Raw genomic sequence first — 69,939 nt, forward strand, 5'->3', positions numbered from 1 at the left:
CACCAACTCTAAACTTTGCACTGAAACCACCCAAGAAAATTTCTTTACCTAGCATATAACTAATCCACAGGGTTTGGCCATGGCATCTGGCCTAGATGCCTTTCAAAGGGAATTGGAAAGATTCTATCTTTGAGTACCAGGTACAAGAGAGTGGCAATAGGATGGGGGGGCCTCTGTGAGATGCAGCAAGCTGGACTAAATGGGCCCTTGGCCTTGGATGTCCAGGACATCCAGCAGGGCTCTCATATACTTAAGCTCCATCCTAGGATACCACAAATTTCAATGTGCATTTACCATACCTTGGCTTCCTAATGGACAATGTTAAAAGCATCATCTTTCCATTTTTAATAAGAACAGTTCTGTTGGCAGAGAGGTGTAAAGGTAGCAGTACCCAACTCATTCTCTGGGAGAGGTGAAGACTGGCGCAGCTTCCTTCGCTATTGCCCTGCTTCTTAAGGGGGCAGAAAAAGGGCTTCCCCAGTTGGAATATTTCAACTCTCCAGTTTGGAAACATCTGGGTTATAGAATAATAGGTTCCATTAAATCATTTCAAGCTCCATCAAGGGAGACCAGATTCCCATTTCTATTTTGTCCCTATTATACACATTAGAACAAGGGGAAACTGCAGTGGTTCCCCAAGGAGCTATAGAAGTCAGCCAAGGAAGCCACAGAATATAACAAAAACCTGCAACTTTATACACAATATATAGGATTGTAGCTCTAATGGGTAGCCCTGACCCAGTAGGACAAAGGAAGTTTAGGAACCACTGGGAGTGTTTCAACTCCTTTCATCTAATGTTTTTCTATCCCAGCCTTTTACTGGCCCTATAAAATATTTGCACCTATAACTGCTTTCCTCCTAGGGAAAATTGCTTCCTTTCAGTCCACACTTAAACCTGCTGTTGATCTCTATTTTTCCACTACCCCGATTATATTGTTGCATATTTAAAGCCTTTTGGGGAGAGGTTTTGAAGCTTTTCAAATATCAGGCAGGTGATTAGCCTGCATCATTGATTAGGATCCCAAATTAGTAATTCCCCACCTAAGGTAAGAATCAGAGCAAGGAGTATGATTTCTGTTCTGTTGAAGCTCTGGCTGAAACAGCTTCGGTACTGCTGCAGATTGGCTAAGACTCTTAATGATACTGCAGCTGCCAAGAGTATCCCAGTTGAAGGTCAGTACAGCAACTGTAGAACAGCTCCTCGCCCCCCAGAATGAGGGGGTGTAGATGGGAAATTGGGCTGTAGCTCAGAAACAAACCCCCTGCATTGCATAGAAAAGGGACCAAAATTCCATTTGGCACAATTACAATAGACCTGGGAACCATGAAAATATATTCTAGGATGCTCCTCCCTCACCGGTTATGGGAGAGATACTCCAGCATCTATTATGGTAGACCAAGATCTCCTTATTCTAGGATGTATTATGCAAATTCCATGGTCTCTGATGTGGGGACATGGGGATATTGGGCTAGCTCAGTAACAGACCTACCTGCATTGCACACAACAGATTCCATGTTCAATTTTTGCAGTAGTCTGGGGAAATGCATGTAAGTGTATTCCAGGACATCATCTGTCCATCCCCATGTTTTGGGAGAGACGCACCAGCATCTGTTACAGTAAACTAAGGCCTCCTTACTCCAGGGCATGTAATGCAACTACCAGTGACTGTCCACTTGTCACCAAATGCCTTAAGACAGCGTTGCTCTCTCACGGACACAGTAACCTATGCCTATTTTTACCTAGACAGGGCTAAAGCAAATAACTTTCACTCTAGGCTTGCCTGGAAGAACTCCAGTGGGGCCCCAAAGCCAGGGTTCCTGACTGGTATGTGTGTTCTTAGGGATAGGAAGACATGGTCTTATGAACCCCAAGACACTGCCTGGATGGAACATTAAGGGTGGCTCTGTTCCTACTGCATTTTGGGGGTAGGCTAATCACGAAAATCAGACCAAGATCCAGTGTAAGTAACAAATTTATTGTTGTCACTTGGTAGGGTAGAAAAGTTCGCCACAACGCACACGGAACCAACTTGTTAAATAGAATGTTTTCAAGGTGAACGCTCCCTGCACACCACTGCTTCCCACCCTCCCTTCCCCCCCCCCACTTCCCTCCCCCCATTTATCAACTGCTAATGAAAAGCAGTAATCGGCCGCTTTGGTGCTGGCACTTCCAACTCCACTCAGGTGAAGATTTCTGGTCACGTTCCAGAACTAGAGTTCAACAGCTTAACAAAAGTTCAAAGTCCAAATATTTACAGAGCTGACGTTCAGGACCTCGAGACCTACAATTCGTCCTTCTCTCCCGTCTCCTCGCCTTCGCCAGGGGGTGGGCCCGCGCTGCCGTACAGCTTGCCCACAATCGGTTGTACTACCTCTTCCAGCTCCTTCTTTTGTGCTTTGAAGTCTTCTATGTCCGCATCCTGGTGACCCTCGAGCCACTCAATCTTCTCCTCCACAGCCTTCTCTATTGTCTCTTTGTCTTCTGAAGACAGCTTGCCACCTAGTTTCTCCTTGTCCCCAATTTGGTTTTTCAGGGAGTAGGCGTAGCTTTCCAGTTCATTCCTGGCATCGATCCGCTCCTTCAGCTTCTTGTCTTCCTCTGCAAACTTCTCCGCGTCTGTGACCATCCTCTCAATCTCTTCTGGGGTCAGCCTGTTCTGGTCATTGGTGATGGTAATCTTGTTCTTATTCCCTGTGCCCTTGTCCTCAGCAGTCACACGGAGGATTCCGTTCACGTCTATTTCAAAGGTGACCTCAATCTGAGGGACGCCGCGGGGGGCAGGAGGGATTCCAGTCAGGTCAAAAGTGCCAAGCAGGTGATTATCCTTTGTGAGTGGACGTTCTCCTGCAAAAACAAATAAAGATGTTTTACATACATTAAAGCAATCCTGGTGTATACACAGAAAGATCCATGTTTAAGGTTAGCATTAAACCAACACAGTATTTAAGTTCATATCCTGTCCTTAAAACAAAAAGCAAATAAGAAATACCTCAGAGAAATGGATTAATGCCCTCACTATATGCCCAAACCCACCCATCTCATAGCTGCACAGAGTTCAAAATCTAGCAAGGAAGGGCTGTTTACCTTCATAGACCTTGATTGTCACCGTCGGCTGGTTATCAGAGGCTGTGGAGAAGATCTGGGACTTCTTGGTGGGCACGACCGTGTTCCTTGGAATAAGCTTGGTCATGACTCCTCCAACCGTCTCAATGCCAAGGGTTAGGGGACACACATCCAGCAGCACCAGATCACCTAAGCAAGAGAAGGAAAAATACAGGTATTACCAATAAAGCATTAACTTCCCTGTGGTTCAGTTTGGAAAGACTATGGTACAAGCCTACAGCACCCAGTATTCCAAGGCGGTCTCCCATCCAAGTACTAACCAGGCCTGACCCTGCTTAGCTTCTGAGATCAGACAAGACTGGGCATGTACAGGGTATGGGATCACTTTAACTTCCCTAAGCATTTGCTTACTTGTCAGCCTCCAGATACAGAAGCCTGTTTTAAAATCCAATTTAATTTTGTCAGCTACCTTTTTAAAGGGTTAAGTGATTTTTCAATTGACAAAAATATACCCAGCTGATCAGATCCTAACTGCTTTAAACGCTTGCGTGGAATACAAGTCACTAATATCCTGAGCTACCATTGCATTAAGACACCTGTTCAATGGAAAGCCTTTTGATTACTAAGACACGCAACTCACCAGTATCTTGATCCCCGGAGAGCACACCAGCCTGGACGGCAGCACCGTAAGCCACAGCTTCATCTGGATTGATGCCCCGAGAGGGCTCCTTGCCATTGAAGAATTCTTTCACAAGCTGCTGGATCTTGGGAATACGAGTAGAGCCGCCAACAAGCACTATCTCATCAATGTCAGACTTCTTTAGATCTGCGTCCTCCAAGACTTTCTGGACAGGCTTCATGGTGGAACGGAAAAGGTCCTAAAAAAGAATTTAAACCATAGCGCATTCAGCACCATCTAATCCTGATTTCTGTGGGGAGAAGTTACCATGTTTCAGCTACGTTCCCACCCTCCAAGATTGGGAAGGCCTTAACTTATGGACCACCTGAGATCAAGCCAACCTTCCCCACTGCAGCATCACATTAGTGGAAATCCTCCCTTCTTGCAAGTATGCTCCAAGCTCAGTCATGGTGGCCTTTTCAAGACAAGACCTTTTGTTTCCACCAGGCCTTGGTTCAAACCAGTGCTACATGAGCCGTTACTTTTCTGAGCTGTTCAACTTCACGTGGGATCCCAACTCTCCTGGTTCTATCCAGTTTCGGCATAACCACCTTTCAAAGGCGATATGCTTGAAAAACAGAATATAAATAAAAATAACCCTGTAACTAAACCTAGTACTTCCTTTCTGTTTAGGTCAGGTGAACAGTACTGCCCCCAAGTGGACATAGTTTGGCATTCCTCTAACGAACACCTACCATGTTCAGTTCTTCAAATTTGGCTCTGGTCAGCGTCTCAGAAAAGTCTTCTCCCTCAAAGAAAGACTCAATCTCAATTCTGGCCTGGTGCTGAGAGGAGAGAGCTCTCTTGGCTTTCTCCACCTCCCGCCGCAGCTTCTGGACAGCCCTGTTGTCCTTCCGGACATCTTTCCCGGTCTTCTTCTTGTACAGCTTAATGAAGTGCTCCATCACCCGCTGGTCAAAGTCCTCCCCACCCAGGTGAGTGTCACCATTGGTTGCCACAACTTCAAAGACGCCGTTGTCAATGGTGAGAAGGGACACGTCGAAGGTCCCGCCGCCCAGGTCAAAGACAAGGATGTTCTTCTCGCCCTCCCTCTTGTCCAGGCCATAGGCAATAGCAGCAGCAGTACTGCAAGGAGAAAGCAAGGGTTCAGATTCTTTTATCAAAACCTGTGATCCCTGAATACCTGACAAAGATCAATCGCTGAGCCTACTTACGGTTCATTGATAATTCTCATAACGTTCAGTCCGGCAATGGTACCAGCGTCCTTTGTGGCCTGACGCTGGGCATCATTGAAGTAAGCTGGCACCGTGACAACAGCATGAGTGACCTGGAAGAGGAGAACGAGACCAATAAAGCAACTGCAGTCCAAGCATCTCTGCTTAAGCTCCAACAGCATCCAACACTGCTAGTTTCATTTCAGGAAACCTCACTGTTGGGGGAAAAACACCTTTGGGAATACTCATCAGAATGGGAGAGTGGCACTATATATAGTACAAGGATAACAATACTTCCGCTTTGCATGCAAGAGGATTCAAGTTCAAATCCATTTTAAAAAGTGCCTTGTAGGTGGACAAGGAAGTTCAAGACAATTGAGAGATATTGCCAGAGGAAAAAGTAGCTTGACTAGGTGAACCAATGATCCGATTTAGTTCATGTGACAATTCTCTCCCCCAAAGTGTCAGACAAAGCCTTTCAGTTGGCTGCTTAAATCTTCAAAGGGCTTGTGTTACTCTTACCTTCTTTCCCAAGTAAGCCTCAGCAGTTTCCTTCATCTTTGTTAGAACCATAGCAGAGATTTCTTCTGGGGCAAATGTCTTCATCTGCCCGCCTCCAACATCCACCTGAATGTAAGGTTTAGCTTTCTTTTCAATGACCTGTTTCAGAGAGATTCGAGTTGAGCACTTAAATCCGAACGACAAACATGGACAACACTTAAAGAGGATTTTAGTCCCGCATTGGAAAGCCCACCGTCTTGCACACATGGACCCCAGTGAGGCTTCAGCATGGAGCAGAAAGCTGGACTAGATAACCTCCATAGTCATTTCCACTCTTAACATTCCGGATCCTAAGGCACAGCCCCATTAACTCTTTGCCGGTCAGGGGCCCAGAAGTACTACCAACATCTTGATGCTGCTAAGGATTTTCTATCTCTGTATAGTTAAGAGTACCTTCCTGTTGTAACATTAAAAATTGCTAAGTGCCTAGTCCTTTGGCCTTGACCTACAACTGGGAAGCCCCTGGGCTGAATACAGCCCTATATGCAGTGGACTGCCAAATGCTCAACATGGAGTGCAGGAGGCCCTGCCAAGCACCCCACAGGACCTGCCACATGAGACTATTGTATCACCAGGTTTGGTGGTGCAACATAAGCCGTACAAAATAGGGACACAACTCCTATTTGGCTAGGGATTCAGTTAGCTAACCCTCAGCAAAACACTGTTCCTTCAACGTATCAGCAGCCCATCCCAAGCTTCTTGAAGTTTGGAGCAGATCAGGACCAAAAAGCAGTGCATTTAAAAAGAAACACTATAAGCGGTATTTTAAAGGCACACCTTGAAAGGCAGGTATTTGATGTCCTGCTGCACAGAAGGATCATTCCAGGTCCGGCCAATCAGACGCTTGGCATCAAACACGGTGTTCTCCGGGTTGGAGGTCAGCTGATTCTTTGCAGCATCACCTATAAGGCGCTCGCCTTCTGGGGTGAAAGCCACGTAGGAGGGTGTAATTCGGTTCCCCTGGTCATTGGCGATGATTTCTACACGTCCGTTCTTGAAGACGCCAACACTGTGGACAAAGTGCAAGCCATCAACACACCAGGCACAAGGGAAGTGCAACGGGTACACCAACTAACATGGATCTGCAAAGGTGCGGGAAGCTGGCCTGTGGGCAAGTTATGTAGCGTCCCACAGCCTGCCTGTCTGGGCCACATTAGGGCTATAGCTATTATTGCTTTGCACAGTTGTGTGGCGATTCACAACACTGCACTAGATCTTATCTACTTTCACAGTCAGCCTTCAGGCCTTGCTCAAGGCAGCCAAAAAGCAGCAAGGAGATAAAAAATTTCACCTCCCCACTTCCTGTACGTACCAAGAATATGTAGTTCCCAGATCAATGCCAACCACAGTCCCCACGTCTTCCTTCTTGTCGTCGTCTTCAGCAAAGACGCTGACGACAAGCAGCAGACCGACAAGCAGGAGCTTCATGCTGACCTCGTGGTACGCCTCACACGCCAGCTGAAAAAATTCTGTGGGAAGGAAAGCCCAGTGTCAGGTGCAGTGCTAAACACTAACAGCTACTGAACAAGAGAAACAGAGGCAGCTTTATAAAAGTAGCACTACCCCGGCTTGTAACATCTTGCAGGCATCACATACCCCCAGCCAACTCTGGGCGTTTGGGGAGTTAGCGGGCATTGTGTTGGAGGAATAAGGGGGGAAGTCACACTGCACTAAGCCAGGCGTTCTAGAACAGTCATGAAGCAAGTCAATACCATCCCTTACTCTAATCACTGAAGACCCAAGAAACCTTTTCATCCGTAGAAAACAAGCAGAGGAAATACCAGCCAGCGGCCTGCCATATCCTGCCAACTGTTCTGTTATTTGGCAAGCCACAGCTGTGATGAATGCAGGTTCACCTCTTGCGAGTTTCTACTGACACCCACTGAGAAACTGACTTAATTGCCAAGAAATGAGGGCATTCTAGCCAGACCAGAGCATGCGTGTGAACAGCTGCCAGCCACACCCCCAACTTACTCTACAAGATCCCAGCACCCCAGGCAAAGATGCCTGGCGCCACAGACAGAAAAGACACATGGTGGGGGCGGGGGGGGTTCTGACCTCACCACTCTCCTCCCACTTTTTTCCAGTCTCATTTACAACTGGAAATTGCAGACTGCTGTGATTACAGCCTCTCAAGAGGCCATGAGATTTGGAGAGGGAAGGAAGAGAATGAAGAGAGAAAGAGAAGATACCCCATAGCCATGATCATGGGCCCCACCTGATAGCACACACCACCTAGCACACTACATCAGCTCCCTATGCATTTTCTCTCTCTATAGCCAGCAAGCCTAACATGGCAGAACAGAAAAGGGGGCTTAGGGACTGTTCTAAATCAAGGCATTTCCCCATTTTGCCCTTTAAGAGACTCCTAGTTATGTCAAAGTCTGTGAAGATGATATAAAGCACGAAGTCATAAAACGCTATATGCCACAATGCAAAATTGTGTCCTAGAATACTATAGTAGTTACAGGACACTATACAATACAACACAATGCAGAGTGATAGAACAGAGGACAATTCAGCCTAAGTGACAGCCCTTTTTGATCATTTCCTTTTGGAAATGGAAAAGGTGCAAAAGAGAGCGACTAAGATGATTACGGGGCTGGGGCACCTTGCTTATGGGGAAAGGCTACGGCGTTTGGGCCTCTTCAGCCTAGAAAAGAGACGCCTGAGGGGGGACATGATTGAGACATACAAAATTATGCAGGGGATGGACAGAGTGGATAGATGCTCTTTACATTCTCACATAATACCAGAACCAGGGGACATCCACTAAAATTGAGTGTTGGGCGCGTTAGGACAGACAAAAGAAAATATTTCTTTACTTAGCGTGTGGTCGGTCTGTGGAACTCCTTGCCACAGGATGTGGTGCTGGCGTCTAGCCTAGACGCCTTTAAAAGGGGATTGGACAAGTTTCTGGAGGAAAAATCCATTAAGGGGTACAAGCCATAATGTGTATGCGCAACCTCCTGATTTTAGAAATGGGTTATGTCAGAATGCCAGATGCAAGGGAGGGCACCAGGATGAGGTCTCTTGTGATCTGGTGTGCTCCCTGGGGCATTTGGTGGGCCGCTGTGAGATACAGGAAGCTGGACTAGATGGGCCTGTGGCCTGATCCAGTGGGGCTGTTCTTATGATCTCCCAATTACCCAGCTTGGAAATCCCTTATTATTATTGCATCTTATATTCTGAGTTATGGCTTGCAATCTGGAGAGAAAAGGGGGTTGTTCTAAGAAGAGAGTCATTATAAGGAGAGCTGTTATTAAGGGGGGCAAGCCAGGCACTGAGCACCCCCAGGAGAAGGCTGAATGGGAAGGGGAAGGTGTCAAGCACTGGGCATGGCAGAGTCAATGGGGCACTGGTTGGTGAGTACAGGGGACCCCCATGGGCTCCCCCCACCTGCCCTCATCCTTGGAAGACCCCCCCTTTGGCCACTCACCCCCAGTGAAGCCCTAGGCATGGCAGAGACAATGGGGCACTAGCTGGGGGGCACAGGGCACAGCCCCCCCAGCTGCTCTCATCCTTGGAGGCCTCCCTTTGGCCTACCACCCACTCCCCCAAGCCAAGCCCCAGGCATGGCAAAGACAGTGGGGCACTGGGTGGGGGGCACTGGGAACCCCCCATGGGCTCCCCCCAACCGGCCCCCATCCTTGAGTCGCCCTTTGGCCTACCACCCCCTCCCCCCAAACCAGGCCTCACCTCGATTGCCACGCGATGGACCCCTTTGCACCAGATGCACAGCCACCTCCTCTTCTCTGATACGCTGCTCAAGCTAGTGCAGGGCCCAGCCGCCCTCCGCCCTTATATACCCTCCATCGCCCTTGCGTGGAGCCCTCCCATTGGTCCACACCCCTTCGCTGGAGGCTCGCGATTGGCTGCTTCCCACCAAGCTGGCCGGTGGCGATTGGACGGCCGCGCTGCCGTGACGCATCAGCGGCGCGCCCCCCTCTCACCCACGGCTTCGACCCTCTGGAGCGAGCGGGCGGGATCATCCCACTTCCACGAGTCTCATTGGCCGGGCGCGCGGTGTCGCGGGCCTATCAGAGCGCGCGGCATGGGCCAGGCGGAAAGACCCCATTGGCTGGGAGGGAGGGGGGAAAAAAACATGGCGCTTGAAAGGCCCCGGATGTAGGTTTCTATGGTTACCAGGCCTAGCAGCCTGCTTGCCCCAAGCAAAGCCACTTGAAGGGAGGGGGCGATGCTCAGAGGTTGGGCTGCTCTTATGATGCCCCCCCCAGTAAAGAACACACTGATTCACAGTCTATGCCTTAAAACATGGGACCTGCAGGCAGAACCAGGCCACACGTGCCATCTGCACACGTGTACTTCACATGTCACGTGAAACACGCGTGCTCAGTCCAACGCAGTGAAGCGCCACATATTACCGTGGCACGATGACACCGACTTGCCCAGCCAGGGCGAGGCGGTACAGTCCTGACGGTGTCAAGGTGGTGACCGTACCACTTCCAACTCAGGGCACAAGCCTAAGCAGGCCACATCTGCACGCGTGTACTTCACGGGTAACACGCGTTCTCAGTCCAGCGCAGTGAGGCGCCAGGTATTTCCAAAACGGTTGCCAGTTGCCGTGACGACACTGACTTGCCCAGCCAGGGCGAGGCGGTATAGCCCTGACAGTGTCAAGGTGGTGACTGTACCACTTCCAACTCAGGGCAGAAGCCTAAGCAGGTGTACTCAGAAGTAAGCCCTATTGTGTTCAATGGGACTTACTCCCAGGAAAGCGATGCACCTGGGCATGCCTTCCGAGCTGAACAAAAGTTCCCTTTGGCATTCAGGACCTCAAGACCCACAAGTCGTCCTTCTGGCCTTCGCCAGGGGCTGAGCTGCCATGCAGCTTGCCCACAACTGGCTCTTTCAGTGCCTTCTTTGGCACTCCGATGTCAGCGTCCTGGTGACCCTGGAGCCACTCAGTCTCCACTCCACAGCCTTCCCCATCACACCCTCGTCTGAGACATTGTCCTCTGGCCCCTGAGACACTGCCTGGATGGACCATCACGGAGTGTCATCCAACTCAGCTCAGCTTGTCAGCTGCTTCATGGTCTCACCATTCACGGAGCTGCCGGTGGCCTTGAACGTATTGGCTGTACGTATTGGCTTGTCTAGAAAACTAGCAAGTGTATTTCTTATTTCCCTGCATGTCCCCTATCTATGTGTCCCCTACTTCAGAAGTTACTTTCATATATGGAGTTGGGCAGTGGAGTCGGGGAAAACACACTGACTGAGGGTGCAGCCCTCTTTTCAGCACCGGTGCAACTGCAATGCAACCCAAAGGTAGGGGAGCAAATGTTCCCCTACCTTGAGGAGGTGCCTGTGAATGCCTGCCCACCACGGTATGCCCTGGCATGGCTGCACTGGCACTGGAAAATTGGATAGCATTGGGCCCTGAGGCTGCAATCCTAACCACACTTTCCGGAGAGTAAGCCCCATTGAACAAAATAGTACTTACTTCCGAGTACACCTGGTTAGGACTGCACCCTGAAGCTATACCTGGAGATTTAAGGGGGCTTATGGAAAAGTAGTCTGCATGACATGAGTTTGACACCGTTGGGTTAAAGCATGTTTTATGTCAGAATGCCAGATGCAAGGGAGGGCACCAGGATGCAGGTCTCTTGTTATCCGGTGTGCTCCCTGGGGCATTTCATGGGTAGCTATGAGATACAGGAAGCTGGACTAAATGAGCCTATTGCCTGATCCAGTGCGGCTGTTCTTATGTTCATGTTAAGTAGTAACAAACCCACATAATTTCCAAGCTGTGTGGCCTTTAACCACAAGTGCAAGAAAACGGAGTCTGAGAACACAGATCCATGCTGAGCCATTGCGCATTCCCATGAACCACAATGGGGAAGAGAAACACTGTAGCCAAACCCCTTCTTAAGCCAGGCTCTCAAGTCAGAGACTCCAACAAGCATTTAATGACCCTTTAATGCAGATCACTTTCCTAAACGCACCTTTTGTACAAGCACAAAAGTGTCAAGCTGTGTATACATGCGAAGAGAGGTGGTCCAGGGTGGTGTGCAAGATTGCTGCACCCAGACTGCAGTTCATAGTTGTTTTAGAGTAATTAACTGGAATGCAACAGCTTAAGCTTCCATATGCAGAGTCTTTAAGGGGACTTTGGTTACCCTGGAATGTCCATCCCCACAGCAAAAAAAACCAGACACACTCATCTAGTTGAACATTTGTGGGTGGAGTCCCTCAGTTCCTATTTCTTGGTCTTGCACCATATAAGACTTGAGCAGAGCATTAACTGAGTCAATGATTAGTCATCTTTCTAGCCTTAATTTAACAAACTGCCTCAACTTGTTTAGCTGCCCTCAAGGAGAATTGGTGCAGCTTGGATGATCAGGCAACCAACCAGTGTGCTTAAATAACGTGACATGTTTAAAGACACTGGTTTGAATAGATGTGCAACATTATGTACTCTCTTTCCCATAAATTTTGGGAACTGTAGTTCTGTGGCAGTGGTGGTGACCCTAGGGATCTCTAGCAATTCTCAGCTGCACCAAAACCAAACTACAATTCCCATGCATGTTTGCAAGAAGAAGCCACAAACAAGGATGCAACATTTGACAGCCCAATCCTATGCATGTCTACTGAGAAGTCCCATTAGAATCAAAGGGGCTTACTTCCAGGAAAATGTGGATAGGATTGGACTGTAATTTGGCTCTTGTTAAATGAACAATCCTACACTTTCTCAGACTCAGAACGAGTGCTGATGTTCTCTTTGCCACAGTTCATCACTCTTTAAATTAAATTTGTTAAATAAAATAAATAATAAATTTGCATTTGTTCTGCCTTATTTAACTTGATTGTTTAAGGTGCTGTTTTCCATTGCTATCTCTAGAGGGCGCAGTACCATAATTTTTGGCACTGGGACGTTCAGAGGGTCCAGTGATTTCTGAGTCACACAAATGAACTGACTGTGCAGTCCCATAATACACGTTTGCTCAGACACAAGCCTCATGGTATTCAATGCTCTCAGGTCAGTGTGAATAGGATTGTGGCCTGAGTTAAAAAAAAAAAACAACACCCACTAATCAGACCTCGTAGAGGGTGCAACCCTTAATGCAAAAAAAAATGTGAATGCAGAATGGAAATCAGATTTTTCACCCAGACTTATGGCACAGAACAGCTCATCTCTTCTTGGGTGCCCACTGGAGCTCTTGCTCCATTCTAGGTATGACACGAGGCCTTGCAAAGCGCAGTCTGCTGCATGTCTATTCAGAAGTACGTCTCATTCTAACCGGTGGGCTTACCCCCAGGAAAGTGTGCATAGGAATGCGCCCCTATGCTCTTCTTCCAGCTCAGGCGTCAGCTGCCTGTCGAGGCTTGAGCCCCCTTCTGTCAATGCAACATCTCCAAAAATAGACGGGAGTCAGAGGGAAAGTGAGCTGCCGGGAACTGTGCAGAAAGTGCTATATAAAGAAAGTGTCAGGGACTCTTTGTCGGAAGGAAGGTCTTGTAAGCTGAGAGAGGGGAAAAATTGGTGCGTGGATGCATACAGGCCCCCTGATCCAGAGGATGGGGGAGGAGAAAACCAAGGTGATCTATATTTGGTTCATAAACTCTTTAGCATTGGGACACACCTAAAAAAAACAACAATTCACTTTACAATCTGTTGAAGCCGCTGTGGCTATAATGGTGCTTGGGCATGGGCATCTCTTGCATCTGGCATTCTGGGGTAGCCCACTCCTAAAACTAGGTGGCTGCACATACCCATCATGGCTTGTAACCTGTGATGGACTTTTCCTCCAGAAATCTGTCCAATCCCCTTTTCAAGGCATCTAGGCCAGGTGCCATCACCACATCCTGTGGCAAGGAGTTCCAAAGATTAATGGCACACTGGGTAAAGAAATGTTTTGATGTCTTATGAGATCCCAAACACACACACACCCTGTGTCTTACACATAGACACACATACACACACTCCCTGTGTCTTCCAGTTTGCCCTGAGGCTTTCTTGGGACCTGGGCAGAGTGAGGCACACCCACCCACTGCCTCCTCCACCACCTCTGTGGCTCAGCTGATTAAGCCTCTTCTCCCACGACTACATTCCCCATCTGCCCCGGGAAGGGTTCCACTTTCCCGCATGCACAGTGCGTGTCTCGAGCAGATGCTGTATGTGCGGTCTCATCCCCCAGGACTACATTTCCCATCTGCCCTCGGGAGAAGGCGCTCCGCTTTTCCGCATGCGCAGTGCGTTTCTCGCGCGGAGGCGGGGCAGAGCGAGCGCGAGCGAGAGGAGGGGGGAGGTGGCTGACTGGAAGAGCTCGCGCTGAGCTGGGCGGCGGGTCCGGGCAGAGGCCGAGGCGGTGGCGACGACGACGACGACGGAGGCGGCGATCTCAGCTTCACAGGTCGGTGTCTGAGGGACGGGACGGGAGGCAGGGCCGGACCGGGCCAAGTTGGCGGCTCGCCCCGGTGGGGCCTGGCGTGAGGGGGGCGCGCGCGCCCTGACAGGAGGCCTGAGGGGGCTGCTTGGGCCTGGAGGGGGCGTGGCCTGCCTGATAGAGGGGCGTGGCCTGGCTAGGCCTTTTTTGTACGCCCCCCCACACCCCTTTCAGCCTAAGGTTAGGGATGGTCCCACCCCCTTTGTGTGTGTGTACGTACATATGTGTGTACTTGTATGTGCGTAGGTAGTTGTACATGTATGTGTGTGTGCACACCTGTGTGAACGTTTATGCACACTTGAGTGTGTATGTCGAAGTACATACGTGTGTACTTCTGTATGTATGTGTGTGTATGTATGTGTGTAATGATGTTAATAAGTACATGCATTGTGTCTCGATGGGAGTGTGTGCTTCAGAATACGTGAAATAAAAAGGCAGGTCTCTGCCCTCAAGGGGCTTACAGTGCAGGGACATGATTGACCCAAGGGCTCAGTGTTCTCCCAGAAGGCCCTGGATATGCTGTGCTGGTGTGGAGAGTTCCCCTTGCTGAGTATAAGAGAGCTACTGCTTTTAGGAATGCCTCCTCGCCGAGTTAGCAGGGCTTAATCAGCTCAACTTTGTGTGTACACAGCAGGGACTTAATGTGTACACTTGTGGGCCGGGCAAAAATGGGTTACTATCTCTCTGTCTCAGCAGAGCTGACATAGCCTAGTAGCTTATCAGGATTTCTCCAGTGCGACCTCACCTCTCCCATCAGCTCACTAGGTGGCCTTACACAAGGTAGTCCTTCACATTTCACACACACACCTGCAATACAGGGAAAACAATACTTACACATGAAGTTATTTGCACCCTGGGAAGTGCAATACCAGTACTGAGTCATTTTATTACTAAGTTTTGTGTGTGTTCCGTCTTCCGCAGGGGCTTACAGATTTTAAGGGAGGCAATAGCGGAAGTGGAGGGAGGCGGTAGCAAGGATAAAAGAGGAGAATGTGCAGTTGTTTTCTGTGCTCACACTTAAGCACGGTTACAGTATAACTTGAGGAGTCTGTGGATAGCCACGCTAAAAAAATCCCATCTTTGCATTTACACGGCATACATATATATGAGGTCTAAGCTGCATGCGATTAACCGGGAAAAAGAGCTTGGGGTTATCGTGGGTAGTTCAGTGAATGTGTTGATCCAGTGTGCCTCAGTTCTGTAGATGGCAGATTCCCCCCTCCTGCGTGTGTGGCATGTAGTGTGTAGTTTTGCACAGGCAGATATAATGTCTCCACTCTTGCTCAGGATTCCTGTCAGTATGGACCAATTCATCCAGTGTTGGGGGTAGAGGGGGACAGGTTTCTGTGTAGCCCTGACTTGTGTGGAGAGGTATGGCTTGCATGTGGCAGGGATCCTGTTGGCAGCAAAACAGGTGCTCTGTTCCATCCCTCCTGTCTCTGTTCCACTGTTCTTGTACTGTTTTGCCCTCTATCCTTTTTTTTTTTCTCTTTTGCAATGCTTGTTTGCTGCAGACCACACAGAAAAAGTTGCTAATGGACAAACCTGGTGCATTTGTCATCCTGCTGTCATGGCGGCAGTGGTGTTGTCTAGCAAAGCTGTTTTTTGCTTGGTTAAATGCTTGGTGGCCCTAAATTTGTCAGCAATATCTTTCCTTTTTCGGCTGTCACTCGTAGGAAATGGAAAACCTGTTGTGTGTGTGTGATTTCAGCAGGGAAACTCTTCCAGCTTGCTTGGTTGAATGCAAGACAGGCAAGTTCCTGCATAGTTTTCCTTGGTCTGCTTTGAATTGGCCTCGCCCATTTTCATGTTGAGTTGACAGCTAAGCCAATGTGACAAGAAGCAGAAAACCATCCAGGAAAAACAGAGCTTGCTGCTTGCTTCCAGGAGAGTTTTACGAGGGGAGGGAGAATAATTGCCTGTAGAATGGTGGTTCCCAAACAGTGAGTCGGGACCCACTGGTGAGTGCCACTAGTGAGTCGCAACCTGATATTTGGAGGGATGCCAAATGGTGATGAAAAGATCAGATAACTAATTGCCCCAACCCTGAGGCTATTCAAAAAGATGTTGTAGCTGCTAACTGCCCTGCAAAGAGCTCAGTTCCTGCAGCTTGCAGGATAGCAAACTGTTGGTCATGGTGAATTTAAAGCCGTTGTGCTGGTTTATATCTCCTTGTGCAAGCTTACACAACAACATTGGATCCCTGAGTACATTTTATAAACAAATGCCAGGAATTATAACATCCCTAGTGCAACATTAGCTCTTGCAGGGTAGGGTGACATTCTAAAGCGATCCTGCGAACCCACATACATGGAAAAGATAACATCAGAATGATTTATCCCAGTAATGTTTTTAGGAGGGTTTTGTGCCTGAGGATCACCCTGTATTCCCAACAGTGCTTCTCCTTGGACTTATCCTTATGTCTTTACCAGTTTCAGTGATCACTTTCCAAAGTAATTTTGATGTGCTGATTGTTTTAGAATTGAGTCTGTGGTTCCAGTGTTTGGGGCGCGCATTAGCTCATACAATAGCGAGCGTTATCAGACACACAGGTTTGCTTGCATAGTGTAGTGGTTTCTGGGATATTTTGGAGGTTCCTGGCATCTGTTTGTCATGGACTGAAATAAATTGTGTTCATCTTTAAAGTACTGTAAGACTTCATTGTTCCCCCCCCAAGAGTTCCTCAGAAACTTATCAAGGGATCTTCAGTATGAAGATTGTTGACAGTGGGCAGTAATCTGTAATTCCAGTAAGTAATTCCAGCCTCAAGCTGTCTTTTTGGTATTGAGGCCTAGCTCTGTCATAGTGTGGGATATTTCGCCACCCTCTTGAATACAAAATCTCAGAGAAATGGCAAGTACTGCAAACCTTTCCATAAAATAAATTGGAGTTCTCTTGAAATTAGCTGGTGCCTTGGTCAGTTTAGGTTTGTTAAGCAGAAGGACCTGGGTTAAGAAACTGTTTAGGTAGCTGCCTTTACACAGAGCCCGATCCGTGGTCCAGCAGCCTCGGTTTCGGCTGAACCGAGGTCCTTGTGCATGCACAGCAAGGACTCTACCGCTGAGCTGCAAACGATCCCTGTTTGCTCCGGAAAAAGGAAGAGCATAGTCAGTCACTTTCCCATCGTAGTAGCACGTTCATGATTTGTAGCGCTTGCTGTAGAAGCTTGATGGAGGAAGGAACTTGCATTGACTTCCATGTCTTGGTGGATGACTCTCAGCAGGGCAGGCTGTTCTTCCAATATCTGTTTACTTAGACAATGGTGAAAGTGAGACCAAGGCGCCCAGTCATCTGCTGAGAGTATTCGTCTCATCCTTCCCATTTCACTGAATTGCAAGTATCGCTTTTATTCATGTGGGTGGCTTCTCAACACTTCCTAAGCAGCACACGCTTTTGCCCAGCCCTGTTTAGCTTTGGTCTCCAGTATCCACGCAGGGTTGGTCCTGCTAACACAAGCTTCCACGCAACCGGCAAAGTGCAGGTAAAACCAGGAGGAGGGAGAGATTGCATTGAGACCAGAGCTAGAAACAGATCTCAGATTCTGGTGCATTGGCATGGGCAGTTCTGCAGGGCCTGTGGCTCAGTGGATTCCAAAGGAGAAAATACTGGGATCCTTTAGCTGTCAGAGTTGAGATAAACCTCTGAGCCTGTTGGTGTCACTTGGTGTGGCCAGTGCTGAGCTAGATCAACCAGCTGTGTGACTTGATGGGAAGTCACTTCCTATGTTTCCAGGTCAGCCCTTGGCAGCATCTCCAAGTAATGCTGGGAAAGATCCTTGTCTGGGACACTGGAGCCCGTGTAGGCAAGACTGAACTGTATTTATCTACCTGAGTCCCCACTGAAGCAGTGGGGGGTGTAAGCAAAGGTTGAGATCTCCAGGATTGGTACTAGCAGACAGGTAAATGGAATTGAGAACCAGAAAAGGTCTCGCTTCCTTTCTTGTAGAAAAGGGCCCAGCCAACTCTTTTTGTATAATTATTTTGGGGTGTGTAAGTAATTACTGGGTGCAGTTCTGTGACTGGCAAGCAGCTCTGTCAGTTCACAGCCTGCACACCCAAGCTGGGAATCCTGCTGCCTTCTCATTTTCGTTTTCGTCATTCATCTAAACACTTGCTCGTTATCCAGTGTTGTATATTGAATGCTTGGTCCTAGATACCCTGCAGACTCCGGAAACCGAGCATGGCAAACGAGGAGCTCCTGGTTTCCTGAACACCAGCTGGCGGTGGAGTTCTGCTGTTGATTTCTGCCTAAGGCTGTCCCAGCAAGATTTCTGAGGCTGTATCTCAGTGAGAAAAACCCCCTGCTTTGCTTGCGGAAGGTCCTGGTTTCAGGACTTGGATCTCCCATTATAAAGGATCTCCTAGAGATTCTCTGCAAGCGAGTTGGTGCTAGGAAGAGTAGACTAATAAGCTGATTGGGCTAATGAGACCAATGTTCTGACTTGGCAGAAGACAGTCTGTGTATAGGTTACAGGGGATGACAGTACAGTGGCCCTCAGTATCCATGGGGGATCTTTTCCTGGACCTCCCCCCCCCCCCCCGCAGATATCAAAATCCACTGAATGGAATCCACAGGGAGGGCCTCAGGGACCTTCCAGATGTGCCACATCTAGGAGGTACAGTGAGACCCTCCTGATGTGTGGGTTGAACCCGTGTTGAGTCAAATCCGCGGGTCCCAAACCCACAGGAGTGCCCACAGTAATGTCGTTAGTGTACCTTTGTGCAAAGCACTTTGCATATATTACCTTAATATAGTCCTTTTCAGCGGCTGTGTAAGATAAGTAGGTAATTATCACCCCTGTGTGGCAATCTGAGGCTGAGAGAGAGCAGCTTGCCTAAGGCTATTTAATGAGTAGGTGGCAGAGGTGAGATTCAGACCAGGGAAGTCCTGTGTTGCAGCTCAGTCTCTTAGCTACTATGCTACACCAGCTCCTGTTAGCGTCTGTGGACCGAGCCGTAGCTTAGTAGAACAGCCCCCCACATTGCTTTAAGAAGGTAGGTGCAGTTGCTGGTAGCATCTCCAGTTGAGAAGGGTCATAAGTACCTGGGCTAGGAAAAGTACTGTCAGTCAGAGCAGACCGAACTGGGCCAGCTGGAGTGATGAACAAGCTCAATATAAAGCATCTTTTTATTTTCATCTGTTACAATGCACAGCCTTCTTCTTACCCCGCCATACTTATGTGCTTAATAAAAACTTAATAACGTACTTAATAATACTTGATAATGTGGTTGTCTGGATGTGTTTTAGGTGGTTTTCTCTATTCCCCCCTTCTCTTTCTTTGCACATGAATGAATAGAATAATCCCACACAATCTTGCACAAGTGCGTATTCTGACAAGGGCACATTTCCATAAAATGCTGAGTAGTTCTCTGACTCAATTGTTTCTTTGTAGGAACACAAGTTGGTTGTTGTTGTTGTTGTTGTTGTTATTGTAAGGACAGTACAAGCATTTATGTGATTCCATGCTTGAAAAACAGATCTTGTGAAACAAAATGTAAAGATTTAGTCAGAAGGCAGTCTGAAAGGCGCAGCTTTTATTTTCATAAGACCCCTTGGAACAAAGTGAATTTGTTTTTCTTTAAAAAATTTACATTTAAATTTTTACATTCTTTAAAAAATTTACATTTCCTACCTTCCATTTAAGGTATTCAGATGGTGAACAATGTATTCAGATTGTACCCTACAAAGTATGTAGGGTATACTGGGAAGGGCTGGTGAACAATGTATGTAGGATATACTGGGAAGGTATTCAGATGGCGAACAATGTATGTAGGATATACTGGGAAGGGCTGTAGTCTAATGATACAGCATCTCCTTTGCCCGCAGAAAAGTCCAGGTTCAGTCCCTGTGGTGTCTCCTGGCAAGGATGGGGAAAGGCCCCTGCGACTCAGTGACAGCGGCACTGAACTAGATGGTCTGACTCAGCCTGTGGCAGCTACGTATACGAAGAAGGGCTCACAGTTCAGTGGGAGACTGCCCACGTTGCCTGCAGAAGGTCCCTGGTTCACTCCCTGTGGGATCTAGAGTAGGAAGGAGAATATGTTTTGCCTGGAATCCTGGAGAGATGCTACCCATTTGGTGTTTGGCAGCTCTGAGTGAGATGGACCGAACAGTGTCTCTCTGTTCCTATCACTAAGAAAGTATCTGAAGAATGCAATTAATTACTACAAAGTAGAGAAAGGAAAGGCAGCAAGCCAGCCACAATCACATTTAAGAGTCATGCCAGTAACCAGAAGGGGTCAAAGGTGGGAAATGTTCGTGCTTTGGAAACCTCCACGAGCACATTCTCGATGCTGAATCCTGCAGGTTAGCCCAAAGTTGTACCGAAGGTGTCATTTCTTTTTCTCTTTTCTCTGCAGTGAGTAACCCCCCCCTTCTGCCACACACACCCCCAAGATGGTGAAACTGGACATCCACACCCTGGCTCACCACCTCAAGCAAGAACGGCTGTACGTGAACTCAGAAAAGCAGCTGATCCAGAGACTGAACGCTGACGTGCTGAAGACCGCTGAGAAGCTGTACCGCACTGCCTGGATTTCCAAACAGCAAAGGATTAACTTGGACCGGCTGATCATAACCAGGTGATGAGCAGCCCATTGGGAAGGGAAGACTCCTGCCAGGACTGTACCACTTCAGACTCCATTTTCAATGTGAAAAAACCCCCCTTATAGCATGCTGGAGGGGGAAGGTTTTTGGTCTAGCATTCTCGCTGATGTACTCTCTTTGTGGGTTTTCTTCAGAGAGCATTCAAACAGCCCTTCCCCAAACTTTCAGTGCTATAACCCCAAGTGCTGTGTGACGTTTGAATTGGATTGTTAACCCAATTTTTTTTAAAAAGAGCTACATTGGACTGTCTCTATCTGTGGCTTGACACCCAAGCTGGAGGATCTCCTGGACATGACCAGAAGGCTTCTGGTTTGTGCTGGTGACTTCTGGTCATGTCCGGAAGCGTTCTGAGGAGGCCCGGAGGCTGGGCGCGGCCTCTGAGAGGCCAGGCATGACCCCCAGGTGGGTAACTAGGATGTCCTGCCAGCCCTCTCGCAGATTCAATTATCCATGGATTCAGTATCCGTGAGGGTCCTGGAGTAGATCCCCTGTGGATACTGAGGGCCCACTGTGGTTGGGGAAGTGTGTTTTTCAGGTCATTTCAGTCAAAGGCATAAGCTTGTAACCAGGGTTTTTCCCTTTTAGCCATAGCTTGTCTAAGTTTCTGTTTTCCAACTGCTGGCTCAGCATCACTAGGGAACGCGCATCAGACATCGTAACATTAAGGAACAGTAGATAAAAGAAGGGAGAATTTTGAAAGAGGTGCAAGGAGAGAGAAAAGGAACTTGAAAGCCTTTTCCTGAAAGTGTCAAAGCTTCTTTTAAGGTGACTTGCCAGAAGTACCTCTTCAATGTGTTTACATGGCTCCTTCCCTTTTTTTGTTATAAGGAAGTGTGTCTTGAATATGTTGGGTGACTGTAAAGCAGCCCTTTTTCAATGAATTTTATGGGTATCAGTGGAGGTGCTTGCAGCATGATAGGTTGCTTGCAGCGTCACGTTGTTCCCTCTGCCCTCGGGACCATGTGACGCTGCCTGGCCCCCTTGGAAGTGGAGTTGGCTGGAGGGAGCTGTGCGGGACATTCTAGGCCATTCATGTAGACAGGTTTTGAGAGTCCTGGGTCTCCTCTCTGGAGATTTTACACTTCCTGAAGGAGGGGGGGTTGCTTTCTCTTGGGCGTGCCATAGGCTCCAAGCAATGTCAGGAACATCAGAAAGCGTGTCTCTTTGCCAATTTGTATACAGTGAATCCTCTGTATCTGCGGGGGATCCGTTCCAGAACCTTCTCCCAGATACCAATTTCTGTGGTTAATGGAATTCGTGGGGATGGCCTTGCAGGACCTCCTGAGTGCAACCAGAAGGTCCTGTGAGGCCCTCCAGCTGCGGGCTCGGCACTGAAATCTGTGGATGCCGAACTTGTGGAGAAGGAGAGTCCCCTTTACTCTTTCCTAAGCACTTTGGAGATCAGTTTGTTTGGAAGGTGGGGCATGACGCTTTGGAATAAACAAGTGGTTTTTCCTTTGTTCCGAAAGTGCCGAAGCCTCCCCAGCCGAATGCTGCCAGCATGCCAAGGTCTTGGAGGACACACAGTTTGTGGACGGGTACAAGCAGCTGGGCTTCCAGGAGACAGCCTATGGAGAGTTCCTCAACAGACTGCACGAGAACCCTCGTCTCATCGCTTCCTGCCTGGTTGCCGGGGAGAAACTCAACCAGGAGAACACACAGAGCGTCATCCACTTGGTCTTCACCTCCATCTATGGCAACTGCATCATGCCAGAAGACGAGAGCTACCTCCTCCAGGTCCTGCGCTACTTGATTGAGTTTGAACTCAAGGAGAGCGACAACCCCCGGCGGCTTCTGAGGAGAGGCACCTGTGCTTTCAGCATCCTGTTCAAGCTCTTCTCCGAGGGCCTCTTCTCGGCCAAGCTCTTCCTCACTGCCACCTTGCACGAACCTATCATGCAGCTGCTGGTAGAGGACGAGGACCACTTGGAGACGGACCCAAACAAGCTCATTGAGCGCTTCTCCCCAGCCCAGCAGGAGAAGCTCTTTGGGGAGAAAGGCACCGACCAATTCAGGCAGAAAGTCCAGGAGATGGTGGAGTCCAACGAGGCCAAGCTGGTGGCCCTGGTGAACAAGTTCATTGGCTACCTCAAGCAGAACACCTACTGCTTCCCCCACAGCCTGCGGTGGATTGTCTCCCAGATGTACAAAACGCTCTCGTGCGTGGACAGGCTGGACATCGGAGAAGTGAGAGCCATGTGCACTGACCTCCTCCTGGCCTGCTTCATTTGCCCTGCAGTGGTCAACCCAGAACAGTACGGGATTATCTCTGACGCTCCAATCAACGAAGTGGCCAGATTTAACCTGATGCAGGTATGATTTTATACATACATACACACGTTTTAACAGGTACTGTGTTAGGCCTGAAGCAGCAAGAAGGTGCTGTGATGCTTTAGAAATGAAGGGTGCTTCTAGACGAGAGACTTTTGGGGTGTTGATTCTCATTGGGGGATCATGTGTCTGGGTAGTGCGGTCCAAATGCAAAGCTTGCTCAGGGGCCGTGCTTGCAAAATCCTTCCTGCCTCTTGGAGCGCATTTTCCAGCTGCTCCTTACTCCCACTTCCCACATCGTGCCATAAGCAGTGAGAAACAACTGCTTGAATGGAGCAGCTAGGACTTTTTGACCTTGGCGGTTGGCTGTTTTAAGGCGAAGACCTTCTGGGGAGGGCAAGCTCACAAAATTCTCGAAATAACCATTTGGCCTAGACATCTGTGGTGAATAAGGAGTACCTCCAAGTGTGTCGACTGGGGGAGAGAGTTGGTTCTCTTTTTCTCACAGTGTGTCACAAACACACGTTTAGGAGGGCTTGTAGTTTTTGAGTGACCAGTGTCTTTTATGGTAGGGTTTATTTATTTATTTTCTTATAGGAGTTGATCCCTGGTCCTCCCTATTCGTAAGGAAAGCTCAGGATGGCCTGACATACTGGGCACTTGGCCAATATTGTTTTGATTGTAGTCAGTGTTGCGTGAGGCCAGACGTGCTGCCCTGCAAATTAGGTTAGATGGAGAGAGTGTGACTGTACCACTCAGGGAGCTTCTCCCACAAGGGAGCTTGAATCCCAGTTCTCTCCAGCCCTAGTCAAACACTTCAGCCACTGCTCCACACTAGAGTTGCCCATAAAGAGCAAATCTGAGGGGGAAAATGAAATGAGATTCCTAGCTGCCACCAGCAAGTGTTTTTGGAGCCCAGGCACTTCAGAATTTTTCTGCAGGTAAGGCTGCTAGTTTCTAAACTGCCACAGCTTGTGTATGTGTGTGGTTTCCCTTTTTTCACTGGCAAGAAATAGGGCTTTATCCAAGGAGCCTTGTTTTGTTGGTGGTGCTGCTGCTGCTTTTATAATGTCTTTTGTTGTTGAGATAAGGGGATGATGAACTGTTTGAGCAATAAGCTCAAACGGCTGTTTTATTGGAGAAGGTTTTATTCTAGTCATTCTAGAGAGAGAGTTTGTATCTCTCTCTCTCTGTGTCTCTCTCTGTGTGTGTGTGTGTGTGTGTGTGTGTGTGTGTGTGTGTGAGAGAGGGAGGGAGGGAGGGAGGGGGAGAGAGAGAGAAATTAAGTCTGTGTCTAAAAGGTGATCCAACACCAGTTCTTCATGTGAGAACTAGTGGTTAGGGTGGGGAACTGAAAAGCATTTATGAGTGTGGTGGGCAAGGCAATTTGTCCTTGTGCAAAATCTAGCCAGTCAGCAGCTGATCTGCCATTTTGCCCATTCTTTCTGCCTGTAATGAGGTCGCCAGAGCATTCTGCCTTCTGGTCACCTCAATTTCAAGCATGCTTCAATCATGACCTTTTGGTTGTCCTGTAGAAGTCAGGGCCTTTATTGACCCATGTGGGAGTGGAAATCTAGCTGGCCATTCTAGGACCCTTTTAAAAGTTTGATCCTGTACTGGGTTCTGGTCACACTGTACTTTCTGTCTGCACCTCACTTTCAGTCCTGCACACTGGACTTTCTGTCTGCACCTCAGCAGGTGAAGGTGGTACACTGCTTTAGAAGTTCTGCGTAACCAAGAGACTCACTATAGATATAGATAGAGCATAGATTTAGTAGAAACAGGCAGGGCTTTTGATTTATTCAATCTCTGTCTTATAAAAGCTGTGATTCTCCAACTGTCAGATTTGTCGCGTACATTCTGTGTTCGCGCAAAGACCACGCAGATGTGTTGATTCCAATCTGAATTTAATCCTTTGGCACCCACTAAATATCTATAGAAATCCATGTCCTATGCAACGTTCAAGCTAGCAGCTATGGCTTGCTTAGTTGAGAACAGGCCTTGTTGATTTTTTCCCCATAGCAATACATACACTTAAGATGCAAGAACTGTGGAACAAGGAACTCTTTGAGCTGGCGTGAGGCATTGAAAGTTTTCATAAGGGAATAGAAAGTCTGGTCAGGTATTTCCTGAGGAAACTTCATGCAAATATTATAGTTAACATGTAGTGCAGAAATGAGGTTTCAAATCTTGGGCAGGCTGAATTCTGAATAGTTCTTTTTTTGTTCAACTGGCTTCAACTTGGGCATTCCCCCCTTTCTTCTGCCAGTGCTAAAACTTTATCTCCATCTGGTTTTCTTCATTTCTAGGTGGGCAGACTCCTGCAGCAGCTGGCTATGACCGGTTCTGAAGAAGCAGACCCCCGCACAAAGAGCCACCTGGGTAAATTTGACAAAGTAAGTGCCAAGTCCATGTCGGTGTTCACTCAGCGTCTTCTTCAGCAGAACCTTAAATCAGGAGATGAGCCCATGTAGCCTGTGGTCAGACCATAAAGAGCACCCTGGCCCTCAGAGAAAAAGACTTTTTGTTACAACCAGGAGGAAATGTGAGCAGCAGTGAGGGACTCTTTTCCCAGCAGAATCCATAATACACAGGAGGTGCAGTCAAATGCAGGTGGCTTGCATTTATGAAGTAGAAGTTTGGCACTGTGTGTGGAGAACATTTTGGAAATAACAACGAACGGTGAATTTGTAAGTCTTGACTCTCAATATAAAAATATACAATATACAAAAAGAAACAAGAATTGAAATACTAAAGCAAAGGAGAAAAAAGAGAACATACAAAATAAATACGCTGTGTAGCGTTATCCATTCCTAAACATTAAAGTGCTAGTTCCAAGATTAATTCTCAGACTGAGTTCAGTACTTTGCATAAACATTTTTCCTTGGCGTAGTTAAGAACATCAAAAGAGCCACACTGGATCAGGCCAAAGGTCCATCCAGTTTAGCTTCCTGTATCTGACTGTGGCCCGCCAGATGCCTCAGGGAACATATAAGACATCAAGAGACCTGCATCTTGTTGCCATCTTGTTGCTCTGTTCCAGTATTCTCTGAAAGGGGGTTTATCAAATGAAATGTAACATAGCATTGGTTGGCAACCTTCAGTCTCGAAAGACTATGGTATAAGCCTACAGCACCCAGTATTCCCAGGCGGTCTCCCATCCAAGTACTAACCAGGCCTGACCCTGCTTAGCTTCTGAGTTCAGGTGAGATCGGGCATCTGCAAGGTAACAGTTGCTGCCAAGCTCAGTCAAAAACTTTCAGCTGTCTCAACGCACTAGCCGCTGCTTGTCTTGCTACCTGTATAAATGAGAAATCGAAGCTCCCTTTCCCCTCTTGGCAGCATAGAAGTCTTTTTGATGATGGGTGAGTTTCCACACTTCTGGAATATCGGAAGGGCTTACTTAGTCCCGGTTTTCTCCTTACAGGGCTGTGTGGCTGCATTCCTGGACGTTGTCATCAGCGGACGCGCCGTGGAAACCCCTCCCATGTCTTCTGTGAACCTTCTGGAAGGGCTGAGCAGAACCGTGGTATACATGACCTACAGCCAGCTCACAGCCCTGGTAAGTGTCGTCATGTTTCATGTGGTGGTGTTTCAGAGGCAGCCACAGAAGGTTCTGTGTGCGGTCTGTGTGCTTTGTGACTTTAACCACCACACCCATATTTTCAGGTTGGCTTTATGCGGAATGTCATGTCCAGTGACCAGCTGAAAGAAGATCGGATGGCCTTGGAGAACCTGCTGTTAAACTTACCCCAGAACAAGCCGGGGAAAAGCAGCAGTCTGGAAATGACGCCGTACAACACACCGCAACTCTCGCCTGCGACCACGCCAGCCAACAAAAAAAACCGGTTGCCCATAGGTGAGGAAGAGCGAGAGCAGGCTTCTGTCACATTCACATCTTGTATGGTTTTAAAAACGGGGGATTTGTTTGCTAGTCAAGGAAAGGGATGATGAGCTGCATAGGATATTGGATCCCTGTTCCCCACCACTGGAAGTAACGCCTCTGTAGCTTCTGAGATGCTATCAGCCATTTTCAGTATACTATAGGCCCTCAGTAACTGCTGGGGATCGGTTCCAGGACCTCTTGTGGAAACCGGAATCTGCAGATAATTAAATCGGGGGGACAGGACAGTTCCAGTAACTTAGCTGGGTACAGTGCACAGCCTCCCAGACGCAACCAGAAGCCAGTTTCTGGTTCTTCAGACTGGGTCTTCAGACTGGAGACGTTCTCTTGCATCCAGGAGGTGTTTAGAGGCGTGGGGAGGCTGCACCCAGCTTCCCCGAACCTCAGGACTTGAAGCCGCTGGAAGTGACTTCCGGTTGTGTCCGGGAGGCCCTCAGCAGCACGGGCTCGGTATCTGCGGATACTCATATCTGCAGATCTGGACCTGTAGATAAGTAGGGCCACCAGTACTTTCAGGCATGGCTAAGCAACTATGAGGTCTAGAAATATGCCTTTTAAAAAAACAAACCAAAAAGACACTTGAGAAACAGAATTTTGTACCTTATATTGCAACTTTTAGCTTTTCCATAGTTGTGGCGCACACAACTCAGCGTGTGCCTAAATAAAGCCTGATTTTTTTTTTCCTGGCCTGAAATAACCCCGGGTGCCCGTTTCTCCAGCGAAGGATTTCTGTGTGTATTGTCTTTGCGACTGTGTTTTCTCTCCTCCCAACGGCTTGACGTTCTCTTCTCTTTAACGCTGTCCATTCAGGACAACAGCTGGCAGCCATCACTGCCTGGGATGCATCTGCCACCAACCTGACCGCTCACATAAACCTAGTAACCCCATTTGGTGGGTAACGAAATCCTCCTGTCCTCTTACCTCTTTGTTAGTCTCTCTCTGAAGCCGTGCTTTGCCTGCATGTCTGTGTCCCCAGCTGCTCTCCAGGAGGCGCCTTATTTTATTCTGCTTCCTATTTTGTTCTGTTTTCTATGTTCTAAGAATAAATTGCATTTTTGAAGGCTAGAGAACATATTGGAAAATGTTGGTCAGAGCTGATGTGTGAGAAATGCTCTCAGTCTGGCTTTGAGGTTGCTGCAAAGAGGAAAAGCTTGTCCAGTTTGTTGGGTTGGCATTCTGGGAATTCCCAACGGACCTCGAACATTGCAGGACTGGACTGTCAACTTCTGCACTGTTGCAGAATTGGATGCCATCCCAAAACCCAGATTTCTTATGCTAAGATAAGGTGGCCAACCCTTGGAAAATGGGGAACGGGAAATGTCTGATATTGGGGTGGAGCCCCAAACTCCCTAGTTTCCCTGAAATTAACCTTTGCCGCAGCCTCTTTTTGCCGAGAGCAAAGATGGGGTCGTTTGGGGGCAGACCTGCAGAACGTCATCCTAGTCATCTGGGTCCCAAAGATATGCTGAAGCCCTGGGCCACTGTGTGTGCCCCCCTTCCAAGCACAGCTTCTTGGGGCATGTCAGAGGCTGTTCCCCAGTTCCTCTGCGTTTCAAGAATCGGATCACCTGTCAGTGTGCTGGATGAAGGTCAGTTAATATCTCGCTACACTATGATCACCACATGGATGTTTTCCTCTCCCCCCCCCAAAAGGCAACCAGTTATATGGATGCTATTTTATTTATGAGATTTATAATCCACTTTTATAATTCCACCTCAACAAGATTTATAATCCCACCTCAACAAGTGGGAAACCCTGGCCTCTGAGCGGCCCACTTGGAGGCAGGCTGTGCAGCATGGCCTTTCCCAGTTTGAAGAGACACTTGGCCAACAGTCTGAGGCAAAGAGGCAAAGAAGGAAGGCCCATAGCCAGGGAGACAGACCAGGGACAGACTGCACTTGCTCCCGGTGTGGAAGGGATTGTCACTCCCGAATCGGCCTTTTCAGCCACACTAGACGCTGTTCCAAAACCACCTTTCAGAGCGCGATACCAGAGTCTTTCGAGACTGAAGGTTGCCAACAAAAATCCACTTTTCAATATAAAAATTACTTAGAATCATCTGACATGGTGGTCAACTTCTCCAATGCAGTGACATGTAGCATGATTTGAGCCAGTTCATGCCATGGCAGAATCCAATGGTTGAGCTTTACCCCAGATCCCCCTGCTTCAGGTTGCAGCTGTGTGTGATGTATATTTCCACACTGACCCACGCAGGGTAGAGGCCGTGTTTCCACGTGCAGGGTAGAGGCCGTGTTTTCCCCATTGGGGACACCTAAACATACAACTCCCTCTGTGACCTGATTTGAGCCAATCCAGGGGCAGGGCAAGATTTGACACATAAATCTGTGGATTTATATAAGCTATTCTTGTATTCCCTCCCAAGCTGCAAGCATTGGCTAGTCGCCCTGTTTTTTATTTTCTGGAAGCTTAGAAAAATCTATCTTGCTTGAAATTCTGTGGTGTGTGTTGTGGTGGTGCTCATGTCCTTAGTCTTTATAAAAAAAGGGGGGGAACTGTGGGTGTTTACATATCTGTCTGTGTGTGTTTATAACGTTTTATGTTTCATCTCAGTTCTGCTCTGTTTCCCTCTTGTGCATCATGACTGGGTGAAAGAGCATTATTTTTAAAAGAAAAGTAAGCACCTCTTTTTTTCTGCAAGCCTTTTGAAGACTCAGGCTTGGCTGTTTTGAACCCAGTATGGTGCTATGCCCGAACTTAGGTATTCCCCAAGATCCAGAGTCCTTAGTCCTTGTGATACTGTTGCTTTGGCACCAAGTTGTTTTAAATGCCTGTCTTAATGGCAGGATTTGTAGTTTTTTTCCTTGCAGTCATGGAGCTCCTTCATCTCTCATCACTTGTTTTTAGCCCAGTGTTCTTCAAACTTTTTCATGCCACAGCCCTGGTACATGAATAAATACAGTATGAGACTGGGGACCTGGCATTGATCTACCCCCCTCCCTCCAGGACCCTACCTTCCCACCCCCGCCTCTGTTGCAGCCCACACCCCACCCTTGTAATGCCCTCCCAGCTCTGTTCACTGTAGCCAAATATCCTTATCAGAGAGAGCAGAAAAAGGTACCCTGAAGCCTGGCTCTAGTGAAAGTGATTTTAGCACAATTGCTGGGAACTTGGAACACAATCCCCTGATACCTGAAGTGCGCCTCTCTTGACCTGGTGGTGCTCTAGTTCAGTGGTCTTCAACCTTTTTCATTCCCGTAAGTTGCCACAACCCCACAACTGAGGAGGCTTCACAATCCCATTGGCGTCTCGGCCGCAAGGTTGAAGAATGCTTTAGCTACAGCTGTTGTCCAGGAAGCATGGCGTAGTCCTGAAAGTCTGCAGTCAGCTTTATTGCTGATACCTAGAGACTGACTTAGTAAAATTGGGGAGCTCCTGGGGTGCCTGTTATAAAAGATGGATAGATATCCTATTTTTCCCACCAGATACGTTCTACATTTGCCAAGACTTTCAAATGAGGATTTTATCCCTACTTGTCACCTTCAGCAACTTGTCTTTTCGTGATGATCTTTTCTTCCTCTAAGAGACACTTCTAGTCTCAACCAAGGGGATTCCTCCTTCTTTGTCCTGCCTCCTTTGAGATGGTTGAGCAAAAAACTCAGAAACTCTCATCCTGTATCACTGGGAGTTTAGCATATGTCACTGACTGCCTGGGAATTGACTTAGATCTACCATCTTCTGAAAGATATAGCTGTAATGCAGTGTAGATTTCCAAAATGGACAACAGAGAAGTTCTGATTATCAGGAGACTGAAGAGAGCCAGGCATGGTGCCTTTCAAGAAACAGGGCATGAGCAAAATGGGAATAAGTGAAGGGCCATTGAAACTTCTGTGCGGGCTTTGCAGACTTAGTAGTGAAAGCTTAAATTGCTTTGGCTGCAGAATGATAGCTCAGGGAAGCTTGGTTGCACCTCTGTGGTAGGGCTTTGCATACATGGTTGTACGGGAGACAGAGTTTTGACTCTCTTGCCCCTACTCCTCTGACATGTGACAAGTGCCAACCACCAGGATTTCTCCTTCTGCACATTTAACACATGATGCTGCCATCCGGGGTCGACACTGACCAGTAGACCTTTGGCAGGTCTGTCAGTCACTGTGTGTTCAGTGATTTACACCAGAGGGATGGGGTACCCGATGTGGTTTCCTGGCTTTTGTTGATGGAGAAGCATAGTGTGTGTGTGAGATACTTGAGCTAAGAAACCTGCATCTTTTCATGGCAGTTGGAGCGCCCCGGTGCTGACCTGTAAATGCGCTCTTTGCCTGTTCTTCAGTATGCATGTGCTTACACACCATCATTGTAGAGTTTGTGTTTGCCTCTTTTCAAAACGCACACGCACACACGTACCTCTTTTAAACTCTCAATAGTCTTGTAACAAAACTATTCCAAAATATTTCAGCCACCCGCAGCAGAAGCCGGTCAAACATCCAGATGGACCAGCATGCAGACTATGACGGCTCCTCCCAGGAGACGATACAGGAAGTGCAGCCAGAAGAAGTCCTGGTTATTTCCCTTGGGACGGGGCCCCAAATAACTCCCGGAATGATGTCAGAAAATGAGGTATTGGCCCTGCAGCGATGAAAGAGTCATATTGCTGGAAGGGGTGCTGTCCCCTATAACACTGCTGTGGGATTTTAATGTACAGTAGGCTCTCTTTGTCCATGGGCTTGGCATCAGTGGATGCTGAGTCCTCACCTCAGAGGGCCTCCTGGACATGACCTTCCCGTTTGCACCAGTGACTTCTAGTTGTGTGGGGGAGGTGTTCTGAGGTGTGTGTGTGGGGGGAGGTCACTTCCAGGAGGTCTTCTGAGTAGGCTGGAAGGCCAGCACAACTTCCAGAGGGCCTGGCACAGCCTCTTAAGTTTTGGCAGCACCTGCACCCTGCCCTCCGCCCGCCACAGATTTCAGCCTCTATGGATTTTGGTATCCGCAGTGGGAAAGCTTAGCAGAGTCAGGCCCGGTTAATACTTGGATGGGAGACCGCCTGGGAATACCAGGTGCTGTAGGCTTATACCATGATCTCGGAAGCTAAGCAGGGTCAGGCCTGGTTAGTACTCGGATGGGAGACCGCCTGGGAGTACCGGGCGCTGTAGGATTATACCATAGTCTTTCGAGACTGCAGGTTGCCAGCCAGAGGCTTGGAAGTGTTGTGTTTGGCCTGAAGGGAGTGGGAGGGGGGTCATGAAATCGACCCCCCGTGGATACCAAGGGCCCATTGTAATATAAAATATAAACAAGAAATTGTAAGTGTTTTATAACTGCAGTCTAATTATACAGATCCCACATTGCTGCCCTTAAAATACAGTTACATCATCGGGTGCAAGTGGATGGCAACCATGAAAACTGCTACTGAAATGGCTTGATTGATTTTAAAGGTGGTACAAGAACCTTGATGGTTTTTGCTGCAATAGACTTAACATGTTTACCTGCCCCCCCCCCCATTAGCTCCTGATGGACTCAGGAGCTGGCTGATGTCAAAACCCACAGAAGCATCTTCCCTATAGCTCTGTGGTGTCTTCAGCTGTTTCAAAATGCCAGGCCAAGTGATCTGGACCCATGGATGTAGCTTTCAGTGAGCCGGGAAATAGAACTTGGTTTGCTCGACCCAAACTTAAATTTTTGTTTTGGATATTTGAGATGCACCAAATGTTTCTCAGCTGGAGAGGATGGAGGGTGAAATTGTTCTTTAAAAATCTTCTCTCCTTTCTCTGCTAGGTTTTAAACATGCAGCTTTCTGATGGAGGGCAAGGAGATGTCCCTGTCGATGAAACCAAACTCCACGGTAAACCTGATAAAACCTTGCGCTTTTCCCTCTGCAGTGATAATCTGGAAGGAATATCTGAAGGTGAAGGGTCACTTTAGTATCTTGTCTGTCAGACGGTGTATTTAAAAGGAGCTTCTTTTCATTGTAGCTAGCGTGTTTATCTCTGCCGCTGTTGTAAAATCTGCAACATCCGCTCATTCCATTGGCTAACTTGTGTTGAAAATGGGCATTGTTGTGTTTTGTGTGGAGTGAGGGGGTGTCACCTTGCTAGCAATTTCTGTTCTGTCTTTTGCTTTCTTCGTTGCGCTTTGTGGGCATATCTTTCTACTGAGTTCAGGCCGACACCCCAATCTCTCTCCAACAGGCCCTTCAAACCGCTCCAATTCTGTCTCCTCACTGGATTTAGAAGGAGAATCTGTGTCTGAGCTGGGTGCTGGCCCGTCCGGCAGCAACGGAGTGGAAGCTCTGCAGCTTCTTGAGCATGAACAAGGTTGGCATCATAGCAGTGAGTGCTTAAACAGAGGTGTTCCATGGTTTAAAAAAAAAATCAACCACCGCAAACCTGTGGATAATTAAAACGTGTCTTTACAACAGCCACCACCCAAGATAACCTTGACGACAAGCTCCGCAAATTTGAGATTCGTGACATGATGGGCTTAACTGACGATAGAGACATCTCAGAAACGGTGAGCGAAACGTGGAGTACCGATGTCCTGGGGAGCGACTTTGACCCAAACATTGACGAGGACCGCTTGCAAGAAATTGCAGGTAATTGTGATGCTGGGGATGCAAGGTGTACAGGGGGTGGGTGGGAGGAGAGACACTTGGGGCCTGGTACAGTGGACCCTCAGCAGCAACTGTTACCCTGCACATCTCTGATCTTGGAAGCTAAGCAGGGTCAGGCCTGGTTAGTACTTGGATGGGAGACTGCTTGGGAATACCGGGTGCTGTAGGCTTAGACCATGATCTCGGAAGCTAAGCAGGGTCAGGCCTGGTTAGTACTTGGTTGGGAGACCGCTTGGGAATACCAGGTGCTGTATGCTTCTACCATAGTCTTTCGAGACTGAAGGTTGCCAACCACAGTGGACCCTCCCTAACTGTAGGTTCAGCACCTGCAGAGTTGACTCTGTGTGGGTGATGAACCCATGACCGGAGGGCCTCTAGGATCTCCCGAAAGTGTCTCCTGAACATATCCAGGAGGTCCTATGAGGGCTGACGGTGGATTTGATTATCCATGGGAATTGGTACCCACAGGGGGGGGCAGTCCTGGAATAAGTAAAGACCCCAAACTTTTCCAATATTAAATGCTGAAGTACATGTGAGTTTTCCAGGTTGGAGAAAACCCATGCAGGTGGGGGGGGGGGATTCTTTTCCTCAACACTTTTATGACAGAACAGCTTTAAATGAAACAAAGTTGTTTCTTAAAGTTACTTGTACGTTTTTTTTTAAACAAATGCAATTTAAGATATTTTAAAATGTTGGTAGCTAGGGGTTTCCTGTCATCCCAGGATGCCAGTCTCATGTTCCTCCATAGCCTTGGGAAGATCCTCCCTTAAAAGCCACGGGTGGGAGACAGGAATGATAGCCTTTGGGTGCCTCCCTGCTCTTGACCTTTGGGGTTGCTTCCCCAGGTGCAGCGGCAGAGAACATGCTGGGGAGCTTACTGTGTCTGCCCGGCTCAGGATCGGTGCTGCTTGACCCCTGCACGGGCTCCACTATTTCGGAAACCACCAGCGAAGCTTGGAGTGTCGAAGTGCTGCCAAGTGACTCAGGTCAGAACCCTTAATTTAAAAAAAAAATTAGCAGAGGAAAACTTTATTTCTCACATATCTGAGGCTGGAATCATGGACACAGAGCCCTCTTGCTTCTGTGGCTGGCAGAGAGGCTAAAGGTGTTGGAACAGTGTTGGATCTCTTCCCTTTGCCCTTTCCAGATTCTGCAAAAACTCCTGGCCTTCGCTATTTAAAGTTCTTAAAGCCTCACTCCACCCTTTCCCTTGAATCCTGTTTCTCATTTATATTCCTGCTTGTGGCTCAGTCTCTTCTATTGCCCTTAGCTGCCCAGAGGCTCCTTAAGTAACATCACCCCCCCCAGTTTTGCCATTTCTGTAACTCCCTTCCACAGCACCTTCCCCACCCCCTGTCCCCACCCCCTTCCCATTCTCCCCCAAACTCTCCTTTTTCTATGTGTTCTGTTTGTCATCTTAACTCTCTTCTCTAACTGTAACCAGGTTTGTGTAACTGCATCTGGGAGGCTTCCCACACTTATCTCACCCTCTATTTTCTTTCCTTATGCTCAGCTTTAGATTCTAAGTGCCTTGCAGGCAGGGACTTGTCTGATGGTGCCAGTACAATTCTGTAATTTTTTTTTGCCAGTTTTTTGAATCCTGCAGTCACTCATTGCCTGAAAATTCAGTCCTGCTCCCCCTCCATTTTTTTCTTTGCATACCAACTTTATGTCCCGGGAGATACCGGGGGTTCTCAACAGAAGGATGAATAATGGCAGACAAAGTCACCCAAGAGGTTGATGGCCCACCACTCCTGATCTTCCCCTACAATGCACAGGCGGATTTTATGTGAGGAAGGGTTCCCTAAAAGCAGAATATTTGAGACCCACTGTCATTCAGTTGCTTGAGGACCATCTCAAGAAGGGAGCATGATCAGTGTTATGTGTTTCCTGTTCAGAGGCCCCAGACCTTAAGCAGGAGGAGAGGCTGCAGGAGCTGGAAAGCTGTTCTGGGGTGGGGAGCACCTCCGACGACACTGATGTGAGGGAGGTCAGTTCCCGTCCCAGCACGCCAGGCCTCAGTGTCGTGTCTGGTGAGTCATCTTTGAGTTGCTATTGTGCTTCTAAGACCAAAGAATTGAACTGGAAAGTGCAGGAGGAATGGTCTGCAGGGAAGGAGGACGTTATCTTTCTAGGCACTGTAATTGGTGTGCCGTCGGTATCTGCAGGAGATCCATTCCAGGACCCTTTGTGGATACCGAATTCCACAGATAATGGAACCCTTAGGGGGGTGGGGCAGGGGAATTGGGGGCTGCATGTAGCTTTTCAGTCTTTGCAGAGGGCTTCCCAGTCGCATCTGAGAGGTCCTCTGAGGCCCTCCGGCTTTGCATCCATGGATAAGCCCACAATTAAGGAGGGCCTACTGTATAGGTTTAAAAACACAAAACGAGCCTAGGCTTGCAGTCCAGTAGAGACAGTACAAATGGGAGAAAAAGGATGGGGAGGGAGCCACCTGAACTACCAAAACCTTTCAAATAGCAGCGTGGTCTGAGGGAATGGCCACTGAGACAGCCCTGGGCGAGGAGGAACCAGATGTCCTCTGTTGCTTCCCTTTTGTCTGTAAGCCCTTTGGTGCGGGAACCTGCGCTATCATTCTCTGTAAATCGCCATGTCCCTGAATAGCTTTGAGAAAACAAACAGTAAGATGGCACTGTCTCTGCTGGGTCTCTGAAGAGGGCTTCATTTTCTCCCCTCTGATGCAGCCCAGTGGAATGGCTGCTAAATCAGTAATGTAATTAGAGTGTAAACCAGAGAACAAGGCATTGCATAGCTTTTATTGCCTCCTCAGGGTTGCAGGCCTTGACCCAGCCGGATGGGATTCCAGATGTGGTTATGTCTTTGGTTTAGCAGATCTCTCCACTCTCAAGCATGGGTCTGGCAGAAAAGGGTGAAGATTTAGGAGTGGGCATCTGAGGGGTTAAGGGACATCTGTCTGCTTTCTTTCTGCAGAAAAGAGAGTGGGAAAACAGGAAACCCAAACTCATATGGAGGTTGCTTATTTGGTAGTTTCGTTTTTATAATTTGTGTTCTGTCTCTTGTATTTTTTTATTACACAAAATAATCCCCTGAAACATCTGACTGTTATAACAGTATTCTGCGTCAAGACTTTGTGTCTTCCTTCCAAGACTGTCATGGTTGTTCCTTTGAAAGGTATTAGCGCAACCTCTGAAGACATCCCAAACAAGATTGAAGACCTCCGGTCTGAATGCAGCTCCGACTTTGGCGGGAAAGATTCGGTAACCAGCCCCGATATGGATGAATCGGCACATGGTAAGAGGGCAGGAGGGGGACCCTGACCTGTTAAACTTGCCAGCGGCTCAATATGTGCACCTAAAACAGTTGAATTTTTGATGTGTGACAAATAAAATGCTCAGGGAGAAATGCTGAACATTTTTCCATATTTCAGGTGCCAGCCATCTGACCTCTCCCCCTTCTCAGGCAGACTCCTTGTTGGCCATGTTTGACCCCTTGTCTTCACATGAAGGTAATCTTTCAGATCAGGGGGTGACTGGCGCCTCCGAGAAGCTGTTTTCTCTACTTGCCGTTCTTTAGTGATCCAGACACTGGGGACTGACGGCTCTGTCTGCCAGGAGGCAGGCTCTTTAAAGAGTTTCTGGAGGCCAGACTAGGGGGAAGCCTTCCCCCTGCCTCTGTAGTAAATGGGCACAGGATTTTGACCTGGCCATAGGAGTTGGGTCCAGCTGCCTTAGTCCTGCCAGGCCAGGCCCAACAGACCTGTTCCTGTGTTGCTTCCCTCTCCGTTGCTGCAGAACCCTTATACGTATAGTGTAGCTGCAAACGCACTTAGCTGCAAGTCAGAACAGCCGTGAGTAGCAGTGCTGTGTTAGACCTAACGTGGATGTTTCTTTCAGCAGTGGTGAGGCCCAAGGTGCACTATGCCAGACCGTCACATCCTCCGCCAGATCCCCCGATCCTGGAAGGGACTCTGGGGGGCAGTGAGGCTAGGCTGCCCAACTTCGGCTCTCACACCGCCATCCTCATGGACTCGGAGGCCTTTAAGCAGCGGTACTCTTACCCCGAGAGGCTCGTGCGGAGCAGGAGCTCGGATATCGTGTCGTCCGCCCGTAGGCCGATGAGCGATCCTGGCTGGAATCGGCGAGCCGGTGCTGAGGAGAGGGAGATTCCTGTGCCTGTTGGCGGCATGGGAGGAGCTGTCCTGATGAACGCCCCCCAGTCATCTTCCTCGTCTCCTAGCAAAGATTCTTGTAGAGGAGGAGAGGTGAGAGATGAGGACAGTCCCAATGGAGTATGCCCTAAGAACGTAAGAAGAGCCCTGCTGGATCAGGCCAAAGGTCCATCTAGTCCAGCTTCCTGTGTCTCACAGTGTCCGACCAGGTGCTTCAGGGAGCTCTCAAGGCCATAAGAGACCTGCATCTGTTGCCACTTCTTGTACCTGGCATTCAGAGCTAGCCTATTTCTAAAACCAGGAGGTTGCACGTACTTGCACGTAGCTTGTAACTTGTGATGGACTTCTAGGAATCTGTCCAATTCCCTTTCAAAGCCATCCAGGCCAGGCGCCATCACCACATCCTGTAGCAAGTTGTCCCACAGACTAATTACCCTCAGGCTCCTTTCTCAAATCAGTCTCTGCAGCTAAATCCTTCATAGAATGTTAATTTCTGCCGGCTTCCCTGCCATCTTTCTCTACTGGCTTGATGTATTCCTAATCCTACAGGGCTGACTTTAAGCCAGTTGGACCAATTGCTCCTAAAGGGGCCTACTGTGTGTGTGTGTGTGTGTGTGTGAGTGAGAGAGAGAGAGAGAGAGAGAGAGAGAGAGAGAATCTGGGGAAATATAAGAACATAAGAACAGCCCCACTGGATCAGGCCATAGGCCCATCTAGTCCAGCTTCCTGTATCTCACAGCGGCCCACCAAATGCCCCAGGGAGCACACCAGATAACAAGAGACCTGCTTCCTGGTGCCCTCCCTTGTATCTGGCCTTCTGACATAGCCCATTTCTAAAAATCAGGAGGTTGCACATACACATCATGGCTTGTACCCTGTAATGGATTTTTCCTCCAGAAACTTGTCCAATCCCCTTTTAAAGGCATCCAGGCCAGATGCCATCACCACATCCTGTGGCAAGGAGTTCTACAGACCAACCACACGCTGAGTAAAGAAATATTTTCTCTTGTCTGTTCTAACTCTCCCAACACTCAATTTTAGTGGATGTCCCCTGGTTCTGGTGTTATGTGAGAGTGTAAAGAGCATCTCCCTATCCACTCTGTCCATCCCCTGCATAATTTTGTATGTCTCAATAAAAAACATATATAATATAAAAATATTATAAAAGAATAATAAAAAATATTTCCAGTGGTGTTCACATGGTTCTGGAGGTGGATATCGAATCTCTTGTATGAACTCTGCTGTCTTTTGTGACCCCATGTGATTCTCAGTTCTGTTGCTTTTACTTTTGCTACAGTCCCTGCTTTACTGTACAGATGTCTTATTTGTCATTGTGGAAAATGTACTGCGAAAAATATCTATTTCACAATCCAGTGTTCTGCTTTTGCAGTGTGGGTCCTGTCTAGACAAGCCTGTAATTCTAAAGGTTAAAGCTTCCCCCCCCCCCATTATCACTGCTAGCAGCGATAGATGTTTGCTAGAGATATAGTTGCAGCATAGTCTGAAGACAAAGAAAAAGTATCTGCTTCTTCACACAGGCTGAGGACCGAAAAGACAGCGATGATGAGAAATCTGATCGGAACAAACCATGGTGGAGAAAACGGTTCGTTTCCGCAATGCCGAAAGGTGAGATCTGGTTTCTTATGGCGGATGTATGCATAGCATAACTTATTTATGGTCCTTTTCCTTCGCATTTCTTAACAAAATTAAGGCAGTGCATTCAAAAATGCAATCTAAGCTCACAACCAGGCAATTGTGAATGAATCCTGTAACAGCTTAGCCACATTCTTGGTCATCACATGAGTGAAAAATCCTTTTCCCTTGTCTGAGCCCCACATTTTATGTATTTACTTTTATTTATTAAAACAATTTATGCCCCAGTTTGCCTTGCTAGTGGGTGTAGATGTGACTGAGCTAGGTGGACCCAAGGAACTGACTCTAGAGAAAGCAGATAGGTCAGTGACCCAGTCCAACATATGTTTGTACAGTTAGCCCTCCTTATGCGTGGGCTTCACATCCTGTGGCTGCAGGATCTTAAGACCTCTTAGAGGTGGCTTCTGGTCTTGCCTGGGGGGGCACTTCTGGTTCGGGCTGGCAACTTTTGTTCATGCCTGGAGTGCCTTGCAGTTGCATCCGGGAGACGTCTGAGGAACTGGGAAGCCGTGTGCGACCTCTAGAGGGTCAGGCCTATCCCCCAGATAATTAATTGTGGTGCTGCGTGGGTCCCGCCTACAGATTTAGTTACCTGTGGAATTCAGTCCTGCAGTGGATCCACTGTGGATACCGAAGGTCCACTGTACTGATTTCTGAACCTCATACAGCTGCCAGGCAGTTTCTGGGTAGATTCAGAGGAACCTGCTAAGCAACTCATTTAGGGAGTCGTGTCAGAAATGAGTAGGCCGGTAACAGGAGTTGAGGAGGAAGAAGAGATTATTTCAGGCAGTGTTGGAAAAGTTCCTCATGGCAAGAAGTTCTGTGGACATCGGAAATGTGGTGTTGTGGCACCAAAGACAGCTCCTCCTCTCGGTTTGCCACTCATATCTCCCCTCATTTGGCTGTTGTTTTTCCCTGCCAGAAGACAAAGTTTTCATTACCCAACAGCTCCCTCATTTCCTGGTGGAAGTGATGTTTTTCCTCTGAGAAGCATCAGTTGAACACAGGCATGTATCAGACGTGAATACTAAAATTTGCTTTTACACCCTTGAGATTGTTTTCTCTCTTCTCTTCCCCCTTCTACAGTGGGGTTGGTCATATTTATTTAGAAGGTAAGCTGTCACAGAGCTCCTGTGACTTGCAAGTTAGTATATTGCTCTGACTTACATATATTTTTTTCTCCTCCCAAATTTCCAGCGCCAATCCCATTTAGAAAAAGAGAGAGCAAGGACAAAGATAAAGATGACTTTGGGCCTGATCGATATGCTTCTCTTCAAGGTTTGTGTCCAGTGCTGCTCTTAGTTCTGTGGTGCCCAATGCACTTCAACACTGTCAGTCTCTGTTGTTATCGTGTAGTCTCAACAGCATGCGTGGTGCTTCATGTCGAGTGAAAAAACTGGTCCTTGCCCTGAGCAGCTTACAGTTGGTTGTGTCACAAGGGAGAGTGAAGCGGTGGTAAAGCCAGGGTGAAGCGTAATGTGATGGTTTTAGGTGCATGAATTTAATAACACAGGCTGCGACTGGGCACACTTTCCTGGGAGAAGGCTCTGTTGGATAAAGTAGGACCTACCTCCAAGTAAACATGCATAAGATTGAACTGCAAGTTAATTAGTAACTTGGTTTCCAGACTTGTTTTTCTTGGCCTGCACAGAATGTGAGTCATATGTGGCTAATCAGACAGCTGTATAATGCTGTTGTAAAGAAATTCTTAGGGTTTTTAACAATCCCAGTCTAAGATATTGGACCAGAAACCACGTATCCAAGCCTGTCAACATGGAGACGTAGGATCCAGCAATAAGCAAAACGTTGTAGTGGTTCAGGAGTTGAACCGAGACCTGGAAGACCCAGGTTCAAATCCCCACTCAACCATGAAGCTGCATGGGTGACTTTGGTCCAGTCACTATCTCTCAGCATCACCTACCTTGCAGGGTTGTTCTGAGGACTAAAGGATGGGAGGAACCGTGTACTCCATCCTGAGCAACTTGTAGGAAGGGCAGGATAAATATGTGAAAAATAAATAACACTCTACTGTACATGTTCCATTTCAGGCTTCAGGGGGTATGTTGGGAGGGGGGAGAGAGACTCTGATGGATGTTCTGCTGTTAAAAATCTCCTTGCACAGAGAGAGGTAGCATGAAAGACGAGTAGCTTGCCTGAACCCTTTTCCCTGACAATGCTGTTCTTCTGTATGCTAAAAGATTGGTTAGCATTTCAACCTGCAATCCCATCGTGGTTCAGGGACTGCTGAATTGCTTGGTTCCTCTGACTGTGTAAACTGGGCCTTCAGGTTTGTGCACCTGAAACAATTTAACCACCTGGAGTAAGGCCGAAATGACAAACACGATCTCCATACAGACTGGCGAGTCTCGGCTGTTTAAAACACCAACATGAGATAAGCAGGTCTAATTCCTCTAACTTTTGCTTTGTGTTTTCAGATGACCCCAGTCCCAGGCTGAGTGCTCAGGCTCAGGCAGCAGAGGACATCCTGGACAAATATAGGAATGCAATCAAGCGGACCAGCCCCCATGAGGGGGTGGCAGTGAGCTACGACAGCACAGGTCTGCCCAGCGCTATGGTTTCTCATGCAGGGGGAGGGGGGAAGAGGACACTTGCCACCTGCTTATGGCACAGGCCTGCTAACCATTCAATAGCTCACTTGAGGTGTGTGTTTAGATGCTGCCGGAGATGGCGAAAGCTTCCATGACTCTCCGCGGGACGACGCCTTGCAGAACATGTCCGCGGATGACCTCCCGGATTCCGCTAGTCAAGTGGCACAGCCCCAGGATTCTGCCTTCTCCTACAGGTGAAATGCTCCGTGGGGGTGCCTGGGGGAGAGGAAGGCTGAGTCCGAACATGGTCTGGGATTCTGCAGCTGGAGGGCTACCCTCCCAAATTCAGGAGCTGTGGGTAAAAATAGAGTGGACGTAATTGGCTCCACGCCCTGTACCTTCTCCTGGCTTTGAAAGTTTTCCATTCCAATAAATAGCGGAAACCGCCTCCAAGTTCTTTTGCAACCTCATGAGGGCTGGTGACTTACACTAACTCTTTGGGAGTACTCTTGCAACATTCCATGGCCGTCCTGATTGTTCTCTTGGATGCTGTGCTTTCAGGAGCGTGGCAGAATTGTAGTCCAGAAAATTGCTTGAAAGGTGTGTTGAGAAGGTTGGGGGAGGAGCAGGAGCCCATAACTAACTGTCTGGCGATGCGTTAAAAAGGTTTTGCCCGCTGTCGCGATACGAAAATGTTTTGTTTCCTGCAGGGATGCGAAGAAGAAACTAAGGCTTGCGCTTTGTTCCGCGGATTCCGTGGCCTTCCCCATGTTGTCCCACTCCACGCGGAACGGCCTGCCAGACCATACGGACCCTGAAGGTGAAATCTTTGTCTTTTTTTCTATCCCTACGTTAGCGTTTCCTGAATTTCTGATAGCTAAAGCAAGGTATTTGTTTTTTCCTGCCGGTGAATTAAAAATGGCAGGAGCGATGTATGCTTGTGCTCAGCGATTTTCTTTCCAAGGGTTGAGAGGGTAAGAGGAGCCTATTTCACTGTTGTTGCTGTAGACACGCCTTCCAGCTTGGAAGGAAGACAGCAGAGAACAGCCACAGGCAGAAGCACTGTGGGCAGTGGGGATAGGTCATTGTGTGTGGTTTGCCCTGCGTTTGGGTTCGCTGGAGGGTGCCTTGCTAAGATACCACCTCTCCTGCTTAACTTCTCCCCACCTTTACTTTCCCCCCTCCCCCTTGCTGTCTCAATCAGACAATGAAATCGTCTGCTTCCTGAAAGTCCAGCTAGCTGAAGCCATCAACCTCCAGGACAAGAACCTGATGGCCCAGATCCAGGAGACGATGCGTTGCGTTGGCCGCTTCGACAACCGGACCTGCCGCAAGCTTCTGGCCTCCATTGCTGAGGACTACAGGTAACCTTCTTGCATCTCCTTTTGACGGGAGACGTCTTTGATGGCAGTGTTTTATCCGTATTTTGTCAATGGAAACTACAGTAAGCCCTCGCTATCCACAGGGGACCTTTTCTGGGACCCCCAACGGATACCAAAATCCGTGAATAATGAAATCTGGGTGGGGGCGCGCAAAACACCTGGAGGCAGTGCCCAGCCTCCCCCAAAAGCCTCCTGGACGCAACCAGGAGCCACTTCCAGTCCATGCCAGTGCCTTCCAGTTGTGTCTGGGGGGGGGCCTTTTATGGTGTGGGCTAAGCCTGCAGATAAGGAAGGCCCACTGTAATTATGGTTGGAACAATGTTTTTTGCAACCATTTCTAAGTGCCACCTTTGCGGATTGAACCTGGGGCCTTCGGCTTGCGTGTCATCTGCCCGCTGAGCGGTGCCCTTTTTCCGTTCCAGGAAGAGGGCCCCCTACATTGCGTACCTGACTCGCTGCCGCCAAGGTCTGCAGACCACCCAGGCCCACCTGGAGAGGCTCCTGCAGAGAGTTCTGCGAGACAAGGAGGTCGCCAACCGCTACTTCACCACGGTGTGCGTACGGCTGCTGTTGGAGAGCAAGGAGGCGAAGATAAAGGAGTTCATTCAAGGTGACCCTGCAGCCCACACTGTTTGAAAGGATAGTGTCAGACCTTGGCCAGGGATCCATGGATTCAAATAGCTGCTGAGCCATAGAGCTTCCCATGTGACCTTGGGCCATTTGCTAGCTTTCCATTTAACCTACCACACACGGTTTTTATGATAAAAGGGAAAGGGGGAAAACCTGGGTGTTGCCCTAAGTTCCTTAGAGGAAGAGTGGAATACAAGTGTTCTTAAACACACTATTGATGGAGCCTTTGCAGCAGTTGGACGAGCTGCTGTTAAGTCACAGAAGGGCCTTGGCTGCCATTGGTGGCCTGGTATCACAGAGGAGTCTGGTGGCTCTGAGAGTCTCGGTGCACACTTAAGACCCAAATGGAAGCGTTCCTTAATTCCACCCTCTTTGGTGGGCGTGTGAGTGTGCCTGGGCTTTGCAGGTTCTGTAGAGAAACTTGGTGGGGCTCCGCTACGTAAGAGAGGAAACTTGCGTGCCGCCGTGGCTTGGGGTATTTGCTTGGGCTTTCTGTGGAGGCTGTGCCCCTCTGGCGCTGCAATCCCCCATGTGCTCTGTGGCTGAAGATTTTCAGAAGCTGACTGCCGCAGACGACAAGACGGCCCAGGTGGAGGACTTCCTCCAGTTCCTGTACGGGGCGATGGCCCAGGATGTCATCTGGCAGAATGCCAGCGAGGAGCAGCTGCAGGACGCCCAGCTGGCGATCGAGCGCAGCGTCATGAACCGCATCTTCAAGCTGGCCTTTTACCCAAACCAGGACGGGGACATTCTGCGCGACCAGTGAGTAGAGTGTCGCCGGGCACAGCTGCTTGCTGTGCAGAAGCGGCACTGAGAATCACCGTACAGTGGCCTCTTGGTATCTGTGGCCTGCGGGAGATCTATTCCGGGGCCCCCCTACTGATACTGGATTCTGTGGATAATGAAATCCACGGGGGTGGGTGGGAACGCACTTCCTTGCCTGAGGGCTGTGTCTGGCCCTCCAGAGGATGCATATGACTTTCCAGCCTGCTCAGAATACCTCTGGAAGTTGCCAGCACAAAGTGGAAGTGACTTCTGTTCGCGTCTGGGAGGGCCTCTGAGCTGTGAGTCCCTTGGCAGCCGTGGATGCTCAAATCCACAGATAAGGAGGGCCTACTTTACGTGCATAAAGATGGCCCGGTTCCTGGGCAGCTGTGTGACTTGGAATTCCAAGTTCCTATCTCTTGCCTCACTTCTTGTGTCTCCCCTCCCTTTTCCAGGCTTCTCCACGATCACATCCAAAGGTTGTCCAAAGTAGTGACTGCAAACCATAAAGCTCTCCAGATACCTGAGGTAATAGATCCAGAGCCTTTGGCAGTAGTTCTCCCTGTGCTGGGCTTGTTCCACTTGCAGCGGAAGGCAGGGGCTTGGATGATGGCAGATCACGACTTGCACACAACTAGAGTATGAGGCAGGTGGAGAGAGAAACTCTCCCTGGTGTGGTGACTCTTTAATGTAGCAACATTTTTTGGGGGGGGGGGGGGTTTGAGCATTCACATGGTTATGCTTGTTTCCTGTGCTGTCTCATTCCCCCCAGCCTTGCTGCAGATTTGTAAGCTGCATAGTGGAAGAAAGGTTGGGGGTACAGGTGCACAAAATAGGCCACACCTTGTAGTGGGTATTTAATCCATACAGATGCATATATTTTCTGGGGTTTGTTGCCTTTGTATGCAGACAGTGTTGCCCTCTTTCCTAGCCTCAATCGTGGTAGAGCTAGAAGCCAGTCTCCCCCTTTCCTTGCCTCTTGCAGGTCTACCTCCGGGAAGCCCCCTGGCCTTCGGCGCAGTCTGAAATCCGCACCATCAGCGCCTACAAGACCCCCCGGGACAAGCTGCAGTGTGTCTTAAGAATGTGCTCCACCATCATGAACCTGCTGAGTCTGGCCAACGAAGACTCGGTCCCCGGTGCAGACGATTTCGTTCCGGTCCTTGTTTTTGTGCTCATCAAGGTAAGGCACACTTCACGTGGAGCGTAAGCCCCAGCGCCTCTCCCTTTTTAAAAACTTAAGCTGGGTCTACACTTGCAGTCGGATAAAATGTGCTGAAGGGTGCAGGTGGAGGTACTGCTTTTGAACTCTTCCCTTGTGTGAAAAACTCCGTACAGGTAAGAATATTAGCGCAGGGGGCAAGCTGGGTTAGAACTGTTGTATTGACATACTAGACTTTCTCCTCGAAGGCAGTTTTGTGTCTCTTCAAGGGGCATTTAAAAATAGCATCTCTCCCCCACCCCCGGCAAGCACCTCATCTTAGAGTGCAATCTCCTATTATGTACATAGTCCTGTACATATGCTACTGTATGCAGACTCAGGACTCGCTCTGGATGAAAGGCAGTGTTTGTCCTCCAACCACGAGGGGGCAGACTTGTGCCAGAGAATCACCGAGAGAGCAGTGGGAATGCTGGGAGAAGGAGCTTTTTTATAGGCAATGTCAGTAAAAGTCTTAAAGGTTAATAATGATGGCCCCCCCCTTAGAAAAATCTTTCCCAGTAGGATGGCCAGAGGTCCGAGTTCTGATGGTCCCCAGTCCAGTGCAGTGATAAGTGAAACGGCAGTTGATTAGTTGTCTGCATGTTTGTCAGATCACTATAACAGACACCATTTTTTTTCACTCAGGCTAATCCACCCTGTTTACTGTCCACTGTCCAGTACATCAGTAGTTTCTATGCCAGCTGCTTAACAGGAGAAGAATCCTACTGGTGGATGCAGTTCACGGCGGCCGTGGAGTTCATTAAGACGATCGATGAGCGCAAGTGACCCGAGTCAGCACTTGTGCCCTCGACACACACACACACACACACACACACACCCTGCTCGAAGAGAAGGACCTCTCAGAATGTATGTCACCTGTTTTCTGCCCCCCCCCCAGGCTGTCGAAAAAGGAAAATAATTCCCTGTGTAAATATTGTACAGAGTCCAGGCATTTTAAAAAAGTAAACCTTTACTAATCCGATTAATTCCACCCAGGGTGGTTTGGGGTAATATTTTGGTTCTCTTGTTCCTTCCTTTCCTTCCATTAGAAACTAGCACTGTGTCAAATCACAATAAGGGACCACACACCTTTCTCTCCTGCCACGACCCCTGTGTCGACCTGTTCTCCTTAACACTTCAGTTCATCTTAGTTGTTGTTGTTGTTGGTACAATGATTATTATTTTGGCTTTACGTTTTAACTTTAGGGCAAGCCCAAACACAACCCCTTGCTTAGCGGAAATGCGTTTTTTCTTGGTAAAAAGACACCAGCCACTTGGGACAGCGGACGCTGGAAGGGCAAAAAAATCATGAAAAGAACAATGTAAATAGAACACAATAATTGTATTTTAACAAACCTCTGCCATCGTTGGCCTTGTTTGCCTGCCAAACAGGCAGTGGGAGAGTGACCCCCCCCCCTTTCCCGGGGCTGGGTCAGAGCTACAGACCTCCGTGAAATTAAAGCTAAGGTTTGGAGGGAAGAGCGTGGAAGACGGAGTATTTATTTATTGTAAATGCTTATTGAAAGTTAGTAAAACTGGAAACTTCACAGGGCTTTCTCATTAGCGTATCTTGTTCTTTTGTCATGTCGGACGGGGCATTAGATGATTCATTTTATTGCACGGAAGAGGTGAGATTTTTGGCTTTATAGCGAGGCTGTTGGGAGCAGTTTAAGAAAGACATTCTAATATAAAACAAGGAAAAAAAAAGAAGCATCAGTACTTTGGGGTGTTTTTTTTTTTTCCCTCTGAAAAACTGTGTATACTGTACAAACCCCAGACAGAATTTTTTTCCCTATGAACCAGAAACTGTAATATATATTTTGATTATTCATATTAAATACATACGCCGGGTTCTTTTTTGGGCTGAGGTCTCTTTGTTGCATGTTCTTTTCCACTGGCATTTTTGCTGTTTGCATCTAATTTGCTATTGTTGAAGCTATAGTGTTGCGACATTTGAGGTGGTGGTGGGTGGGTCTTTCCCAGTCCTCTCTGGAGGTGCTGCCCGGGCCTGAACCTGGGACCTTTTGCAGAGAAAGCAGGGGCTGTACCACAGGCACAGCCCTTCCCTGGTCTCAGGCAAGGGCTTCCTGTCCAAAATCCTGGTTCTCTGCTCAGACCTGACCACGGTGGGCATTTAAAGTCACTGAACTGGAGGGCACCTTCCAGTGGGATGTGTCTCCTGCTTGCTCCAATGTAGCCAGTGCTGCGTAAACAAGACTTGTCTACATTTCCTGCAGGAGCCAACCCCTTCCATTTCCATTCCTTCCTTGCTCTGAGACATATGAGCATCGACCAGAACTCTTGCCATGCTCAAAATGAAGGGAGAAGGCAGGGAGAGAGAGCAAAACCTCTTAGCTTAGGCTCGGGGGTCTGGCTGTTGATTGTAAACAAGACACGTTATACTCGTAATCTGATTCACAAACGAAGCAATGCTACGATGCCTGTAGCATTCTCATTATGTGACAAAATTAAGGATCTATGACTGCAAATATCCTGGTTTATTTAGGGGGGAAAAAAACTTCAAATCCCAAGTACTACAGTATACAGAAGAACAGCATATTTATTTGTATTGAAAGCACAGTAGAAGCCTCTTGTACCTTGCTGTTGACATCACACCAGATCTGTACGATGACATATTTTCTGTAAAATTGACATCTTTTGAATCCTGTGGTTGACATCTTTTGAATCCTGTGAACGTCTCTTGAGTCAGTTGGCACCAGTGCTCTTGGTTCACTTCCCGTGTGACGGTTGTTCCTGCCTGCTTGCTGGACCGGCAATTAAATGTAGGTCTTCTAGTGTGATGTGTACAACCTGTGGAAAAGACAAAGAACTAGGCTGGGCTGCAAAAGAGCCCACTATAGCGAGTCCTTTATTCATAAGCTGCCCATTATTCAATAGACAAACCTTGTCGTCTGGTTTGACCACCCAGATTTTATCCTGTGTCCTGACCATACTAAGCAGTTGTAATGAATTGGAGCACATTAGATCATGCTGGTAACCTAGTAATTTCACAGATTCTTCCAGCTCGCAGCCTTTGTACTGCTTGGGATAATATGCTACTTGGGACTTGGTCAGCTGAGTGGCCCGAGGCGCCCACCTTATCCTGAGTTGGAAAAGTGGTCAGAAATACCCATCAGTCTCCTCTCCACCTTTCTTTTCTGTTCCCATTTTCCAATCCAGTGAGTGAGAGGGCCAGAAGCTGGCACATCAGGAAGGCAGTATTTAGTGTGTTACTCAAGGAATGCCTTGAGGTAGCCCTGACGCTACTGGAAAAGAAAGCTGTGGTTCAGATTCCCTTCATGGGGCCAGTTCTTAAACAGAGGAGTTGTAATGAGGAAGGCATTGTTGGTGGAGGGTGTAGGGGGAGAGCAAGAGGCGGTTGTGAGTCAGGCACATGCAGCCAGTTCTTGCGCAGGTATTTGTGAACCTGACCCAGTGGTCCTCTTGATTGCCACCCTAGCCAAAGATTGAATTGGCTTTAAGGCCACATTTGCATTACCTTGCTATGATTGGGGTCTGGGTAGTTACAGACTCCATCTGGGAAGACTGTGCGCAGTAGATCCTTCAGCTCCTGTGGGTAAACGTAGGTTGGGTACCTTGTTTTCCCCACGCCAACTCCTTCGTCCCACTTTAAAAACAAAAATGCAGCAGAGGAATTGAGAGAGAGAGAAAGCGATGTGTTTAAACAACCCTCAAATTCACATTGGGTTTTTTTTCCACCCAGTATTGGAATCATGGAAGATATTGCGAGGTGATAGGATATTGTATCAACAGTGGCTCTTTGCTTTGGTGAATCTGGGGAACACAGGGTTAAGGCCTGGGCGTTTAGCAGAGGGGGTGCTGCATTGTTGCAGCCACTAGAGCTGTGATTTTCAATCTTTTTTTGTCTCGTGGCATACTGATAAGGTACTAAAATTGTCAAGGCACACCACCAGTTTTTTGACAATTGACAAGGCACGCCATGCTGTTGGTGAAGGGCTCACATCCCCCAATGGCCCTACTAATAAAAGGCCCTCCCCCAAACTCCCATGGCACACCTGCAGACCATTCGCGGCACACCAGTGTGCCACGGCACAGTGGTTGAAAATGGCTACACTAGAGGAAACTAGGTCTATAGGGATGTATGCAGCCTGATGCAGGGAGAGTTTGTGGGTTGTAGTTGGAGAGAGAGTGGAGGAGGGACAAGGGACTTGCTGGTAAATGGGCTGACTGACCTACTGGAGCGACTAATCACACAGACTGCTGAGTGGTGGAGAGCTGAGATGGTGCTGGTGTACCTAGCGGACTGCTACCTTAGAAAAAAAGCAGAGAGACCCTGCAGCCCCACAGGCAAGCGACTTTTTTGCTGGTGCTGGGGTACAGTGATAGTTTTTGCAGGCTGCTAGTGGTAGCTGTGGTTAAGCTGGGGAACTAATTAGTTTAAAGTGGGCATGAATTCTTTAGGCAAAGCGTAGAACAGGAATTTGGCCAAATACACCCTCCTGCAATAGTGACTGTCATTCATTTACAGATCAGTGCTCTCTATTCCATTGTGATCTCCAGCTGCCTGTGCAGTTTGCCAGTGCTGTCCGGCACAATAGAAGCCTACAGCTGGACACTTGATTTTTTAAAAAAAATCAAGTTTCTTGTCTTTATGATGGTAAAAAAAGCCTGCTTCTCACCAAACGCCTTCGGATGAGCTTGTACGCCTTGTACCGCCTCCTTGCGTCGCATTTCATGGTAGCTGCCTGCTCTACGAGTGGCACCACCCAGAGCGGAATTCTGTAAGAGAGTCTGGTTTTTGCTTTTGTAGTGCACATTGGCATATTTAAAAGTCTCAGCTTGCCTTTGCCCCCTTGAGGGACTCAAGGCAGCTTGCAATATGGATCAGAATTACGAAACAGCAACCATTGAAACAAAACCACAATAAACTAATCACACACACACTTGGGAAAAAAAAAATACCTGTGCAAAGGGGAAATAAATGTTATTAATCTGTGGAATTCCTTACCATAGGTTGTGGTGATGGCATCTGGCCTAGATGCCTTTCAAAGGGGATTGGACAGTTTTATGGAGGAAAAGCATGTGGCAGGCAGTTAGTTTCCCCACTTCGCAGGCTCCAGTGCATCAATGCCAACCAAACCTCAGAGGGCAATGAGGGGTGAGCAGGACAGTCCCTCCCTGATCCTATGGGGCAGGTGGCTTCACACAGCACGTAAGCATCCTAGTCCTTGGGGTGACATAAAATTGCCAGCTAAAATCCAGAGGGGTTTTTGTTCTACTGTAATTCTAAGAGCAGTCTCAAGGCAATCAACTCATGGCAATGCTGCAGTGGGGGAAGTTACACCGGTTGAACAGCAGCCCTGTCTGCAGCTCTTGAAAACATGGGATCCTGCTAATGGTCAAGGAAACAAGGCAGAACTTACCCCAGTCCTTGGCACAGCTGTGGGAGGTCGTCCATTGGGGCTTCGTCCTGAGGTTTTTCTCCCTGCTACAAGGATCTCCAGCCCAGAGACCAAGAGGGGAGGTGCTTCCCCAAGGCTGGGCAAAGGCTGACCTTTTCACCCCAGCCAGTGTTTGCACTCTTGAGCCTAATAAAGGCCCATTTTACAGATAGGGAGCATTGAGAGGCAGCTTTCCTAGGGATCAGTGTAAGTCAGCGAGTGTAGGATTGTGTCCTTTTAGGTGTTGGAGTTACCAGACAAGTGGGAACCAATTTGCTCATCCCCTCTAAAAGATCTCCTATACTATTTATTTTTAATTTCTTTTTCACATTTTTAATGCCGCCCTTCAAGGAGCTCAGAGGTGGGGTACATGGTTCCTCCTCTCTTTTTGTCCTCGCAACAACCCTGGCCTGTAGGTGAGGCCGCGAAATGAGAGTGACTGGCCACTCTCCCAGTAATTTCACAATGTACCTTCTACCCAGCTACTTTAACCCATGCAGTGCAAAAGCAGAAACTCAGGAAGTGCAGCTTTCCTGGTTAAGAGGCACTGATGTCACTTATTGGAGATCTGCCTGCTAAAAAGCACAAGACCCGTGTGTGTGTGTGTGTGTGTGGGGGGGGGGGGGATAATTCACAATTTATCCCAAGGTTCTTTCCTATGTGAGGTTAGCATTCCTGGAGTGACATCTAGTGGCAACAGTTCCTCAACACACCCTCAACCAGAATCCTGATCTGTTTACATGACCTTGGGGGGGGGGGGCTGTCTAGGACTGCCTAGGTCAGTGGTTCCCAAACTTTTTAGCACCGGGACCCACTTTTTAAAAGGACACTCTCCCAGGACCCACCTGGGTTTATGAGACTTTAAATAAAAGGCATCTAGAAAGAAATTTATTTATTTATTTACAGGTAATAACCCCCCAAAAGATTCCCAGATGTTTATCTCCCTATATTTTCGCATGCTTGCAAACTGCAGGAGCTGAGCTCTTTTCAGGGCAATGAGCAGCTATATGAGTTTTGAATAGCCTCGGGACTTCGGGCAATTAGTTATCTGATGTTTCCATCACCTTTATTTTCATTGGACGCTCTGCTTAGCGGCTGTGGGTCCCAACAAATATTGGGTTGTGAGCCACCGGTGGGTCCCAACCCACAATTTGGGAACCACTTGTCTAGGAGATGCAATAGCAACTGGGAAGGCTTTTTTTTTTTAAACCTTTGCAAACTCCACTGCAATTAGGGGATATGAGCCTTGTTGTGTTGAGTGCTTCCTAAGGAATCTGGTGGGCCACTGTGACATACAGGAAGCTGGGCTAGATGGGCCTTTGGCCTGATCCAGCAGGGCTCTTCTCATGTCCTTAATGTTTGTATTTCTCTTTCCATAGATAAAGGCTGCAATCCTATCCACACTGTCCTGGGAGTAAGCCCCATTGACTATAATGGGACTTCTAAGTAGACATGCATAGGACTGGGCTCGCAGTTGGCTAAACCTGAGCAGCTCAATAGCTCATGGACCTTAGACCTGAGCTACTGAGTGAACTGCAGTGGGGCATGCATGATTTAAAGAAGGCTGAAGGAGGGATTTGCAAGTGACGGTGCATGGAAGGCACCCTGCGCATGACAACCTAAGCAGTTGTTCCCAGAAGATCCACTGACCTATTTAGCCCTAATGGTTAAGATGGAAACTCCGCGATCAGAGGATGAATGCAAGTTGCTGGGAGGAAGAAACAGAGGGATGCTAGCCTTGATCAGCCATAGATCTGATCAACCAGGGCACCTCTGATATACTCACTAGGCAGATTCCCGGAGCAGCATTTGTGTGTTGTCTGATTGTTATCCTGCTTTAAACTGGGGCAATGGCTGGGAATCATCCCTCTCTGACTCTTCCGTTCCCGGGAAGGGGTTTTTCAAAACCTCGGCCCTCCAGCCCGGCCACCTTCTGGCCCTCCTAGCTCACAGCCGCCGTTCCTACCTCCAGTCCCTGCCGTGTGATTGACCTTGAGTCTCTTTCTGTGCACGGCTGGCATTTTTCATCCCCTGGAAGATGGCGTTTGGGGACCCTTCCATCATTAAGTGGATTTACAGCAATTTCCTTATGTGTTTTCTCCAAGGGATTGTGTTATGAGAGGCACATTAAATCTCCATTAATACCTCATTATCCCACTGATAAGATTACCATGATAATGAGGCAGAAATTCTAATTGTCTCACTTCTTATTGTGCCTTTCATTAAATCATATACCTGGAAGCGTGAACAGGAGAGGGGGGGGTCTTTTAGCCAACAGGCCTGGGGGGGACACCCCAAAGACACTCACAGCAATCCCCGAGTTTTTGAGGGCAGAAAAGACACAGCAGGAACCTTTTCCATAACCCACTAGCTGCAGATTCTTTGGGATCTGTGGCTTAGCTTAGGAGTAGGTCTATATATTACAGGGCATAAAAACAGTCTTTTACTGGCCTGAACTCCATCAAGCTTCAGAGTCCATTCCGTTTGAGATGTGGCCAAGTTCCACCCAAGAGCTTATCAGGCCTGACCCATAATATTCCAGATGTTTCCACCATTTATCCAAGCATGCCTGTTCCCACATCTGATCTCCTCCTTGGCTTGCTGGCACCTTTTCCATCTGACTTAAGTAAGTCCATTACCTTAGATTTGAGCCCTATTTGCATGCATATGGGTGACGAATTTGGGGTGCAGTAAGCCGAACATAGCAAATAGGGTGGGGCACAGCAAAGGCAGGGTTAACATTCTATAGTGCCCAAACTTTTAAGAGTGCTATTGATTGCATCTCATTGGGCAGCTACCTTAAGCTGCCTTAAGCTGGGCAGTCCCCAGCCAGTAAGGTGTTGACAGACCAGGGACAGACTGCACTTGCTCCCAGTGTGGAAGGGATTGTCACTCCCGAATTGGCCTTTTCAGCCACACTAGACACTGTTCCAGAACCACCTTTCAGAGCGCGATACCAGAGTCTTTCGAGACTGAAGGTTGCCAACAACAATGGTTAAAGCTAGGGAAGGTGGCTATCGTCCTGTGCTTTTTGCAGGCTGTGAAAGTCCTGTATCCAAGCCTGTCATCTCCACTTTAAAGGATCAGGTAGCGGGTGTTGGGAAAACCCTTTGCCTGAAATCCTGGAGAGCTACCGCCAAAGTGGGGGGCGGGCAACACACGCCCTTGACGTGCCTGAATGTACAAAGCTGTTGTACCCTGTCTGATTGTTGATCTGTCTAGCACAGTATTGCAAACCCGAACAGGCAACAGCTCTAGAGGCAGAGAAAAAGAGACCTGATCTTTAACTGAAGACTGAAGTCAGGGCTTTTGGTGTGTCAGCTCATCAGTGCCACATGCATGAATGGCACTAAATATGCCCACCAATATATTTCAAGGACTTTTGAGGCTGACCTGCTGGCAACACAGGGTGTCGGGGAGACAGCAAACCGCTCTCTTTCCCTCCTTCCTCCACCCAGGCCAGGCCATGCCATCCCTACCATGTGGCCATTGTCAGGGGCTCTGATTGACAGTGTTGGCTCCGGAGCTGGGGGTGGGGGGAAGCGAGTACACAGAGGCAGTCATTATTCACCACCACCCTGCAAACTGCTCCCCTCTGGCGCTGTAATGAGGACGGCCATTAAAGGATTGTCCCCTATGGCTCAGGCAAACACATTGGCAGTGCCCTCGCTGGGCCAATGAGGAGACGCCGGGCAGGACAGCTTGACCCTTTGGCCGTTTCCAGAATCCTGGCGTTAACAGGCTGTTGCTGCCAACATTGTCCAAAGACAAGGCTTTTTTTTTGGGGGGGGGGGGAGTGACCCACATCCACTCTGAGGCAGCAAACTGCTAAATATCACCTGCCTAATCAGTGCTTGAAAAAAGATCTGGCACCTCAGGCAGAGTGCCTCTGAGCCTATGCAGAGTGCCCTGTTCCTTCCAAGGCTAATGAAATTTTATTAACAGTGGCTAGGTTGGGTTCACCTTTCCTCTTGGTTATGAAGTTCACTAGTGACCTTGGGTCTGCAACTCACTCTCAGGCTAGCCTACCACACAGATTAAAAGGCGTGGGGGGGGGGAGAACCTTGTATGCTGCTCTGGGTTTCAGAGATGAAGTTCAAGATACATAGTAATACTTCCATTCAATCCCCTCTGAAAGGCACCTAGGCCAGATGCCATCATCACATCCTGTGGCAAGTAGTTCCACGGATCAATTACACACTGGCTACATAAATATTTTCTTTTGTCTGTTCTAACTCTCCCAGCAATCAGTTTTAGTGGAGGCCCCCCCCCCCGGTTCTGGTTTTGTGTGAAAGGGAAAAAGAACATACCTCTGTCCACTCTATCCATCCCATAATCTCCATGCATAATCTCTAACTCCATGCATAATCTCCGTGCCTAATGAGAGAAGGACCATTGATGTGGATGTCTTTTAGGTTGGTTGGTTGGTTGGCAACCTTCAAAACAGCCTTCGGGTGCCATCACCGCATCCTGTGACAAGGAGTTACACAGATTAACAACATGTTGGGTCAGCATGGAAGCAAGAAACAGGAATGCTGGACTGGATGGTCCTTGAGGCTTGATCCAGCAGGGCACTTCTGATGCTCTCCTAACACCGTCCTGAGTAGTCGGAGGATTCTCTGAAATACAGTTGAAAAATCACTGCCCTACGCGCCCCACTGTTGGCTCACTGGCGCACCATGTTCCCCCCTGCCCACCTGTGTCCACTCCAAACCTACAGCTGCACCTGTGCAGGAGCAGGTGTAGTCTTGACGGATGCTTCCCTTCTTCCGGCAGCCTCCCCTCTGCCAGCCGCTCAGCCACTTAACCAAATCGCACGCCGATTCATTGGGTTGGGGTTAATCAACATTCATTCATGTTTCCAAGTTTAAATGGAGCATTTGTTTAATTATGTGCAAGAAGCAATACATTCTGGCCATTATCTAAATCACTATTTTATTTCCTGGATGTGGTTTCATAATGCCCGGCTTTCACACTCCAGCCTCTGCATCATTAGCAGAGAAGAGTTAATGAATATAAAAGCATAAAGGCTAATTACACTTTAATTTACAATCATGATCTCATTTTGGGACTCGAGGAAATCTGTTTTTGAAAAACAGCTTTTCAAAAAAAAAAAAATGGGAGGGGGGCAGCTTTGAATGGCCTGGTGAGCTTGGATTTCTTCTCTGGTGGACTCCCCCAGATCAGGAAGACAGGGGATGGATGGGGGGTGAGTAATGGAGACTTAGACCCCTGAAATGGAGGGCCTGTACTGCAATTGCAGAATACTTATTTTGATGGCACAAAAGTCCCAGGTCCAAATCTGCTGGCAAAAGACCTCTGTGTTTGAATTGTGTCGGCAACCCTGTGCAGAAGAGAGAGACCAAAAAGACCACACCTCCCTTATGAGGAAAGGCTACAGCATTTGGGGCTCTCCAAAGGTGGTTAAGTGGGACACACACACACACACACACACACACCATTGAGATATATAAAATTGCATCAGATGGATAGAGGGATGTTCTTTTCCTTCTCACACAACACCAGAACCAGGGGACATCCCCTAAAATGGAGTATCCGGAGAGTTAGAGCAGACAAAAGAAAATATTTCTTAACCCAACATGCAATTAGTCTGTGGAACTCCTTGCCCCATGATGGGGATGCGCAACGTCCTGGTTTTAGGAGTCCCTGAATGCCAGGTGGTTGCAACAGGATGCAGGTACCTTGTGGTCTTGTGTGCTCCTTGAGGCATCTGGTGGGCCACTGTGAGTTGCAGGACGATGGAGGACTAGGTGGGCCTTTGGCCTGATCCAGCAGGGCTCTTCTTATGTAGATGGGTCTGTGGCCTGACTTGATTCCAAACAACCCCAAAGATATTCACTGAGTCCCTTCCTTTTAGTGGCTCTGCTTTCCCTAGCTTTTAACAGGATAATAGCACACACCTGTTTCTTGCAGAGCTCAGTGGCAGAGCCTATTCACTGTAGACAGAAGGGCCCAGACAGGAATAAAGAAGACAAGTGAGGAAGACTGTTTTCTGAAACCCTGGAGAGCCTCTGCAAGTCATCAGAGACAATTCTCAGCTGGCTGGACCTGCTCTGGATAAGGTAGGTTCATACGATCTTTTCTTTTTAGAAAAATATTTTGTTTTTAGAGCTGTGCTGGATCAGGCCAAAGGCCCTTGTAGTTCAGCTTCCTGGATGTGACCCACCAGATGCATCGGAGAACACACAAGACCACAGGAGGCTTGCATCCTGGTGCCCTCCCTTGCATCTGGCATTCTGAGGTAGCCTTCCTCTAGAACCAGGAGGTGGCATATGCCCATTATGGTTCGCAACCTGTCATGGACTTTTCCTCCATCCGACTGTCCAATCCCGCTTTGCAAGGCATGTAGGCCAGGCGCCATCACCACACCATGTGGCAAGGAGTTCCACAGATTAATGACACTTTGGTACAGAAATATATTTTCTTGTGTCGGGAGAGCTCTAACTCTCCCGACACTGAGTTTTAGCGGATGTCCCCTGGTTCTGGTGTCGTTCGAGAGAGAAAAGGACATGCAAATGAGCCAACATCAGGCATGAAACATCTGTCCTGTTCCTGCTGCCATCGCAAGTGCGTCAGTTGGAATCTGTTCACACATTCACTAGTCATGCTGTTTGTCAGTGCTTGAGAGAGAGAGAGAGAAAAAAAATCAACATGCTGACTTCTGCTGGATCAGACCAAAAGTCTATCTGGTCCAGAATCTTATTTTCCAGCCCGATTCCTGCTAGATGCCCACAAGGAGATCATGAAGGCAACAGTTCCTCATATGCTGTGGCAGCTGGTATTCAGAGGTATACACAGAGGTTCCACTTAACCAGTGTGGCCAACCAGCCATTATTGTCCAAAGGTTCAAAGAGTGTGCGTACGCCCAAACATTTGTTTTAATTTGTTTAACCCATTTCTGCCCAGCCCACAAGTGTACACATTTGATCCCTGTGGTGGAAATGCAGTGTAGATGCAGGTAGAAATGGCTTCAATCAAATGTAATTTGATTTTAAGTGGTCTTTTTTTTAATAAGCAAGTATGTTTCCTCCCAAAATTAAATTCCTCTGTCGAGGTGAGCGTTGGCCTCTAGATGGCATGAACGAGCTATTTTGGAGCCCGTGCAATAATTCCAAAAACCTTGGGGGGGGGGGCGCCCCACAGGAAAGAAAGGGAGAGGAAACCATATTGGGTACCTAGAGCTAAGTCCAGAGGGGCGTGTGTGTGTACATGCCTGCACGTCTTGATGCATCTTGAAGTCATTGTTGGTTGCTTCCTGCTGTTTCGGTGGCTGGTTGGCAACCTTCAGTCTCGAAAGACTATGGTATAAGCCTACAGCCCCCCGTATTCCCAGGCGGTCTCCCATCCAAGTACTAACCAGGCCTGACTCTGCTTAGCTTCCGAGATCATGGTATAAGCCTACAGCCCCCCGTATTCCCAGGCGGTCTCCCATCCAAGTACTAACCAGGCCTGACTCTGCTTAGCTTCCGAGATCATGGTATAAGCCTACAGCACCCGGTATCCCCAGGCGGTCTCCCATCCAAGTACTAACCAGGCCTGACCCTGCTTAGCTTCCGAGATCATGGTCTAAGCCTACAGCACCCGGCATTCCCAGGCGGTCTCCCATCCAAGTACTAACCAGGCCTGACCCTGCTTAGCTTCCAAGATCAGATGAGATCAGGTATGTGCAGGGTCTGCTAAGCCTTCAGCATCAGTGAACCACCAAAGGCATAGAGTGTACCCCAGTAATCTGTGGAACTCCTTGCCATAGGATGTGGGGATGGTTACTAAAGGGCTAGATGCCCGGAAATGGAGATTGGACAGATGGCTGAAGGAAAAGTCCATCAGAGGTCACAAGCCATGGCAGCCTCCTGGTTTTAAATGCTGGCTGTCTAGAACGCCAGATGCAAGGGAGGGCACCAGGACGCAGGTGTCTTGTTGACTTGTATGCACCATGAGGCATCTGGTGGGCCACAGGAAGATGGACTAGATGGGTCTTTGACCTGATCCCACAGGGATCATATTCTGCACAAGGGTGAAATAAACACAGCCTCGGTTGAACAGGGCCAGAGCACAACTGCGATGTGGTTGTGAGAATTGTGTGCATGCTCCTGCTGTCAAAAACGACCACTGTGAACTTGGGTTGTACCCAACAGTTGCTGAAAATCAACAAAGCCACAACAGTCTCTTTAAATTTTATTTTTCCTACCTGTTCTAGTTTTTCTTTTTTTTAAATGGCACAAATGCGTACCCTTCCCCTTCCAGTGGCTGGTGCCGAAAGAGTCCCAGCCGCCATCTGCCTGGCTGCAATTTTAAGAGCTCAGCACTTGCGGCGGCCTCAGGAGACTCCGCTAGGCGCACTTTGCAAGCATGTCTCCTTGTGACGAATGTGCTGAGGTCAGGTACGGAAGGCCGGTGCGCTCCCTGGGGTCCCAAACTTCTGGGAGCTGAACTGCTCTTTCTGCCCTGTCCTTGTTTTTTTTTTCTCTTCTTTTAACAAGTTTATTTTTAGTTTCAAAACCCTCCATGAAGACAAAAGTGCAGCGCTTAACAGCAGCCAAACATTTAGAATTCATTTCGTTGCCTGAGATTTAGTTTGCAAAATTTGAAACCCATCAGAGCCGCAGCAGAAAAGTTTTTGAAAAGCCGAATAGCCAAACACCAGGTTCCCAAACCTTTTTAGCACTGGGACCCACTTTTTAAAATAACACTGTCTCGGGACACACCTAGCTTTATGAGTCTTTAAAAAAAAAGATCTAAAAAGAAATAATATTTATTTGCCAAAAAAAATAAAAAAAAATTGATCCATTTCTTGTAATGAGGCAGCCCTAATGAATAGCCTTCAAGGCTTGTGGGTCTTAGAACACAATCCTATCTAAATTTTCAGTGCTGATGCAGCCCTGCCAATGGGGCATGAACTGCATCCTGTATTGGGGGGGGGCATAGATCCTCAAGGTAAGGGAATGTTTGTTCCCTTATCTCAGGGCTGCACTGTAGCTGCATCAGCGCTGGAAAGTTGGATAGGATTGGGTCCTTAGTTCTGTGAGCCAACCTTCACCTGTTCCTACTACCTGTCATTAACAGACTTGGGGGGGGGGGGAATAAAAAAGACCAGTGTGATCTCCCTAGAAGATGTATACAAGCTTGCAATCTGCCAGGGCTGAGCTCTTCCAAGGGCAGTTGGCAGCAATTTGATTTTTGAATAGCCTTTGAATTGTGAAATGCTTTAAACTGCGAAATAGATTTTTGAATTGCGAAATGCTGGCACATGCAATATCTTTGTATACGCTGCAAAAGCAGCCAGTGGGGTTGTGCTCCTGTGTTGTGCCCTCCTGTATGTTGAAGGCCTTTCTGAGAAGACTGATAATTCATTTGTTCTTGATATGTATGTACTGTACTGCCCTTCTTCCAGGTCAGCGAGGGGTGATGTGTATGGCTCTATCCCCTCCTGATCTTCTCTCAACAACCCTGTGAGGAGGTCAGGTTGAGAGATGGAGACTGACCCAAGGTCACCCAGTACAGAGCCTGGATGGTCTCATGACTTAGACCTGGAAGATCTAGGTTTAAATCCCTGCTCAGTCACAGGGATTTCTGGGTGACCTTGGGCCAGTGGCCATCTCTCAGCCTCACCTCCACACAGGGTTGTTGAGAGATCAAAGGAGGGAAGGAACCATGTACACCTCTCTGAGCTCCTTGGAGGCAGGGCAGGACAAAAATGTGAAAAGGGAGGAATACTTCATGCTTGAGTGAAAGTCTGGTGCTCTGTGGTTGGAAAGCCCCACCTGGGCTGCATTTCCAGGCTGCCTGGTCACTTAATCTGCCAACTCCAAGGGCCTGATCTGTCCCACCAGCCCAGATATTGCTCTGCAAGCAGAATTTTCTTCTCTGTCCAAGCTGTTTCTCTTGGTTGTGAGGACACTTGTCCAAGTTCAGGTGGACAGCCAACCAACTCCCCCAGAATCTGAACTGTAGACCCCCCCCCCCGAGAACTCTGCACGTGCCCTGTGACAGTCTTATGGCTTCAGCCTGAGCTAAATGCTGGAGATCACAGGCTCTGACTGTACCCCGTACTTGTCTTTTGATGGTGTTCTTTTTGCCTGTGTCTCCGCATCATTAGGGGAAGTCTCCTCGCCTCCCCTGAAGAGCCCGGAGACAGTTTTGTCATGCAGTCTTGTCACTCGATGATGGGGGCCATGTCATTAATGAACACGTCAAGCAGCCCCAAGTATTTGTGCGGGCTAATTGAAAGCACTTGCAGTTGGGAATTAATTGTGGCTTAAGATAGCATTGGGGGTTAGAGATGGAGAAAGAATGGCATCTTGTCCACACTATATAAATAATATATGTAATTTATAAATGTGGATTTATAAATGTGAGTTATATACGACCCACACGTGAATTTATTTTGCGTTCTGCACAAATATAGTAGAAATGTATAGAGAAGCTCTTTACACTCTCACCTAACACCAGAACCAGGGAACATCCACTAAAATTGAGTGTTGGGAGAGTTAGGACAGACAAAAGAAAATATTTCTTTACTCAGCGTGTGGTTGGTCTGTGGAACTCCTTGACAGGATGTGGTGATGGCGTCTGGCCTGGACGCCTTTAAAAGGGGATTGGACAAGTTTCTGGAGGAAAAATCCATTACGGGTTACAAGCCATGATGTGTACGTGCAACCTCCTCATTTTAGAAACGGGCTATGTCAGATGCAAGGGAGGGCACCAGGATGCAGGTCTCTTGTTGTCTGGTGTGCTCCCTGGGGCATTTGGTGGGTCTCTGTGAGATACAGGAAGCTGGACTAGATGGGCCTATGGCCTGATCCAGTGGGGCTGTTCTTATGTTCTTAACTACAATTCCCAGGAAGCCTTGCAGGTCTCTTGTGATCTGGTGTGCTCCCTGGGGCATTTGGTGGGCCGCTGTGAGATACAGGAAGCTGGACTAGATGGGCCTGTGGCCTGATCCAGTGGGGCTGTTCTTATGTTCTTATGTATTTTTCAGGTCTAATAGAAGTGTCACCCCAACAGCTAATTTAAGTGCCTAAAGGAGCAGTGAAACCCCTTCCCAGCCATCTCCTCCAGCGTGAGGTCAAGTAAGGACCCACCTGTTGGACCCTGGCATTAAATAGCTGCGCTGGCATGCCTTCACCTTTGGGGCCATCATGGAGCAGGCCAAGCTTCCCCCTTAGTTAATCAACCAAAACTCATACAATTAATTGACAAAGATTTATTTTGTTGTGTGGTAGCCCTCAACATGGCACCCAAATGTATATGCACAGAGGATGGCTCTGTCTGTGGTTAGTCAGCAGGAGTGCTGTCCAGTCTATAGCTCTGTACCAGCTCCCATATAGGCTGTAGAGTGGACTTCTCAGAAACCCTTTAGTGGCTTTCACTGTTGAATCACAAGAGTGGCTGTATATTCTGCTGCAATGGGGATGGTTTGGTGTGGCTCTGACCATGTCCTGGTCTTTGATTGTGCCATGTATAATATCCGCATGCCTATCAGTTCCTAGTAGATTGGAGCACCTTGGGCAATCCCAAACCTTGGTTTAATTTAGGTCATGTCCAGCTACTCTTATTTCCAAATCCCTGTTCTCATTTCTGGTTTGGGTTTTCCGTCATGATTAGTCTTTAGCTTGATTGAGGTGTGTTTTGGTTACGGTCTGTGTTTTCTGTTCTTGCTGCTGCATTTCAAAAGATTTTAATGTGTGGTAGTTGTTGTTGTCATGGTCAAATTTGTGTGTGTAATATCTTAGCCAGGAGTCAAGTTTTGGAATCTCGTTGAGTTTGTTTTCAGTGCATAAACGGTGGTACAAATGTTTGACCAGTGGTTTTAATTCACAGTATTTAAAAGATTTCTATATCAGTCCAGGGCCTCCGAGAGAGAGAAGATTGCAGGGGGTACATCATACCTGGGCTGATGAGGATGAGGTTAAAAAGGGGTCCTGGGAGCCCAAAAGCCTGAGAGCCAAATCCACTTTTGAAGGGAGAATGGAAGGGTCCTAAAAGAAACTTTGTACCCCTTGATAAAATTCCTGTATACTGCTTTTCCCGTGCTTAAAGAGGTGTACAGTGGTTATAGAATATATTCAACATAAAAATATATGTCTGTCCTGTGGGCCAACTTGTGCTTGCTGGTCATGTCCAGAAAGTGTTTTGAGATAGGAGGAGGCTGCAGCCTTCCCGCATCTCAGAAAGCTTGTGGGAGAGTTAGAACAGACAAAAGAAAATATTTCTTTATTTAGCGTGTGGTTGGTCTGTGGAACTCCTTGCCACAGGATGTGGTGACGGCATCTGGCCTGGATGCCTTTAAAAGGGGATTGGACAAGTTTCTGGAGGAAAAATCCATTATGGGGTACAAGCCATGATGTGTATGCGCAACCTCCTGATTTTAGAAATGGGCTATGTCAGATGCAAGGGAGGGCACCAGGATGAGGTCTCTTGTTATCTGGTGTGCTCCTCGGGGCATTTGGTGGGCTGCTGTGAGATCCAGGAAGCTGGACTAGATGGGCCTATGGCCTGATCCAGTGGGCCTGTTCTTATGATGCATCTAACAGCCCAATCCTATGCCTGTCTACTCAGAAGTAAGTCCCATGAGAGTCAATGGGGATTACTCCCAGGTAAGTGGGGATAGGATTGGGCGGTAAGGCTGCAATCCTATGCACACTTTCCTGAGAGCAAGCCCCACTGAAGACATCAGGACTTACTTCTGAGTAGACAAGCATAGGATTGCGCTCCAAGTCGCACTTCCGGTTTTCGGAAAACCAGAACACGCTCTGGCCGCTTCTGTAGGGTACAGGTTGGCCGATTTGTGGGTTTCGTTATACACTAATTTCATAGGGGGGTTCTGGATCCTGTGGCCTGACTGGCATTAAAAAAAAGTGACCCGCAGACACCTGCGTGGCATCAGAGGGCAGCTTCTGCCTGGTGCATGGGGAGGAAAAATGCGCTGGCTGGTTTTGTCCCTGCAAACACACGCATTAGCCATCATGCTCCATATTGTCTTGGAATGTTTTGAGCTAATCTGAACTGAGCCTATCCCAGATTGTTGCCCCCCCACTCCCCCGCATTTACGCACTGGGCCGCGCTGAGGCCATCTTGAAGTCCGTTCACCAGCTTTTCAATTTTTCATTGCGGCTCCTGGTAACCAAACCTCCACTTGCTGCTTCCCCGAGGCGAACCCACCCGGCCTGCTGTCCGTCCTTTGAAACATTAATAATTCCTGCGCCAGCCTGCTCGACGCGGCCCCTTCCCATTGGCTGACGCCGGGCCGAGCAGCCGCGGAAATTCATTAGGAGCCCTGATGATCACAAGCCATGCAGAAAAAACCACCTGCATCGCCAGGCTGTCGGAAAGAAGGGCATGCAACATGGACCAGCTGCTCAGGGAGACACAAGAAACGGACAGATCCGTTGCTCGTCTGCGCTCTGGGCCCGTGAAACAATGTCCGCTGCCCGGAGATGGCATGCTTGCTGTGTGTTTGTGTAGGGCTACGTCCTGGTGGTGGCTGGTTCGGTGTGAGCCTTTGTGCGATCTCTAGGAAGGGCGATGCTTGGTTTCAGCATCGCTGGCTGAAAGTGATAAGCAATGGTTGGGGGGGGATCTTGAGGACCCCTTGGATAAGGCTCTGTCCACAGAGAGAGAAGCCTTTTCTATTGGCAGGTCACTCACAGCCAGGCCTCTGTGGAACCTGAAAACATAAGAAGAGCCCTGCCTGATCAGGCCCATCTAGTCCAGCTTCCTGTATCTCACAGTGGATGCCTCAGGGAGTGCACAAGACCCCAAGAGACCTGCATCCTGGTGTCCTCCCTTTGCACCTGGCATTTTGAGGTAGCTTATTTCTAACACCAGGAGGCTGAATACAGTCATAATGGCCTGTAACCTGTGATGGACACTTTCTCCAGAAATCTGTCCAATCTCCTTTTAAAGGCATCTAGGCCAGACGCCATCCCCACATCCTGTGGCAAGGGGTTCCACAGATAAATGACATGCTGGGCAAAGAGACATGACCTTTGGCAATGGGGCAAGCCATCTTTTAGGTATCCTAGTGTTTAAAAACTTCTTCTAGAGCTGCAACCTAGTGAGGTCTAGCTTGGGCTAGCTGACTGCAAGGCAGCTGCAGCAATGGGTTGTTGTCTCTGTTTCCCATTTGCACTGGGATTGCAGGGGCTGGCTGCAGCCCACCTTGGGAGCCGGTGAACATCGCTGGAGACTACTATTGTGCTTAGTGGAAACCACCACCTCTTTCCCTTTGAGTTGGATGCAGCCTCTGTGACCCGAGAAACTCAGTGACCTGCCTGACTCCCGTGTGGACGGCAAAGAAGCCAGCCACAAATCGGATATGACAGGCGGAGCGCAGGCTGGCTTGGTAACCAGCTGTCTAATCTTCCTGGGCCAAGCGTAGCTGGGGAAGAGGGCAGCACCCACCTGAGGCCAGGCTTCCTGGGTGGGTGGGTGGGGGGGGGAATGAGCTGGCAGAGATTTACACAGAATGGCACTGCCTGCCCCCCTCCCCCCACAATGCTTGATGCTTGCTCATTCTTCAAACCTCACGAGTGGCACAATCTCTGCGGAAGAGCCACTCCTGCAGCACTTTAAAGAGTAGCAAACAAAGCAGTTGAACGCTGCAAAATAAATTCAGAAATGGTTCCCTGCCCCAAAGAGCTTACATTATAAAAAGAGGTGCAGAAGAGGCACCAGCACTGGGAAAGAGAGGCCCTGCTTGGGGGTGGGTGGGTGAAGAGGGACAGTTGCTCTCCCCTGTTACACATGTACACAGCTGGGATTTGGACAACCAGCACATCCTTTGAGATCAAGTGTTTATCCTAGCTGGGGCTTTCTTTGAGAAAGTGGGTTCTTCGCCAAGCGGTAAGAACTTGTCCTGTGTGGGCACAAAGCCTCCGCCAGGCTTTTCCTCTATAACTACCCCTGGCACTGATACGTGGCTTCCCGGCCAGCAGCCGGAGCCAACAGAAAAATGAGCTCTAATGAAGCCACTCTCTGAGCCTTGCGCCGTCCCCGGTAGACACATCTCCATAAAAAACCCAGCCGTGCTGCTTGTTCAGCCGACGCGCATCCCTGCTCCAAGGGCAGCCTCTGAGCCGCTTAACGGCCACGCGAAACGCATTGTACAAGCCATAACCGTGGCTGTTTAGTGCTCAGCGATGGCCTGCTCAATTGGCGAGCGCTTGCCGCTTAAACCCTTGGCCTCGTAACTGCTTCTCGGATTTGCACCCTGGGCGGAGGGGGAAGCGGGGAGTGCATTGGAATGGAACTGCTGCTAAACGGAAAGGCCTGGCGGGCACTAGCTGAAACTCAACAGGTGAAGCTAGAGCACGCATGGAGAGGAATCCATGGGTGGTTCCATTCACTCTCACTGTTGCCTCTATTACCAGTTTATCTGCACTTCCGGTCACGTCCACAGGAGGGCAGACTTCTCTAATACCCATTTATTTGCCTGCCCTTTTGCACTCCCAGTCATGTCCACAAGAGGGCAGACTTTCTGCCCCCTGTTTATTTGCCTGTCCTTTTGCAGCCCACCTGCTCGATGCCCGCATGGGACTTAGCCCCCCCCCCAATTGGGACTCAGTGCCAAGTAGATGCCCATAGGATTCTGCCCTTAGTCATGATAGCAGGAGCCCTGGCTTGACTCCAATTCCTATCTCTCTCAAGGTTAGAGTTATTTAAAAAAAAAAAAGAAGTCTCACCTTTTTGGTGTTAAAATATCTGAATACAAACATGACTTTTGGTGTTTTAAGATTTTCCAGAAATTAAAATGAGATTATTTTTCCCGTTGGAAATGACACTGTGGCTGCGTCTGGGGACACTCCTAGTACATTTGTGTACTTTATGTGCATTTATGAAAATGCACCCTTGGAAGAAAAAGCGCATAACACCACAATCTGCTATTTTAATCAAGACATTTTTTTGGGGGGGTGGGGGAAATCCCCCCTACTTGTGGGCAGTTGGTTGTCCTGCAGAAGGACTGCCCATTGAAGTGATATAAATTGGGCGAAAATCAGGGCTTCTAATGGCCCTGTCCCAAAGTGCCCATCCCTTGCAGCCTTAATGCCTGTGTTAGAGAAGAGACAGGAGACCTCAAAAGGTTTGTGTTGTCATGGTTCATATTCCATTATTGAAGTAGTTAGATATCAAAGGGCTGCAGGCAAAAGAGTTGCCTGCGGGTGTGAGAAGAAGAGGGGAAGAAAGTCATGCGCTTTAGTCCCCTAGTCCCCAAAGAAGCTCCCATGGGATGTGACTGCATTTGGGGGAACCTGACAGCTCTGTACTTCAAAACATTTACCTAGTAGCCTGTGACAGTCAATGGGACTGACTCCTGGGCAAGCGTGGGCAGGATTGTTAAAATTTTTCCTGCTTAATGATGTGACTTCTGGTCATGCCATCACTTCTGGTGGGTCCTGACAGATTCTCCTTTGAAAAAGTGGGTCCCAGTGCGAAAAGTTTGAGAACCACTGCTTTAGTCAGTCCAAACTGCGCACACATTTTTCATTAGGAAGCCTGCAGCCAGGGAGAGAACTTGCAAGTTGCACTTCAAGTTCAGAGCCAAGTTCATAGAGTATCTGGTGAAGAGCCCCCCCTCACCATAGCAGTTAACTGCACAGGATCTATGAGTCTTAAAAATGTCTTTCTTTAGCTGCTTAGGTTTCATAGTGCAACATTAACACCATCCTGTTGTAACTTCTTTTACAGGGAGTCTTGCCCGTGGACTGGTGTCCTTGCTGGACCTGATCCTGTTTGACAGAAATCCCCCCCCCCCCCAAGGACTGAAGAGGGATACAAATCAAGCCATGGGTAGCCGTAAAAGAGTGTCAACCTCATTTCTTATGGTAGTTACTTCTCTCATAGAAAGCCCAAATTATTATGAATGGGGGGGGTGGCTTAAGTTTGACACCCCTGATCTAGAATATTCTGTAGGGATATCTCTTTTTGTGGTAACCCCCCCATCCATTGTTTTGTCTTCTGAGAAGCAAGACACAGGGGTGGAGGAAATTCTCCAGAAAGGAAGAGAAGTGAAGGCACTTAGGCACTCACTCTGAGTGAGGGTTGCTGCTTTAGAAGGGCAGCAGTTTACCCCTTACAACTCCTAGAAGTACCTTCAACTCTCTCCCAGTTTGGAGAAGGTAAAAGTCACCCCCCCCTTTTATTGCAGCTGTCTCCGAACAGTTCCTGGCAAGACTTTTTCAAACCTCAGAATGTCATCCTCCTTTCCATCTGGAAACCAACACAATTATTCCTTATTGCTTGTCTCTCTGCTATGAATAGAATTGCACACTCCCAGTTATGTGTGATAAGTTGTATGCTATGTGTAGAGCCTTGGGTTTAACACGCCAGGCACCTTTTCCTTAGAGAAGGAAAAGTTAAGGAATAAAAAATGTATCTTAGGATCTTTGACTAGATTTGTAATAAAAATCTATAAATTAGAGACTGTACCCTAGCAGAAAACTACACAGGATCTAGGAATCTCTTTCTTTATCTGCTTAGGTTTCATACTGCACAATTCATGCCCATCCTATTGTGACTTCTTTTACAAATGTTCTTGAACAAGTGTTCCACAGATCCACAAAAGGGGCACGTGTGAATTGGTAGGGCAGGTTCCTCCACACTACGTAGAGAAGAATAGCAGAAGGTAGTGGAGACCATTCTGGAAGGGTGTCCCTTGCTGCAGAAGCCGAACACCTTCTCAGTGGGGTACCACAGTTAAGCTGGCACCCTCTGGCCACGAAAGGTTTCACAGGTATGGAACTCAGCTGTGGAGCATGACCTGGAAAGTCTAGGAGAGATCTAGAAGGGTGAAATTTTGGGTGGTTTGTTTCATTTCAGCTTTCTCTGGAGGGATATGTTCTGGTGATTAAAATCCAATAGAGCCTTTGGGGGGGGGGGTTAGTCCAATTGCACACTCCTTGATTTTCTCCTGTTCTCATTCTGCGGGACCAACAAGGCTATCTGTTGTCAAATGCATTCATACCATTGTAGCTTTTTTAAATTATTATTTGAACTGCGCTTAGTTGTAGGGGTGAGCGGGTTCTTCCCCATAACTGTCTTGATGCCTTTGGGGTTCAGCCAGGTGACAAAGATCTTCTGGAATGCATGTTGGGGAAGCATCTTGGGGTCTTCAAGCCATCCATGCAGGTTTCAGCATATTTGGACCTGTGGGGAGTGTTTCCAGCAGGACTGGCTAGACTGGGAAATGCTTCCCAGGGTAGATTCCTAAGAGTGGCTGGGGCTAGGAGATTTGCCGTAGAATTGTTTTAAAAGTGGGGCAAACAGATGAGTTGGGTGGGCTATCTTTTTGGCAAAGTCCTCCAAGGGTGTTTGGTGTGAACCTCCAGCTGGTGGGGTGCTGTATCCAGGGCCAGAGGTGTAGAGCTCTGGAAGCTGCCCAGAGACCCAGTGTGGTTGTGGGTGCCAGTTCCCAAGTGGGCTGTTTGTACTCCTACCCCCTGAGGCTGCCTGAGACTCAAGTTCTGAGAAGGTTTCCCCCATCAGGCCTGCCATGAAGCTGCTGTTTCATGTGGGTTTTTATGTTCTCTTGCATTGGTATCAGAGCAGATGGGGCTCCTCGGGTGTAAAAGATTCAGGTGAAAGTGTTTGGGTTCATTAGGGAAGAGGCTTGCAACACTTAGAGAAGAGAACTGTTGTGGAAGAGATCTCAGGGAGAGGAAGCCTTCTTTTGGTGCTGTGAGTAACTGAGAGAAGCTAAACTGATTCTGCTAGTGAGAAAAAGTGTATTAGGGTCTGATCTTTTGTTTGGAGTTGTTTTTGGGAAGCTCCCAAAAGGGTTTCTGCCTGGGGGGGTGCTGCAGGTTTGGGAGCCTCCTCTAATGGGGGAGCTTTTAGCCAGCTGCCTGCCTGGAGTGTGTAGAAGCCCTTTTTGCTCTTGATTCCTGGTGGAGGCATCAGAATAAACTGTGTGTTTGTGATTCCTTGGGTGTCAAG

At 48.3% G+C, this 69,939-nt stretch overlaps 2 protein-coding genes and 1 pseudogene across 5 annotated transcripts; 1 reads left to right on the forward strand and 2 right to left on the reverse strand.

Annotated features, from left to right (window-relative positions):
* Nucleotides 1-1,956: 1,956 nt before the first annotated feature.
* HSPA5 (heat shock protein family A (Hsp70) member 5) lies at nt 1,957-9,243 on the reverse strand. Its single transcript, XM_066610632.1, has 9 exons — nt 9,180-9,243; nt 6,793-6,949; nt 6,258-6,489; nt 5,442-5,579; nt 4,920-5,032; nt 4,440-4,830; nt 3,706-3,943; nt 3,087-3,254; nt 1,957-2,846 (listed from the first exon to the last, which is right to left on the reverse strand). The coding sequence occupies exons 2-9, from the start codon at nt 6,906-6,908 to the stop codon at nt 2,284-2,286; spliced, it is 1,959 nt and encodes a 652-aa protein (XP_066466729.1). The 5' UTR covers nt 6,909-6,949; nt 9,180-9,243; the 3' UTR covers nt 1,957-2,283.
* Nucleotides 9,244-13,745: 4,502 nt separating this feature from the next.
* Nucleotides 13,746-47,415, forward strand: GAPVD1 (GTPase activating protein and VPS9 domains 1). 4 transcript variants are annotated; one of them, XM_066610594.1, is made up of 27 exons: nt 13,746-13,855; nt 20,248-20,469; nt 21,964-22,807; nt 25,075-25,161; nt 26,193-26,327; nt 26,435-26,624; nt 27,480-27,560; nt 31,085-31,245; nt 32,401-32,530; nt 32,814-32,939; nt 33,044-33,217; nt 34,081-34,221; nt 35,134-35,268; nt 36,386-36,505; nt 36,642-36,719; nt 37,111-37,475; nt 38,921-39,008; nt 40,233-40,313; nt 41,471-41,593; nt 41,709-41,838; nt 42,295-42,404; nt 42,789-42,948; nt 43,389-43,576; nt 44,145-44,358; nt 44,817-44,889; nt 45,347-45,544; nt 46,208-47,415. In XM_066610594.1, the coding sequence occupies exons 2-27, from the start codon at nt 20,285-20,287 to the stop codon at nt 46,346-46,348; spliced, it is 4,458 nt and encodes a 1,485-aa protein (XP_066466691.1). In that variant the 5' UTR covers nt 13,746-13,855; nt 20,248-20,284; the 3' UTR covers nt 46,349-47,415. The 4 variants fall into 4 exon arrangements, with proteins under 4 accessions (XP_066466691.1, XP_066466687.1, XP_066466688.1 ...); XM_066610590.1 differs by lacking the exon at nt 27,480-27,560 and having other exon boundaries at nt 37,108-37,475; XM_066610591.1 differs by lacking the exon at nt 27,480-27,560.
* Nucleotides 47,416-58,575: 11,160 nt separating this feature from the next.
* On the reverse strand, nt 58,576-58,695 carry LOC136635720 (5S ribosomal RNA; annotated as a pseudogene).
* Between the last annotated feature and the right edge of the window lie 11,244 nt (nt 58,696-69,939).

This window comes from Tiliqua scincoides, chromosome 16 (assembly GCF_035046505.1).
Source record: "Tiliqua scincoides isolate rTilSci1 chromosome 16, rTilSci1.hap2, whole genome shotgun sequence".
NCBI classification, from domain to species: domain Eukaryota; kingdom Metazoa; phylum Chordata; class Lepidosauria; order Squamata; family Scincidae; genus Tiliqua; species Tiliqua scincoides.

Excerpts from the sequence above, each read along its gene's own strand:
- HSPA5 (XM_066610632.1), bottom strand. The coding sequence starts at position 6,908 with ATGAAGCTCCTGCTTGTCGGTCTGCTGCTTGTCGTCAGCGTCTTTGCT. Across the intron at positions 4,831-4,919 it reads ATGAGAATTATCAATGAACC|TACTGCTGCTGCTATTGCCT; the intron begins GTAAGTAGGCTC and ends TTCTCCTTGCAG. Across the intron at positions 2,847-3,086 it reads GACAATCAAGGTCTATGAAG|GAGAACGTCCACTCACAAAG; the intron begins GTAAACAGCCCT and ends TTGTTTTTGCAG.
- GAPVD1 (XM_066610594.1), top strand. The coding sequence starts at position 20,285 with ATGGTGAAACTGGACATCCACACCCTGGCTCACCACCTCAAGCAAGAA. Across the intron at positions 22,808-25,074 it reads CCAGATTTAACCTGATGCAG|GTGGGCAGACTCCTGCAGCA; the intron begins GTATGATTTTAT and ends CTTCATTTCTAG. Across the intron at positions 41,594-41,708 it reads AGTGAGCTACGACAGCACAG|ATGCTGCCGGAGATGGCGAA; the intron begins GTCTGCCCAGCG and ends GTGTGTGTTTAG.